We start from the raw sequence: 70,756 nt of genomic DNA on the forward strand, positions 1-70,756 counted from the left end.
CACCCCGTGTACCGCAGCAGAGGGCCCTGAGGCTGAAGCAGGCGGGTGCGGACCATGTGCTGCACCTGGGGCCGTGCACGTGGACGCTGGCCCCTGCTGAAACCGTCCTCTAGTGCCCGGTCACGCCCGCCATGCCCCATGTTCACAGCCACTCTGTCATGCAGTGCTGGCTCCCTGTCCCCTTCTCCTGACCCACACACCCTGGTGGCTGATTTCTGTTCCTGACCAGGGGGATGCCTGCACCTGCTCCCCACTCTTCCTGAGATTGGGGAAGTTGAGGAGGACGGGAAAGAAAGCAGTCACTCATACTTCAGGTACATGCAAGAATTTCTTCTTAAAAAAGGTTTCGTTTGTGTTTTTTTCTACGATTTCCCTTTGGGCTGGGAGACTTGGGGTTGGGAGTGTGGTGGATGAAATCTAGTGGCCTTTCTGGAAGACTCCTTGGCTTGGCCTGAGGGGATTGGCCTGACCCCTTGTGTGTTCCTCAGAGCTGGGTCTAGGCTGGGTCTGTGCTGGCCGGCATCCTTGAGCCCTCACTGCCCTCAAACAGTTAGGAGGTGTGTCTGGGTGTGTGTTAGAAACCAGGGCCATCCTCTCCTGTGCTTTCTGAGCTGGGCCCCAGGGATGACTCCCTGGTCCTGTGTGTGGGGCTTGTAGAGTGCACGTCAGGCTGGGAGCCCTGCCGCCAAGCACCATCATCTCCAGAGCAAGCGGGCGGGACCTTACTTGCTCATGGGGCTGAAGAGACCCTGGAGCTGTTCAAGACTGGGAGCTCTCTTGAGGGAGTGGTTTGAAGGAAGGATCTGGGACAGAGAGGTCCTGGGTGGGAGGGTGGGAGGGCTTATCTTCAAGAGCAGGTTGCTTCTCATCCATCCAGCTAGCACCAGCTGGGAGCTGCTCTGGGTCAACACAGACATGAACACACGTGAGAACACAGAGGCTGGAACAAGGTTGAGAAGTAACTTCCATTGAGTGCTTATTGTGGGCCAACCACAGTGCCAAGCACTGTACGTCACGCAACATACTGAGTTTGGTGCCACTTCAGCTAGGTACTGTTAGCAGCTCCATTTTACAGAGAAGGAGGCCCAGGCACAGGGGGATTAAATGGCCAACTAAAGAATACAGAGATGGAAAGCTACAGTCCACAGGGTTGCAAATAATTGGACACGACTGGCGTCTGAGCACGCACAGAGCACAGACACTTAATACAAGCACAATAGTTATGAGCATGGACTCCAGAGCTGGGTAGTGTTTTGATCCTGGCTCTAATGCTTTCCAGCTCTGCATTCTTTGGCTGGCCATTTAATCCTCCTGTACCTGGACAGCCTCCTCTGTCAAATGGGGCTGCTAACAGTACCTAACTGAAGTTCTACCGAACTCAAAATCAGCATCTATTTCCATGTAATATATTGGGCTTCCCTGGTGGCTCAGATGGTAAAGAATCCACTTGCAATGTGGGAGACCTGGGTTCAATCTCTGGGTTGAGAAGATCTGCTGAAGGAGGGCATGGCAACCCATTCCAGTAATCTTGCCTGGAGAATCCCCATGGAGAGAGGAGCCTGGCAGGCTATGGTCCATGGGGTTGCAAAGACTCGGACATGACTGACCGACTAAGCACAGCACATGTAACATATTATCTCAAAGCTTAGTTATGTTTATGTTACGTTTGTTAGCCGCTCAGTGGGCTTCCCTGGTGGATCAGATGGTAAAGAATCTGCCTGCAATGCCGGAGACCCAGGTTTGATCCCTGGGTTGGGAAGATCTCCTGGAGAAGGAAATGGCTACCCACTCCAGTATTCTTGCCTGGAGAATTCCATGACAGAGGAGCCCGGCAGGCTACAGTCCATGGGGTAGCAAAGAGACACCACTGAGCGACTAACACTTTCAGTAGCTTAACATAACAACAAACATGAATTTTCTCCCAGCATCAAGGTTCTGGAGTCTGGGAGCAGCTTGGCTGGGTGGTTGTGGCTTGGCATCTCTCATGAAGCTGCAGGTAAGATATTGACCAGGGCTGCAGTTGCTTGAAGGCTTGACTGTGGACTGGAGGATCTGCTTCCTGCCTCACATGGTTGGCAAATCTGTGCTGGTTGTTGGCAGGAGGCCTCCGCTTCTCACCTGTGGGCCTTTCCACAAGGCTACCTGAGCAGCCTCACAACATGGTGACTGGCTTCCCCAGAATGATCGATCCCAGAGACAGAAGCTGGGATGCCTAATACAGCTGAGCCTTCAAAGTCACATAGTGTCACTTCTGCCATACTCTGTTGGCCACACAGGTGAGCTCTAATTCAGTGTGCAAAGAGACCTCACAAGGGTGTGAGTGGTCAGAAGACCATCATCTTGGAGACCGGCTACCATAAGATATAGTGCCAGATTCTGGGGGTTCATGGGGAGAAAGGGCTCATTCACCAGATCAGGCTCTGTAGTTAGGGTAGGAGAGTCAGAGGGAAGTAGTCTTAACTCTACACTTGGGAGGAATGTGCTAGATAATGATTGTATCCCCAGTCCCCAGATTATACCTAGTTTCTGGTAGGTTCAGTTCAGTTCAGCCGCTCAGTCACGTCCAACTCTTTGCAACCCTATGGACTGCAGCACGCCAGGCTTCCCTGTCCATCACCAACTCCCAGAGCTTGCTCAAACTCATGTCCATCGAGTCGGTGATGCCTTCCAACCATCTCATCCTCTGTTGTCCCCTTCTCCTCCTGCCTTCAGTCTTTCCCAGCATCAGGGTTTCTGGTAGGTACTCAGAGGTTAATTGTTGGATAAAGCCATCAATAAGGCAGAAAAGGGTCCCAGTGTGATTTTATGTGTCTAAAGTTAGGGGAGGAGTGGTCATTATGAGGCGCTTGGGTGGCAGGCAGGAGGGAGAAGGTGGGGGTCCCCTTAGGCAGTGTTCCTGCAGTGGAGAGAGGGCTGGAGCTTGCCTGCTTTGCCAGGAGACCTGGCTTCAGCAGAACCACATAACCATGGGGCAGCGGGCAGCTTCCCTTCTGTCCACTCCCCTGCAAATGAACTTGAACCTCATTTAAGGCTGGTTCTCTTCAGCCTTCTCCCTTGGCAAATCATTTGTCACTTAGGAAGTCTCTGTTTTGGAGAAAATCGAATCCATATGGTTTTGAGATTTTATTCTTTGAAGTCTTTTTCTTTGTAGTTGCATCAAAAATGAGATGTCCTAGGAGTCCTTCACATCTCCCCTCTCTTAAAAACAGGAAGTTGCTCTTTGCCATGTTCATGCTCACCCTGGAGCAGAGAGCCATGGGTTTGAGTGGGTTCAGAGCTGAGTTTGTTACCCAGACTCTTTCTTCAAGGTGTGGGGTCTTAAGTCTGGTCTTAAATTTCTTTTTTTACTTTTAAATATTTATTTATTTACTTAGCTGTGCCAGGTCATAGTTGCGACACACAGGATCTTTGATCTTGGTTGCGGCATGCAGGACCTTTAGTTGCAGCGTGTTGGATCTAGTTCCCTGACCAGGGATCAAACCTGGACCCCCTGAATTGGGAGAGTGGAGTCTTAGCCCCCGGACCACCAGGCAAGTCCTCATCAGGCCCCTGAGAGGTTCACTCTGGCACCCTCAGACTCCTCCTGAGCCTCCGTGTCAGCACCTCTTTCAGTGCCCAAGTGTATACTGGCTCTGACTGCCAGCCTAGCGCCAGGGAAAGTAGGCCAGGAATCCCTCCCCCTTGCCACAGGTAAGCCTTTCTTTTCCTCGAGAGCCCCAAATGCTGTGCAGCAGCGCCCTCTGCTGGCGTGTATTAGGAAGACATCCACCTCTGGCATCTTCGTGATCCAGAATTTCAGACTTCTGCTTTGCTACAAAAGGCAGAGGGGAAATTGAGGCCTGGACCCGCCCAAGGTGCCCCCAGTGAACAGCAGCACCAGAAGCAGAGCCCAGGCAGCCCAGCATCCTGGCAGCTGCTTGGCCCCCCTCACTTCACAGCCAATCACCTCTATTTTTTGACTTGGAGCATCAAATTGAATGGACCCTAGACCCAAATAGTCAGAACATGGCTTTGAATAGACTTTCTCAGAGAACTGTAAGTAAAGCAAGGAATCCTGCCACAAATGAAGAACTTCAGTAGCACCTTGAAAATCAGAACCAGACTCAGGGATGGGACCCCGGAATTCCCATTATCCGAGGCTGGCACAGAGTGATGCAGGAGGTACAAGCACCCAAAGAAGAAAGACAGCCATGCCCATGGCTACGGGGAGTTATTAAAGGTCCGTCAACAGAGGGGAGCAGGGCCATCTGAGCAGAGGTGCCGAGTAGAGGAAAGACAGGTGGGAGACAACGTTGTGGGGGTTGTGAGCTGAGAGATGACACATGTAGCTGGGAGAGGGCCAGATGAGGGCCCTGAGGGTCCCCAAATGGAAAGAGGAGCAGGGGATGAACTCTGAGGATAGAGAGAGAGCAGGGTCTTTGCCTTGGGGGGTCAGGCAGGAGCAGCAGCTGGCCCAGGTACAGTAGGTGGGCGCAGGCAGGGGACCTGGGCTTGGCCTAGAGTGTTGAGGATGTAGAGACCCGAGGCTGGAGAGACTCAGGGTGCAACCAGGAGGCTCCCATCCTGGGGGCCTTCCCTGAGTTCTGCCTGGCACACAGCTCACCCAGTGTTCTCACAGTCGCCCCCTGTGGCGCCTCAGGCGAACAGTCCCCTCTCTGACAGAGACCTTCCTGAGAGCAGAGACTGATGCCGACTAGAAAGGACAAGTGAGAAATGGGATGTGCACCACTGATTGTCAGAGCACCGCCTATCTGCATATCCTCATTGCCACTGTGGTGGAAGCTGCTCTGGGGGCTACCTTTGGGGAAGGAGCTGAAGAAGAAAGGAACTGGGGGATCTTTCTGGCCCTAGCACCCCAGGGAGTTGACATCTTTGCCTCAGTTGCTTTACCTGCTCTCTCCCAAGGGTGGCATACAGTGTGCACGGCAGCACCACAAACACTGCTCCAACGTAGGGATGCCAGGACCAAGCAGCAGCCCAGAGCCCTCCCAGACTCAGCGTCCTGCCGGGTCTAGGCTTCTCTGGCCAGCCCCCGGCTGCCACGAGAACCGGCTCCTCCCCACCTCCCTTGGTGGGGAGCCTCATGGGCAGATCTGTGGCCCACGTTTGGGGATGGAGCACAGAGCTTCCTTCTGGAAAGGAGCTCACACCCTTGGCACTGCTGCAGCTCATTAGCAGTTCAAGCAGCTGCTTTCTGGGCTCAGGAGGCTGTCCCGGGGCTTTGGGGCCTCTGCCTGCCAGCTCGGGACCTTCCCGTTTGGTGCCAAACTGAGGGACTGAGGGAATGACAGCACCCCCTCCCCCAGCACCTGCTGGGTGGTCCTCCAAAAGAGTGGACCTGGGGAAACTGGCAGCCTTGCCACCCGTGGATGGGCTCCAAGGTGAGTTCACAAAGTGACCACTCTTTGGAGACCTTTGATTTCTCATAACTGCCCTGGCATGTGTCCCAAGCATGGTGGGGCACAGTTTGGTTGATTGCTACTGGCAGCCCTCACTTGTCTCGGCCCTTTTAGGATCAAGCCTCAGTGGCAGACTCTGTCTTGCTTTGGAGGAAGGAGCCCTGGGCAGCCGTTGTGCCATGCTGGCCTGGAGGATGTGACATCGCTGTGTGTGGGGGAGAAAGGCCGGGCCCAGCAGAGGCCCCTCCTCCAGACCTTACCCCCTGCCATTTCCTGCAACCTCAGGTGCTAAGGCCAGGTGCCCTGCTGGAAACTAGCAGGACACTGGGGGTGCCAGGGAGCCCTCCCTCCACATAGCTAGATCATGATTCTAGTAAGCATGTACCTCCAGCTGGAGCCTGGCTGGGTACAAGACCTGCCTCCAGAGTGGGATTGAGAGAGAGATGACTGTCTCCCCCCACCCCTGCCTTTCAGGCTGGACAGTGCAGGCTTGATCCTGAGCCTGGAGGGAGCTGGGTCCCTGCAGAGTTTGACATGACCTTGGACCTCCAGGTCCTGCTGTCTCTGGGCCCAGGGCACTGAGTGGGACACAGCTGGGATGACAGTAAGCATCCTTGCTTGGAGATGGACAGGGAAGAGAGAGTCCGTGGCTGATGGGGCTCAGCACAGGCCCTGGGAGACATGAGCACCCCACTGCCATTTTGAGGCAAGGGACTGGACAGGAAGGTGGGAGGGATGAGAAATGTGTGCAGAAAGGTCAAGAGCAATCTGTTAGGTTGTTCCTAGAATGCCTCCCCAGCTCACAGCTCTGGGGTCATAAGACCCCTGACCAGATAGGGTCTCATTAAACCTCCCTACGCCCTCTATGAGCCGCCTTGTCTCTGTTTTACAGGTGTACACAGTAAAACCAGCAGGAGATTCTTTGTGACCTAACGGTAGGGTCTGGCTGGGCAATGTGAAATCTGCAGGGCATTCTGGGAGGCTGGAACCACTCGTCTCCCATGTGGAATTTCTTCCTCAGGGAAACCTCCATGTTGGATGAAGTTTGCTCATTTATCAAGGATAAACTCCCTGACCTAAAATCAGTTGGCCGCCACATCCACAAATTCGCTTCACAGCCACACCTAGATCAGTGTTTGATTAAATCACTGGGTACTGTCGCCAGCCAAGTTGACACCTAAGAGTGACCGTCGCTGGGGTGACGCCAGTGCCTCCTCACAGCTCCTGTGAGGAGAAAGTGAGACTGTGCATGGACTCTGGCTTGAGCATGTCTTCAGGGCAAGGCAGCACGGGCTCCATGGGCTTGTCTGGAGCGTGTGGGCAGAGACAAAGGGGTGTACATTTGGGGTTGGCAGGAAGTGTCTCAGTCAAGGTGGCTGAGCTGGGTTTGGGCCTGCTTGTCTGCTGGGGACGGGGACTGGTCCAGATGGCCTTGGGAGTGAGGCACCAGCAGCTTCTGGGACCTTCGAGGTTCACACTTCCAGAGGCACTGTGTGCTTGCTACCTGGCCACCCAGACGTCATGTCTAGGCAGCAGTCAGAGGAAACTTCCAGGCTCACCTCACCCCTCCTGAAGGCCTGGCCAGGGACAGGCTGAGAGTTTCCAGGGCCTTAGAAATTCCTACCTGGCCCAGGTGCTCTCAGCAGGGGACTCTGTGCCCTCAGCCAGGGGTGCTGCCGGACCTTCAAATCTGGTGGGTTCTCCCCTGGGTGGTCCACTGTGGCAGCCAGGTCTTTGGGAATAAGCTCAAATCTGTCCACGCACCGCTAAACTTATATTCAGGTGTGACAACTTTCATCTCCTAATTTGACCAGTTTTCTAAAAGATTAAAATCTATGTACAATTTATGTGGCATACAATCATTTTCCTAGGAATGGGGATAGTGGTAACACCTATTTCATAGGGCTGCTGTAGGAGTAAGCCCAGGCACAGTGAAGATGCCTGATTTCAGTGCTCAGGACATGTTGGACATTATTAAGATAGTATTTAGAGACGATTTGGAGCCCACCTGGGCTAGGTATTTTCCACACATTATTTCAGTGATTCAGGAACAGACCAGATTTTGAAACCTGGGGGCTTGCGAAAGATGTGGAAGGTGGGGCAGGATAGAGCCCCTGACTGCTAAAGTTGTTATGGAAAATTGTCCTTTGTATTTTATTGAGAAGCTGTCCATGGCTTTCAATCAGCTCACAGAATTGAGAACTTCCGATTTAGTTGATAGTTGGATGTGTGTGCATGCTAAGTCGCTTCAGTCGTGTCCGACTCCTACCCCATGGACTGGAGACCACCAGGCTCCTCCGTCCATGGGATTCTCCAGGCAAGAATACTGGAGTGGGTTGCCATTCACTTCTGCAGGGGATCTTCCCAACCCAGGGATCAAACCTGCCTCTCCTGTAAGTCCTGTGTTGCAGGCAGATTATTGACAACTGAGCCACCAGGGAAGCCCTGATAGTTGGGCATTCAATTACAATTATTTCAGCTCTGTTTTAGCTGAAAAGAAGATGTGTCCATCCAGCTAAATAATTCAGTCACAGAGTGACCTTTGTGTTTGTAATCAAATACTTCCCGACCTCAGATAGGGCCTTCCTCTTTACCTCTTGTCGTTTGAAAAACATCCCTGAAATAATTTTCAGTGTCTCAGAGACGTGAATAACTGCAGGTGGATACTCCCTCGCTGGCCCGCGCTCTGTGCCTTTAAGGTCCACTGGGGGCGTGATGTCAGCCGCCCGCGGGCACCCGAAGCGGGGAGTGGGGCAGCCCGGTGTGGAGGAGGACCTGCCTGCAGGGAATCCGTGTCCCTGACTTAACCCGTCTGGCGCGCTTGCCCGCAGGTCCTGTCCAGAAGACACTGAATGGGCACTGACCCAGCTCCGGGAAAGCGAGGCGCCGCGGCCGGGGCCATGGGCAACTTCCAACTGGAAGACTTTGTCGCGGGCTGGATCGGAGGTGAGCGCACCCCAGGACGGGAGGGATGGAGGGACCCCCAGAGGTGAGTGTGGACGGGGACAGCTCTGCGCGACAGGAAGAGAGCGAGGCGGCGGGCGCTGCACGGACGGAGTCTCCACGCGGTGCCTGATTTGGGAGCTCAGCTACTGCCCACACACTACCCAGGCGCGCGCCGCCCGCTGCCAGGCTGGTCTTGTGGCTCCTCGCCTGCTGCCGCGAGCCCCACTCAGATTCTTCCGGAGCCTGCGATTGCCTCAAACTTCAGGTTTACAAAACTTGATCCTGATCCGTAATGATTAAACCGCCCATCAAAGTGGACAGCCAATGGAGCATCCCGGCGTGTACACTCCCTTCGGCGCCCTGATGCGCACCTGAATTTGGGCACTCCTGGGAACTTGTAGGTGAGGGTGGCGCTTGACCACCGCACGCTCCGCGCGCAGGATGCGGAGCCCGGCACCACGGTCAGGCTGGCTTTCGGGCGTCCGGCTGTTGGGGGAGCTGGAGCGCAGAGCTGGGGACCCAGTACCGGCAGCAGACGCCCCCTGCCAGACGGGAAACCCTTACGGTTTGCAGCTGCTGCCAACTGTCACACCTCTCCTCTGGCACGGTTGGGCCGGCTGATCCCTACCTACCGCTCCTGGAGCCGCTGTCTGCTGGATGTGTTTGCTTGGGCAAGAGTCACATCCACTGCCTCCCTTCTTCATTCTTCTCTGTCCAGTAGGGGGTCGGTCTGTCCCTCCTCTTAGTTCAGCTATTGGAGGTTTGAGAGACTTCGCTTATTGTAAAATACAGTCTTTCTTTTGGCTCCATCTAAGAGGATCATTGGGTTTCCCTGGTGGCTCAGCGGTAAAGAATCCACCTGCAATGCAGGAATCACAGGAGACATAGGTTTGATCCCTCGGTTGGGAAGATCCTCTGGAGGAGGGCATGGCAACCCACTCCAGTATTCTTGCCTGGAGAATCCTACGGACAGAGGACCCTGGAGGGCTACAGTTCATGGGGTTGCAGAGTCAGACAGGACTGAAGTGACTTAGCATGCATGCACACAAGAGGATCATCAGAAAAGAAATGTTGATGAATGCAGCCGCTCCCCAAAGACAGAGTAAAATACTGACATGCTTAGGTAGAGGCTGTGGCCATCGTGTTTGTGCCCCACCAAGTGTCCTAGGTGTGGAGACCAGGAGACTTGTAGGAAAGGGAAAAACAGAAACAGCATCTGGAATGGGGGGTTCCTCTTCTGGTGGCCTCTCCCACCTAGCAGGAGGCCATGTCTGTCCCCCACAGGTGGCTGTAGGGCTCCTGTCTCTCACCCTCCCAAGCAGAGGTAATTTCTTTCACTGGGGACAGTTCTGTTGCACAGGCTCCCTTGGGTAGGGCTAAATTTACCAGTCAAGGGGCTGTGCCCAGAGACCCAGTGGGCACACCCAGGCCCTCTTCAGACAACCTTTCAGCTGTTGAGAGGGAGAGACTTTCCTTGACTGCCCCTTCAGTAGTCTGACCAACTTCAGTAGGGCTGCCCCGGGTGTAATTTGAGAAATGTCCTGGTGGGTGAGGCTACCAGAGTGGCTCAAAATCTCTGATGACACAAAGACTCTCTCCACCTCACATGGCAAGTAGTGGGTCATCCTTTATTCTGAGATTGGTCTTACTTTGTTTACGTCAACAGAGTTTTGCTTCCATGAAATGAAGATGAATGTAGTAGCAGGGAATACTTAATAAGTATCAGGTGCTGTCGGAGAAGGCAATGGCACCCTACTCCAGTACTTTTGCCTAGAAAATCCCATGGACGGAGGAGCCTGGTAGGCTGCAGTCCATGGGGTCGCTGGAGTCGGACACAACTGAGCGACTTCACTTTCACTTCTCACTTTCATGCATTTGAGAAGGAAATGGCAACCCACTCCAGTGTTCTTGCCTAGAGAATCCCAGGGACGGGAAGCCTGGTGGGCTGCCGTCTATGGGGTCGCGCAGGGTCAGACACGACTGAAGCGACGCAGCAGCAGCAGCAGGTGCTGTTTAAACACTATCTGTGTGCTCAGTTGCTCAGTTGTGTCTGACTCTTTGTGACCCCATGGACTGTAGCCCGCCAGGCTCCTCTGTCCATGGGATTCTCCAGGCAAGAATAGTGGAGTGGGTTGCCATTTCCTCCTTCAGAGGATGTTCCCGACTCAGGGATTGAACCCACATCTCCTGTGTCTCCTGCACTGGCAGGTGGATTCTTTACCACTGTGACACTTGGGAAGCCCCTAAATGCTATATGGTTACTTTTAAAGCAACTTTATTGAGGTTATTTTACATATCATAAAATCCACTCACTTCAAGTGTACAATTTAGTGATTATTAGTAATTTTACTAGGTGGTGCAACCATTACTGTAAGTTAGCTTTAGAACATTTCATCCCCCAGTAAGATCCCTCACACCTATTTATTGTGAAACCCCATTCCATTCCTCACCCTCTGAGCAACCACTAATCTACTTTCGGAATCTGTTATAAATCTATTGTCATGGAGATTTCCCTCTATGTTTTAGTATATGATTTCTGTAATTTTAGTGCTTCTGGATAGGTCTTTGGTTTCTTTTGAGTTAACTTTGTCTACGGTATGAAAGTGAAAGTCGCTCAGTTATGTCCAACTCTTTGTGACTCCCTTGGATTACAGAGTCCATGGAAGTCTCCAGGCCAGAATACTGGAGTGGCTAGCCATTCCCCTTCTCCAGGGGATCTTCCCAACCCAGAGATCAAACCCAGGTCTCCCGCATTGCAAGTGGATTCTTTACCAGCTGAGCCACAGGAGGAAGCCCAAGAATACTGGAGTGGGTAGCCTATCCCTTCTCCAGCAGATCTTCCTGACCCAGGAATCAAACCAGGGTCTCTTGCATTGCAGGCAGATTCTTTACCAACTGAGCTATCAGGGAAGCCCCTATATGGTATGAGGGAGAGGTCTAACTTTATTCTTTTGCATTGATACCCAGTTATCCCAGCACCTTTACCTCCCTTTCTATAGCGTACTTGTCCTGGAGGCAAGGCCCAAGTTTTACTCCATTCTCTTTGCCTTGCTCTGTGTGTGAGCCCATGCCTGAGGGTCCCTTCTGATGACTGGGCATGGACTGAGCAAGTGAATATAAGTGCCTGGGTCCTCTGTTCTGTCTTCGAACAGCTGGTGCAAGTTCGAAGTCCAGGGGCTGAGTAACCAGCAAGTCTTCTTGATCCCCAGGTGCAGCCAGCGTCATCGTCGGCCACCCTCTGGATACAGTCAAGGTATGGTAGCCATGTCACCACTACCTTTTGGAAAGAGGCCTGGAGCTAGTCTGCGTCCAGTAGTGTGCCTGCTGTTTCTGATCCCCAGAAGGTCTCCAGCCCAGGGCCAGCTCTCTGTGCCAGTCCATGGGGGTGGAGAGCTAGGAGGCCCGGCCTGGAATGCTCTACCCTCATTGCTTGGCAGTGATTTTGTTTTCATGAATGCTCCGTTTCTGCCTCTAGGTTCTCAGGAGCTTCAGGGGAGGGGGTGAGGGCACTGGGAGTGTTCTCCTGCAAGCCTCTGTGAAACTAAGGAACCAGAAAAGGCTTCCAGTGTGAAGTGGCATCTGAACCAGCATCTAAGGTCAGGCGATTGGAAGAGATATCCCAGGCACGGAGAACAGAACGGGCAAAGGCACTGAAGTGGGGAGGCCGTCTGGGGGTCACGCTTAGGAAAGGCCAACGTGGCCAGTTTTGCTGATGCCTCAGGTTTCTGAAAGCAGCTACGGATCAGAATCCAGGAAGGGTAGGTGGTCAGTCAATCCTTGTAGGCCTTGAATATCAGCTTAGGACTCTGGACCTAGGTTGGGAACGGGAAGCCACGGTAACTTGATGGAGCCAGCAAAGCCCCTTAGCATTGGAATCACCCACGCCCCTTGTTCTACAGGTGTGGAAACTGGCCCAGAAAGGGGAAGGGCTCACCCCAGGTCACGACAAGTTGAAGCACTGAGAAGTGAGGTGCTACAAAGGGACATCTGACTCCACCCCTACCCCTGCCTCCTGTCCCCTTGCTAAGCAGCACTCACAGTTATACCCTGAGAAGGTGGCCGCTAATAGTGCCTCCTCACCTTGACTTTCACGTGCGTATCTAATGCTCTGCCAGGATTGTGCACAAAGAGGAACCTCTCAGGCCCTCCTCCAGGGGCCGCTGCGGCCCCCTTTCTCCCCATCTTCCTCCCCATGTGACTCTGGGCCCCTCCTCCGTCAGAGCCCAGGCCTGCTCTCTTCTGATGGGGAGGTCAGCCTACATGTCTAAATAGTTGAAGGTATTTCCTGGCTCCTCGACTCCCTCACACAAGCCCAGCCTTTTGCTCATATATTAAACACATCCTGGATGCTTTCTCCAGGGCAGAGGTGGTGGACAAAGCAAGTCCGGTCCCTGCCCCTGCAGATCTAACAGCCATGTTTTTGACCCAGGCAACCACAGCCAGTGTGTTTCCCCGATAGAGTATCCTTCCCTCACCCACAGCCTGGTCAGGGGCTGGTAGAGCCTGTTTGGAAGCCCCATCCTCATCTCCTGCCCCTGGCGTGGCAAGCCTAGCCACCCTGTGCCACATGTCAGCTGTAAAGGATAAGACTCTCCTCCTTTTCTCCACTCGTCCCCCTGAACCTCTACAGGGAAGCTTTCCCAACACATAAAAATCTAGTCTTTGTTCCACCTAAGAACCTCTCTGTTGAGAGTACCAGCCTGATGATGCCACCTTCCATGGCTGGCCTCTGAGTCCAGCCCGGGGCTGGCCTGGGGCCCTTGTTTCTCTCTAGAACATTTTCTTTCCTTCTGGCTGGCATTTACTCTAGAGTTCCTATTCACTGAGAAAGGTCTGGGCCAGAGTCCTAGAGTCAGAATAGCCTGGAGTCCAGTTCCCACTTTCTGTATTTTCTCCCTGAACCTCGCCAAGCCTCAGTTTCCTCATCTATAAAGTGGACTGTGAGCCCCTTCCCCCAGTGGGGCTGTCATGAAGACTGTCACGTTGGCAGCGAGGGTAGAGCAGTGAGCGAGCCTTTCTGTCCTGAAGAACACACATGCTGGAGTGTGGTGATGCAGACAAGCGACTTGTCCCCAGGCTCCCCCTGAAAGAGCCAAGCTGGAAGGATCCAGGCTGCTGACCTGGGGCAGAGACTCCCACCCTACAGGTGGGAGAGCCAGGCTGGCTGCTTGGGGCAGCAGGGCTGGGGTCAGGGTTCACTGCGGGCTCCTGGCACACCTGGTATGCTTAAAGTTTATGTCTGATGCAGTGTGACCAGGGTTTTCTAATCAGGGCTCAGTTCTCTATAGACCAGCGAGAACACTGTAAGAAAATAAATTTGCATTGTTTTAAGCCACTAAATTTATCATATGTTGTTACGGCAGCAATCAGAAACCTACACAGGGAATCAGTTTTTTCATCAGTGAGGTGGGGATAATATCCACACCTCATAGCATTTGTGGGATTCTGTGAGATAAGTTCCATAAGATGCCCAGTATTTCCCCACGTATGCAGTAGGCGCATATTATGTGCTAGCTCCTGTTGCAATTGGAGAACCTAGAGGCTTGAGCTGTGCTGCTGGCATGGGTGTCAACTTCCTCAAGGGCTGACAGATCTTTGCTCTGGTCTAGGCCCAGGGTGGAATATGCCCTGGGCTTTTCTGTGGCCTTACTTAGACCCTCTGCCTGTCTACAGATACCCCAGTCAGCGGAGTCAGCCTCCATTAGAGTACGCCATCATCTCATCCTCCAGCCCCTCAGTCAGTAAGTGCAAAGGGCCGAGTGCCAGGGCCATGCTCTGCTCCAGGGATGAAAGGAAAATACAAGATGGCCCTGTTCCACAGGGGGAACCCAAATACCCTACAAAGCCAACGGAGGTGACAGAATTCCAGCAGAGCTATTTTATATCCTAGCAGACGATGCTGTTAAAGTGCTGCACTCAATATGTCAGCAAATTTGAAAAACTCAGCACTGGCCACAGGACTGGAAAAGACCAGTTTTGTTCCATTTCCAAAGAAGAGCAATGCCAAAGAATATTCAAACTCCTGTACAATTGCATTCGTTTCACCTGCTAGCAAGGTTATGCTCAAAATCCTTCAAGCTAGGCTTCAGTAGTTATGTGAACTGAGAACTTTCCAATGTGTAAGCTGGGCTTCAGAGAGGCAAAAGAACCAGAGATCAAATTGCCAACATTCATTGGACCATGGAGAAAGCAAAGGAGCTCCAGAAAAAACATCTACTTCTGTTTTATTGACTATGCTAAAGCCTTTGACTATGTGGATCACCACAAATTGTGGAAAATTCTTAAAGAGATGGGAATAACAGACCACCTTACCTGTCTCTTAATAAACTTGTATTAGGGTCAAGAAGCAACAGTTAGAACTGGACATGGAACAACTGACTGGCTCAGGATTGGGAAAGGAATATGTCAAGGCTGTGTATTGTCACCTTGCTTATTTAACTTCTATGCAGAGTACATCATGCAAAATGCCAGGCTGGATAAAGCACAAGCTGGAATCAAGATTGCTGGGAGAAATATCAACAACCTCAGAAATGCAGATAATACCACTCTAATGGCAGAAACTGTAGAGGAAGCAAAAAGCTTCTTGATGAGGGTGAAAGAGGAGAGTGAAAATCTGGCTTGAAACTGAACATTCAAAAAACTAAGATCATGGCATCCGGTCACATCACTTCATGGCAAATAGAAGGGGAAAAAGTGGAAACAGTGACTAATTTTATTTTCTTGGGTTCCAAAATCACTGTGGACAATGGCTGCAGCCATGAAATGAAAAAAAAAAAAAAAAAGTTTGCTCCTTGGAAGGAAAACTATGACAAATCTAGACAGTGTATTAAAAAGCAGAGACATTACTTTACCATAAAAGGTCCATACAGTCAAAGCTATGATTTTTCCAATAGTCATGTATGGATGTGAGAGTTGGACCATAAAGAAGACTGAGTGCTGAAGAATTGATGCTTTCGAACTGTGGTGTTGGAGAAGACTCTTGAGAGTCCCTTGAACTGCAAGATCAAACCAGTCAATCCTAAAGGAAATCAGCCCTGAATATTCATTGGAAGAACTGATGCTGAAGCTGAAGCTCCAATACTTTGGCCACCTGATATGAAGAGCCAACTCATTGGAAAAGACCCTGATGCTGGGAAAGATTGAAGGCAAAAGGAGAAGGGGGCAGCAGAGGTCAGATAACATCACTGACTCAATGGACATGAGTTTGAGCAAACTCTGGGAGGTGGTGAAGGACAGAGGAGCCTGGCGTGCTGCAGTCCATGGGGACACAAAGAGTATGACATGACTTAGCGATGGAATAGCAACAACAGCAAAACAGATAGGCAGATCACATCACTGGAGCACTGAAGTTCAGACCCAAAAGATGAGCTGAAGAAGCTGAATAAAGAGCCTTCCAGGGGAGAAATGTAGGTGGAATGTTCTGGAAGCAGGAAGAAACTGATGGTCCAGGGTCCAGGAATGTGTTAAGTGATAGGCACAGCAGATGTGGAGGAAATTGCCTGGAGGTGGTGAGAGGCACCACAGAGGCACCACCCAGGACCTCTGTGGTGCTGGTTCAGGGTGGGATTTTTCCGATTTTGGAGGGAGGCCTCTGCAGAGCTTGATACAGCAGTGACAAACATTCATCGTTGTTTGGAAAAGATGTTGTGTCGATACAGAAAAAGGAGTGAGCAGGGGAGCAGGAGGCCATCGAGGAGCCCAGTGCATCACTGCGGGGATAGATACGGGGGTTCTGTATTTGTCAGGAGGTGAGGTGAGCAGGCCACTCCCAGGAGTATTTGGGAGGACAGGGTGCTGGACAGCAGACAGGCTGGAGCCACAGGTTAGCTCTTGTATTCAAGATGCAGCAAAACCATATGTCTCCAAACCAGTGTTGTTCTTGTGCAACAAACTGGCCTGTCTTCTTCTCTCAGCTCGAGGGGCCTCCTGCTGTATTTAGCAAGGGGTGAATGGGATGTGTAGGGAGGCGGTGCGGGTAGAAGACGGAAGGCCAGCCAGGCTGGGACGGGGTCACAGGGGCAGGCCTTCCCCTCTCTGGGGCCCTGTGCTGGGAGCCCAGTATCGTGGGAGTGGTGGGGACATGACCTGTCTCCACCTGGCCCTCAGGCCCTTGCCTTTGCCTCTCTCCGCAGGCTCGCCTGCAGGCCGGCTCTGGCTATGGGAGCACCCTCAGCTGCATTCGCACGGTGTACAGGAGGGAGAGTGTAAGTGCTCCTGGAGGGAAGGTTCTCCTGGGGACCAAAGTCACGTCCTCACCCCCTGTTCATGATGCTCATCACCTTTGGCTCAATGTTCCCTGTTCATCTCACACCACTCCTCAAATATTATGTATTACCTAAACTTAACCCTGTCCCTGGGTGCAATAGTATTGAGGGAAAAAACTGTGCGTCATCTCTCTGGAGAAATGTTGAGGCACTTAGAAACATGGAGTGGAAAATTCCTGCAGAAACAGGGTGACCTGTCAGGTTTTCAAAACCAGATGAGTGGCAGGTAGGCCATGTGTTCACGAGCTCCCTTTATCCCAGAGTGGGGCGAGGGGTGGGAGTGGGGTGATTCTTCTGGTCCCAGGCACCCAGAGCAGGATTGTATCACACGTCACTCCAGACCAGGGGACCCAGGGGTTTTCTCTGCAGAGGAGAAAATCTGAGTAACAGATTTTGTAGAAGCATCAGGTGCCATTCTTGAGAATGAGTATGTGCTTTTTGAAGACTTTCCAAGACTCCTCCTTGGGGAATTGTCAATAAATTTTAAAAGTTAGGATGAAATGAACTATTAGTTTAAAGAAATAGGCATAAGCAGAGAACAAATATATGGATACCAGGAGATAAAATGGGGGTGGGATGAATTGGGAGATTGGGATTGATATATATATATATACACACACACATTACTATGTATAAAATAGATAACTAATGAGAACCTCCAGCATAGAACAGGGCACTCTACTCGGTGCTCTGTAGTGACCTAAAATGGGAAGGAAATCCAAAAAATTGTAGGTATATGTGTACGTATAGTTGATTCACTTTGCTGTAGAGCAGAAACTAACACAACATTGTAAAGCAATTACACTCCGATAAAAATTAATTAAAAAAAAAAAGAAATAGGTGTAAGCCCTGTGGCAGCACTGGGCTTTTCCTTGAGTCACTGGGAACGTGACCCCCTTATTGACCTCTGTCCCCACCAGGCTCCCTCCTGGGAAGTGGCCTGGAGCTCAGGAGTCTCCTGCTTGCACCTGGAGTTTCTTCTCCTTGGTTGAAGTGTGTCTTGTGTCTGCATGTTGTTCTGATTCTCTGGATGGTCTGCTCAGGGTGAGCCCTGCAAACCCAGCACTAGCTGTTCTGGTGTAATGTTGTCCTACTCCTCCATCCTCTGAATGGCAGCTGTTGATTCTCCTTTTTGGGACATGTGCCCTGGGGTTTCTGTGGGGACTGTTGCCATTCCTCTAAGACACGGTGGTTCAAAGCTAAGCGATGTCCCGAGTTATCTGAGGGGCCTTGTAGAGGAGGAGTCTGGAGTATGGTGAGTGCATGCATGTGTGTTTGCATGCACATGCGTGTGTGGACGCTTGTGTGAGGTGGTGTCCAGGCTCTTGTAAACAGGGTGCAGGCATGCAGGTCAGGCTGAACTGGCTTGAGTACAGCCTGGAGTTTTTACAATTGCTTCCCAGTGCTTTTTCACCTTTGGTGCCCTGTATGTGGCTCTGACTCCTCCAAGGGCCTCTGGAATTTTCCAGGCTCAGTGGCACATCTGTGGTGTCTGCTGAGAATGCAGGATGTGTGTACAGAAGCCTTTCATGCTGTTCATTCGGGGATTCTCCCTCCAGCTCTGTCCCAACAAACGCACATGCTCAGGGGCACCCAGCTACCTGCTGGCCCAGGTGCCCCTGGCAGGGCTGTGGACCCTTCACACCCCACTACTACAGACTTAGCACATTATATTTTACTTGCCTGTCAGTCTGTCTGCCTGGGTCCCTTCCTCCCCCGCCTCCAGATTGTGAGCTCAGGGCAGGCGTAAAGTGCTTCTTTCTTGTCCTGCAGGGCCTGGCGCGTGCCCAGAGAATGCTTTTGTTGGAGTGGCACATGAGCAGGGAGCATGTGGTGCTTGGCAAGCCCACTGCCCACTGGGCCTCCATGGGCTGCCCTCGGCCACAGGAACCCTGCCGCTCTGGTGACAAATGCAGGTCCCAGGCCCAGCGCACCGTGGCTCAAGAAACAGCTTCATGTAGAAGCCAGTTCCTCCTCAGGGCAAGGATGCTCTCTTGCTCCCCTGTTTCTCCTTTCACATCAGCGCCCTCTTATTCTTTCCATCGACATACTGGCTTGCTTTTCCTGTGGTGTCTCCCCTACCAGGCCATGGGCTCCAGGAGGGCAAGGTCTGTTCCAGGGGTGGCATAGGCCCTCATGCATCCTCCTCCTGGGTCTCCCCACAGGTGTTTGGCTTCTTCAAGGGCATGTCCTTCCCCCTTGCCAGCATCGCTGTCTACAACTCGGTGGTGTTTGGGGTCTTCAGCAACACACAGAGGTTCCTCAGCCACCACCGGTGCCGGGAGCCTGAGGCTGGCCCACCCCACGTGCTGTCTGACCTGCTTCTGGCCAGCATGGTGGCCGGCGTGGTCTCTGTCGGGCTGGGTGCTCCCGTGGACCTCATCAAGATCCGGCTGCAGATGCAAACACAGCCATTTCAGGAAGGTAAGAGGCCGGGGAGGTGGCCTGGTGTCTGGGCACCTGTGACCCTCTCATGGCTTCCTAGATCTGGGATTTGGTTAATATCCTTTTTATGGAGCAGGGCATCTATGTCAAATCATTTTTATTGATAGTGGTAACTCTCATTGGTCAAGGGTTTACTATGTACCAGACGTTTGTGAAGAGCCCCACATATGTTCTCTTAATTCGTCTCAGAACAATTTCCTGAGGCGGGAGCTGTGGTTGTTTCCATTTTGCAGATGAGAAAACTGAGGCTCCCAGAGGTTGAGATACTTATTCAAGGACACACAGTTCATGACTGGCCAGTCAGCACCAGCTTTATAGTTTGTAGCCCCTGGCATGAAACAAAAATAGTATCTTGATTTCAAATTAGTAAGAATTTTAAGAGGGCAAGAGCAGAGCATTAAGTCAAGTGAGGGGCCCTGTGTGACTGTCCAGGTCTCAGAACCACACCTGCCCCTCACACCAAGGAGTGCAGCCAGGAGGCCTTGAGCTGGGTTGGCTGCTGCTTCATGAAGTGGGTGCCCCCACCGTGCCATCCACATTCCATTAGAGTTTCATTTCTTATCTCTGTGTAGCTAGCTACTCTGCCCCATGGTGAGCTGGAGCTGACATCTCCTCCCTGCTGGAAAGAGGTGCGTGCCTCTTCTCCTGGGACCAGTTTTGATAAAGGAGGTTGGAAAGAACAAGAAGGCACTTACTGTGTGGACAGAAAGGGCCAGCTGTAGAGAAAGGATGAGCTGGGGGTTCTTAGACAAATTCCAATACCTTGGAGTTTGGTCCTTGGCTCTCATTTTACTCTGCCTCCTCAGGGAGGATACCATCCCTTTCTGGGCCTCAGTCTCCTTATCTGTATGATGGAAGGACTGCGTCTTGGTCCTTCCTGTGACCTCAGATATATACCTGACAGATGTTGTGGATAAGACCCCTCTGCTTGGCCACCTTCTAAGTGGCCTCCCTGTGAGCCTTCTGCCCACAGAGGCTGGGTGGGGAGTCAGCTGTGCTGGCCCATGGCTGAAGCCCCAGAAGGTCACTCAGGAGCATCCTGGGCCAGTGCCTCTCCTCCCCCGACTGCTACCCAGGCTCCTTGGTTCACCTGCCCTCCCTGCTCAGCTGGGCAGGTGTCCAGGGCAGGTCTGCACACACTCCAAGCATGGTGCTGCTGCTCCTCACAGGGGCCCCTCCTACCCCAAGAACAGGAGTCACAGCTGCTAGGTGCTCAGTGCCCCAGGGCCCATGGTCCCTGTGAGCATGCAGAGAGATGCAGGGCAACACTGAGATGGTTCACCCAGAGAGTCACGGAGTGTGCCCCCCTGGGGGCCACCGAGGAGATGCAGCGCAGGGGCATCCGCACCCCCACCTGCCTAACACGCTGAGTCATGTCTTGGTGCCTTTCAGTTTGACCAAAGGGTTGCACCTCTGAGAAGAGTTCGAAGCTCACTGATATGGTCCTGTGTTAGAGGCAGAAGCAAAAATGTAGAGAAATGAAGGGGCATTGTGAGCAGGCCTAGAGCGCAGGAGTCCTGACCCCCAGGCTGGTTTTTTGTGCTCTCCTGTCTACTTTCTCAAAGTTGTGTTGGTCTAGGGTGCAGAGTAGGTTTCTCTCCATAAGGCTTGGAGCTCTTTGGGGTCCATGTGTTGGATGAGTCTCAGTGATGGGGCTCCTCGGTTCATGGGGGCAGCCCTGCCCACTTCACAACCAAGGCGCCTCATCCCGGGAAGGGGAGGAGAGCGGGGCAGGTGTGCATGTGTACCTGTGAGGGCCCCCAGCCAGCCTGGACACCCAGGGAGAGTGCTGGGACACAGGATGCCGGGACATTCGGAGACAAGTTCATCGGTGAACTTTCTTGACAGTGTTGGGTTCCATCCTCTGTTCTTCCCTCGCCCACCTACACTTTCCCTGAAGAGGGTTCTAGAATGGTGGCTGACTTAGCAGGCTAAGACCTGAGCTACAGGAGTCCTGAAGCCAGACTAGAAGTCTCCGTGACTAGAGGAAGGACGGGAGCAGCTCCAGAATAGCCAGACCCAAGAAAGGCCCCACCCCTGGGTGTGCAGGAGCCTGACTTTTAGGGAGCGGAGCAGCCTCCATTAGCAGCTGCCAAAGCTGCTAAGTGCTCATCGTGTCCTGACACTGTGTTAAGTGCTGTTTACGGATGGCCCCATTTAACATCCCCCCGACAGTGTGAGGTTCATTTACCCGATACACAGTAGTTATGCACTTGCTGTGTGCCAGGCCTATGGCTAAGTGCTGAGACCACAGTGGTGGACAGAAGACTCTGTCCTGTTCCTCTTGCAGCTCTCCGTCCAGCAAACAGGCAGACAGGCATTGGGCCACTCCAGATAGGGTGGGGGAGAGTGGAGGAGGTTCTCAGCCAGGCTGGGGGTCAGGAAGGGCTTTGGGGAAGGTGGTGGGAGGGGTCAAAAGAGGGCCTGGAGGTCAGGACTGGGCACCTGCTCAAGGCCACACTGAGGGCCACCTGTGCCTGCTCGCCTGGGCCCTGGGGGCCTGGGGCAGAACTCCCTAGAACTGCCATCTGGGACGTCAAGACTCTTGTGGAGCCCTTGTTAGCTGGATAAGCCCTCTGAGCAGGGAGGATGTGGGAACGTGCGGCTCTATTCCTCCCCAGCATCTCATCCTACTCCTGTATGGATGGGGACCATGGCCCAGGTTGTAAGTTTATCTGTGATACCAGAAGGAAACCGGTTCTTAAGCAAACCCCTTTAGGCAGCAACAGAAAATGAAAATGCACTTGTTCTGTCCTTTCCAGGGTGCCAGGAAGCTAGCCTTTAGGGAATTCAGGGAAGGCTCTTAAAAAGAGACCAGGGGAGGCCCTGCACACAGAAAAACTTTTCTCAGCCCTTCTAAGCTCGAAGTCATCAGCACCTGGTCCCAGCGGGTTATCTGACAGTGCAAACACAAAGGAGTTGACCCGAGTGTGCGGAGAGAAGGTAGAAACCAAGGCTGGAGGGTCCCCCTCGGCTGTGCCCCTAGAACCTCCAATCTGGACTAAGGCAGAACACTCCTGGCCGTGGGGGCAAGGAGCCAGTGTTTACTCAAGCTTACCTTGTGGCAGGCACTGTGTAAAGAGCTCATTGTGTTTAATAGTCACAAAAACCCAGTTCCTGGACATTTACAAAGGGGAGACAGAGGCACAGGGAGATTCCACTGCCTGCCCGAGGTCCCTGCCCAAATCGGGGGTGGAGCTGGGACGAGGGCCCAGGCAGGTGACTCAGGACCACTGATGCTGTTTCTGCTTCTGCCCCCAGGGTTTTGTAGAAGCTGAGGCTGCAGCGACTTTGGTAACATCTGGGCCTTTGCAGAGAATCATCATATACAAAACCAATTGCAAACTTTGAGGGAGGGAAGGGAAGTGGGAACTTGACTCTAAAATGACATTGTTCAAGTAGTGGGTGCAGCCCGTGGGCTCCAAGGGGTGGGTCTGAATTCTGTGGCTTTGGGCAGCTCTTCTCTGCATGGCCACTCTTCCTTACCTCCCTCGTCCCCTCAGATGCTTGAGAGAGGGGGCTTTGGTGACTGTGGGTGCTGGGCAGGATCAACTACTGGGGAAAAAGCAGGGGAGGCAGGTGGTGGGTCATCAGGCAGTTCTTTCTGCCCGGAATCCCTCCAGAAGTAGAGGAAGGATGTGGTTTTTCTTTCACTTGTTCCTCAGAAACCCTCTAGGCCAAAGGTAGGGGGTAGACTCGCTGGGCCCAGGCAGGAAGCATCAGTAAGCACGGGTGCCTGGAGAATGCACCCTTTTCCATTGTTTGAACACCTGCAGCCCTCCGAGCCTGTACTTCATTTTCCCCCTTCTTATAGAAAAACAAAACATGCTTACTTTCCATGTGACTCTGGTATTAGAAATGCAGTCATTTAGCCTTGGTGCCTGGGAGGCAATGGGGAGTGATGGGAAATAGTTGCAGGTTGCCCAAATCCTCTCTAAGGGGGTGGCTTCGACTCAGCTCCAGCCGACTATTGCCACACAGCCTGGATCTTAAAAAAAAAAAAAAAGAAGGCAGAGAGCTAGATTTTCCCAGGGTCTTTTAATTGGAAATTGTCAGATAATTCAATCAAAACCGAAGTCAAATGCAAACCAACATTAACACCATGCAGCCCAGACCATTGTGTGGACTAGACAGTGTAGGCTAGTGGTTAGCTGCCAGCTTGTGGTCTCTGCTCTGAGCCAAGCCCACTCTCCTTGACAACTGTGCTGAGATGGGTAAATTTAAGCTGCCTTGTGCGGGGCTTGTGGGATTGCTCATGGCTTGCAGCTTTACCCCAGAATTGCCAGTCTACTTCCTGGGTGGTGACAATGGGGGTCTATGAGAGACCACGCTCCATACTGAAGGCAGGGGCCAGAGGCCTCTGGCTTCCCTGTTTGGGGGCAGATGTCAGGTGGAATGCAGGCCATGCTGAGGTGAGAACCCAGCTCATCTGGTTGGAGACATGCAGATATAAAGCCATTGAGTTCATCCTGATTGTCTGAATGTGGAGGGAAAGAGTTTAGCCATCCAACCAAGTACAGTCACCATTAATACATTCGTGTATTTCTTCTTCCTTTTCAGTGTGCATAGATGAAATGTTTTAAGAGGTTTTACTCATATTATCTAGACAGTTTCATATCCTGTTGTTAACAGTGTAACGAACATTTTCCATGTTACTAAAATAACATTATAAAATGAAAATAGATGGATAATATTTAAAACAGATGTACAATAGTCCATAAAATACACACACGTATTTTGAGAGGGATGATATAGTGTGATAAGAATTCAGTTTCTGGGGTTAGACTACCTGCTTCTATTATCTTCACCGATCGTCAGGAAGCCTCAGTTTGTGTGCTGTGCTCAGTCGCTTCAGTAGTGTCAAACTCTTTGCAACCCTATGGACTGTAGCCCGTCAGGCTCCTCTGTCCATGGGATTCTCTAGGCATAAATATTGGAGTGGGTTGCCATTTCCTACTCCAGGGATCCCTGGATCTTTCCTATGCAGGGATCAAACCAGCATCTTTAGGTCTCCTGCTTTGGCAGGTGGGTTTTTTATTTGTTTGTTTTTTACTACTAGTGCCACCTGGGAAACGCAAGCCTCAGTTTCCTCATCTGCAATACGGGAATAACAAGAGTAGCTCATTCATAACTGGGATGGGATAGAATCATGCATAACACACGAAGATCTGAGCACAGTGTCTGATACATTGAAAACATGAGATAAATGTTAGCAATACAGTTACACTTATTATTTAGAAGTCTTCCTACTAATGTAAATATACGTTGTTTACAGTTTTTCCTGTTTTAAAAATAGTGATGTGATCAGCAAATTCGTGCATAAAGAGTTGCCTTCATTTGCAGTCATCTCCCTAAATGTGTGGGCTCTTTGATTCATGAGTAGGTCAAAGAGTATGGTCATTTTTAGGATTCTTGGTACATGTTGTGAAATTTGTTATATAGAGGGGTTTTACCAAATGATATCAGCATTTACTGAAGTTTAAAGGGAATGTCCATTTGGCATTGCCCACCCCTCATGAAAACTCCTCGGACGGCAGTTATCCTCATGAAAACGCCCAACTTCATGGAGGTTTTCTCCCCGGGGTCTCTGTCACTTGGCCTGAGTTCTTTCAGATCTGGCCTTGACAGTAAGGTGCCTGTGAAGGTGCCGTTTTCAAGTTACCATTCCCCGGGCATGAGCTGCACTAGGCGCCCTGCTGCGCCTGTGCTGGAATTCGGGGCTGAGGTCCAGGGCCAGCAGTTCTACCTGGGCCAAGTCACATCCGAGAGCCCAGTGGCCAGTGACACTCACTCCTCCCCCATCTGGGAGCTTTCAGGTCTGTCTGTGTTTTCATTAAGAACCTAATTAATGTGCAGATCACAAAGCCCTTAACACCACAGGAGGCCGGGGTTTGGGGGACTGGAGGAGGACTCAGCATTAACTCTGTGCTGACCTTTGCAGGAATTCCACCAGGCCCAGCTGGAGGCAAAGGGCTGAATGTTATACCTGCTTAAATCCTCTCTCCCATTCATTCACTAGCATTTTCCCAGTCTCTGCAATGAGCAAAGCTGAGTGGGCACATCAGGTATCAGACACACACAGGCCCTGTGTTCATGGAGCCCTCAGTCTGGTGGGGAATCAAATGTGCACCGGAGTGAGAAAGGCCTGTGGAAGACTCTGGAACCTCAGAATCTGGCTCTGCACACAAGGAAGGCTCCAGAGAGGAGTGGCTGTCAATTGGGTGCTTGAATATTGGCTAGGATTTGGAAGTGGGGAGGGGGAGGTCTTTTAGACTGAGGACCGATGGAGGGAAGGAGTCAGGGGCAGGAAGAGCGGGTCTGTGTAGGGATGAGTGGGGAAGGGTGAAAGATACAGGGTCAGGTATGAAGAGCTTGGATTATTAGCTAAGTGTGAGTTTCTGTGCTATTCTGCAGGCAGTGGGGTGTCTTGGACATCAGCATGACCTGAGCAAAGCTGTGTGTCAGGAAGTGATGAACCTGACGTTCAGAGGAATGGAAGGGGTGGGAATGGTAGAGGTAAGGAGGCTGCTGCCACAGACCAGGCGAGAGGCTGGGAACCTGTCTCAGGGCCATGGACTTTGGGAACACAGGGGAGCGGTAACTTAAAGAGGCATAGATAATGCAGAACCAACAGGCCAATAAGGAGAGAAGAAAGTGTTGAAAATGACCCAGGATTTCAAAGTTGGGTAGCGACGAGGGAGGCAGTACCACCTACAAAGGGAATGGAACAGCAGATGAAGCCTGCGAGACAGAACTTGGTGGGAGTGGGTCAGCACGCATGCTCGTTGTTGCGGTTGACGGTTTGGATCCCGGCTGGAGAGGCAGTCTCAAGTGAGAGTGTGGAGACTTGGCCTTGGTTCCTGTTCTTGGGGAGAGGGGAACTCCAGCTGAAATGTTAGGGCAGGAGATCTAGACAGGAATCTGACAGACGTAAAAGTGACAGCTGAAGTCATGACATTAAGTGCAAATGCCAAGATGAGCTGCAAAAACAAAGAGGGGACTGGCAATGAGAAAACGCTGTGAAGAAGTTTGAGAAGGAGCTGTACTGACGCTAATAGCTATAGTTAACAAGTGCCGTGCCTGGCCATGCGTTCTGTGCTAACACACACCCTGAGATTCAGTCGCCACAGCAACTCTATGAGATATGCACTGTCAGTCTCCATCTGGTGGGTGGGGAAACAGACGCTGGGTTTAAGTGACTTATCCGTGCTCTCTGGGCTATTCTGCCCCAGCCTGTGCAGTTCCACACCCTGGAAACACAGTCCTGAGAGACTAGTGTCACCATTGTGGGGAAGGAGAGGGAAGAAGGGAGAGCTGCTGAAGTCAGGGTGACAGTGAATGGAGACCAAAGAAAAAGACTCTTTTCCAAATTGGGAGAGAAGAAGGAAAGAGATAATTGAGAGAGAATTTTGAGGCAAGAGGAAGGAAGTTGAGGGAGCCTGACTACCATATTTAATATAATCTGATGGAATGAAGGGTAGAGAGTGTAGCCAGGATTCGAGGAGGAGAGGGTCCTAATATCTGGATGTGCCAAGAGGGGACATGCTGACAAGGGCTGGGTTGGATGGTAAGAGTGGGGAGTGCCAGCTGAGGGTGATCATCACTCACTCACCTGAACACAAAGCCCATTTGAGTCTGGAAGGCTGTCTGATGACAAAATGGGGTGAAACCATTTCTGCGATTTCCCTGGACCTTCAGAAATGTCTGACTGGGAAGGGCAGTAACTGTGCCTCAGAGGCCCTGACTACATCAGTTTGTCTCTTTAGCAACATAGTTTTATTGCTCCCATAAAGATGTGAGGCTGCTCAGAAGCATATTTATCTCTAGGCAGGTTAGCCATCTGATACTTTCTAAGAATTTCCCAGTTCAGGGCAGGAATGATTGATGCTAAGCTCTGTAAAGAGATATATGTTGCTCCATCAGTTTCTAAAGAAGGAAGCCTATGGGAAGGCAGGAATTCTTGGAATGTGACAAGTGGCACAGAAACCACAGTTGGGGCCTTCTTCTCAAGTAGTCTGTATGCCAATAGGAAGTGAGGGCTGGAGCAATGGCAGCCCAAAAGTGGAGGGAGGTGTTTTGTGAAGAGGCCAGGCATATAGCCATGCAGTTCAAGAGGCACCCTTGAGTTCTGGACAGTTTGAATCTTTTTCAAGCTGTGGTCTCACATAGCTTGCCAAAATTAATGAAGATGTACACAACGTAATGCACCATTGTACAAGTTGCGTACAGTAAATACAGACACACCCGTTTGTTCTTTCAATTGACAAGGGCAAATATTGTCTTGATTTCTACTTGATGCTAGTGTTGGTAGCTCTCAGTGCTGTATGGGTACCCACAGTCTTCCATAGGAGGCTTGGCAGGTCATGGCAGGGCACAGCAGGGCGCAGCTGCCTGAGATTGGCAGGTCTGGCTCTTCTGGAATCTGAAATTACATCAGGACAAGTTAATAAAGACAAGAGTGATAACTATTTGCCTCAAGTAAAATACATTTGTACAACACACATTTTGGTAAACTGTACTTGTCAAAGTGCGTTCTCAGTTAATTTGCACAAAAGCCCAGTGAGGATATGGAGAGGCCTCTTATTCTCCCCCTTTTGTATATGACAAGGAGACTGAAGGCTAGTGTTGGGGAGTCTTTTTCACTAGGTTGTATAGAAAATAGCAACTGAGCAGCAGAGTAAACCCCAGCTTCTCCTAACACAGAGCTCTTTCTAGTAAACCATCTGCCTATCATGGACTCTTTAGATCATGAGAAAACTGCCATACCCTCTACAAACAGGAACCAGGCCGGAGCTTCCCACTGGTAATATCCTGGGGAGGTGAACCCAGGGTCCCCCAGCCTGTTCAAATCCAAACCCCAGAGGTTATACCCAGCCTGTCTATTGGAGGATGTCCATCCATAGTACTGGATGCCTCCACAGCATCTTAGGCCATGTGGAAGCTTACACCGTGATTTGGAAATGGCTTTTAGTCTCTGGCACAAGGATCAGACAGGGCTGGGCTTGGAGGAACATCCAACATGGGAGATGCGGCTTTGGGAGGCCCCACTGCTAGAGCTGCTGATCAGATGCTCAAGTGTTCTCTGAATGGTGTCACAGTGTCAGGCACAGGGTCACAGGGCCTGGGACACATCACAGTGTGTGGTTCCAATACCAGAAAACTCACTGAGCCAGTTAGGGGAAAACCACATGCTCCAAAAACAGAAGCAACCAAAACAGATCATGACAGGGGTACAGCCTTGGCAGGCACTAAGGGTCCTGGTTTTTTCTATGAGTACCTTTTTAAAAAAATTATCTATTTTATTTGGCCATGTTGGGTCTTAGTTTCAGCCCTCTGGCTCGGTAGTTCCGGAACTCAGGCTTAGCTGCCCATAGGCATGTTGTGTCTTAGTTCCCGACCAGGGATCGAACTGAGTCCTGGAAGGTGGATTCTTAACCACTGGACCACCGGAAAAGTCCATGTATAATGGACTTAAGTATATGAAATGGAGTCCAACCCATAGAACAGTGGCTTTACTTAGTGTCCATGATTAAGAAAACGCATACGATAAGAAACTACTGTGGATTGTCAGTGTATTTAAGTAATTTTTATTGAGTTCCCACAACAGCACCTACACATGTGAGAAAAATGGTCAGACATGTGTATGAGATATTTGAGGAATTCTATCCGTCTTCAAGGCTTGTGGATTGGTGGGTCCCTTGAAGTAACCCCGTGCTCCCGCCTTGCACTTGAGAGCCTGCTGGCCCAGGGGTATTTGAGCACAGAACACTTGGTGAGCCTGCGCATTGTTGACTGGGGACCAGCAGGGCCTCATTTGTGGGTGGCTGACTTGCTAAGGATTTTCAGAAGAAACTGATGTGTTAAGAAATGGTGTTGTGTCCACCTCCAACCCCCACCGGCAAACAGAGGAGATCTGGTGTCCCTGAGGCCTGGGCTCTCCTTACTTCAAGTGGATCTGTGACTAGTCACTGTGCTTCACCTGACTTTCCTGTCTCCAAGGCCATGACCCACTGAAGACACTGAACAGCACTGCCCTAGGAAGGAAAGAGTTAAAAAGTGTTTGTGTTCGTCTGGGAAGGGTACCGTGGGATGCTGCAGCAGGTCCCTGGGTTCTCAGCAGAGGGGCGCCAGAGGCAGATCTACAGGGACCTCAGCCTGTGTCTGGGCCAGTGTAGCCTCTCTGAGGTAGGAGGATCCCCCAAGGAGTGACTGTGTGGGTACCTGTGAGGACTGGCTAAACCTGGACGCCCCCATTCCCTGAAGAGTTCTCTGAAGAGGCACCTGCCATCAGAGGGGCCTCCTGGCCCAGGCAGGAGCCAGCAAGCCAGGTGCCAGATGCTGCTGCTGAGCAGTGGGGCCAGATGGCCACAGCGTGTGGTCCAAGGAGCGATGCTGCTGCTGAGCAGTGAGCCACATGGCACAGCGTGTGGTCCAAGGAGCGAGGAGGGGACTGGGCCAAACAACACAGGGGAGCCCAGAGGAGGGGTCTTTTTAGAACTGTGGAGGCTTCCTGTGCTCTTAGGTGAAGGTGAGGAGCAGAGTGGGAGGTGATATTACTGACTTTGAATATCCTGCCTGTCATGTGGGCTTGACTTGATCCTAAATGAATTTAGGAAAACAAAGAAAACCACAGACATCATGAGTGTTACTGCACCTATTATAGTAAAAGGCTCTTAGTTTAAAGAGGACAGTAAAAAATGGCCTCAATAGCAAAGCAAATAGCAAAGCATTCAGGGTAAGAAATAATCAAAATTTGATTCATCATCTTATCCTTACTTCAGAACAAAAAGTTCTCATGAGGGAAACTAAATACATTTCACCCTAGAAGGAAATATACCTAATGTGAACCCCTTCACAGGCATGTGTGCACCCTCAAGCCCAAGCCCTGGAGGTTCCTGAACAATAGGCTGAGGGGAGGTTCAGTGTGAGCAAAGTACCCACCTCCTTCCTTGGGTTCCTTGCACAAAAACATACAAATTCACATGTATCGGTTGTGTATATTTCTGAGAGCTGCTTGCCAGCAACCTCCCAAGTCAGTTTTTCAGGGTCACCAAAATGTGTTTTACCCAGACTAAAACTGGTCCAGAGTTAGAGTTACCAGAGGCTCCGATTCAGCGCTTTTCTAAGTCTGGCTGCCAGGTCTCCCTGGCAACACCTCCATGAGCCATGGAGCATCTTGTGGTTTGAGCAACTGATCAGAATGCCTGCCGTCTTCTGCCTCATGGTCCTGTATGAACTGTCCATACCACTACGCTAAAGTAGGTGGGCCTGTGACAACTGTCACCTGAAAGAGATTTGCTTTTTGTCGGGTGACACATCGTTGACATCACAGAATCCTTTTACCTTGAAAAGCCGGAGAGGCTAGGTAGCCTTTAGAGTTTTGCTCTGCCTGAGTGACCAAAATGGCTTATTTCAAGCATCAGATGCCATTTTCTCAGTAGGATAGGGTACTGGTGCATGTCATGGTCAAAACTCACGAACGTGCACTTACAAGCTACAGATGTAAATTACACCTCAGTTGAAAAAACAAACTAATGAAAACAAGTAGAGGAGGCCAGAGAAGACAAAGGGAATCTTGAGGTTGATTGGTCTTCATGGGAAAAGAGATGAGACTGGAGGATGAGGAAGAAGTCCAGCCAAGGATGCATCATCTCAGTGTAATAACAAGGACACATCAAACAAACCTCAGATAAGAGGAGTTCTGTTAACAAGAAGGGGGTGGTGTACTCTTAAAAAATGTCATTGTCATCGTAAAAAAAAAATAACAAAGCAAGGCTGTGGAAATGCTCCAGATGAAAGGAAGCTACAGAGACATGACAACGAAATATAATACCTGATGGACTGGATTGTGTCATGGGGGTGGGGAGAAACACTCTAAAGGTCAACGTGAGATCACTGGGAGCATGAGCACAGACAGTACATTAGATACAAAGATTGTCCGTGTGATTATGAACCTGGCTCCTTTCCCACAGCGTGTAGAATGGCATCCTGATTCTTAGGAAACACAGACTGAAGAATTCAATGGTAAGGGCTATTTTGTATGTAACTCACCCTGAAATGGCTCAGAGAATAAAGTTATATATTGTATGTATGGGCCAGAGAATTTCCTTCTTGCTTATTTTGGGAGAAAAACAATGAAAGTACAGATCTGGTGCTGGGTTGGGTCTTGATGACAAGGTTGGCTCTCGGTTTGGTCAAATGTTTTTCCCATTTTATCAGACTCTCTCGTTCTATCAGTAACTCCTGAAAGTCACATCGTACCCACAACTGATTGATGAAAACCTTGACTCCAGGTCGGGTCACTGTTACCTGGAGCTGAACCAGGCAAAGTTTAGGAATTGGGACAAAGGCATCTGTTCAGTTTAATTGCACACCCATGTTTGAGTGAGGAGTGGAGGAAGGGTATGGGCAGGGAGGGAGGGAGAGGACACACAAACCATAAAACAAATAAGGTAAAATGTTAAAAATAGGTGCGGGGGTAAACGTGTAAATATAGGTGCGGGGGGTTCTGTGTCAAATTTTCTCTCTTTTTTTGTACTTTGTTTTTTCAAATTTGAAATTATTTCCAAATAAAAATTTTATTTACAAATGTCAGGGGTGAGCTGCAAGAAGTTGAGGGCTTCACAGTATCACCTTGTGTCCAGAGGCCCTGACAATCAGCTCAGACTCATGTCAGTGTTCCAGGTCAGAATTATAATTATATTGATGTAATAGTTGTAAATGGATCATTTTCAAGCAATTAAAGCTAGATTGCTTATGTTATAACCCTAGAAGAATATGAGAGAATTTCCTTATTGCTTATTCTGAAAAGAAAAGGGAAAAAAAGGCAGATTTTTTTGACAAAGCCAGTTGGCGGTTGGACAGGTGTTTTTTTTTTTTTTTTCCAACATCTGTACCTCCAAACAAGCAGAATGTTAACAGGAGCTCTCCTTCAGTAAGTGACTTTTGAGCTCTACATCATACTCATAGTCGATTCATGAAAACTTTGACTTTGGGGACAAATCACTGGTACTTCCATGTGAGCATGGCCCAGGCAAAGTTTATATGTTGGGACAATTACAACTATTTGGTTTAATGCCAAATTTTCCCAGGATGACCCTAGTGGTATCCTAGTGGCTTTGGGAGAGAAACGAGTGTTCAGTGATCTCCCAGAGTGCTCTCAAAGACTGCATGCAGTATCTGACCTTGCCCTGAGCTCAGAGTGCCCTGTGCCCCTAAACGTGGCTGCCACACCTGCTCATTCCCTGCGGGATCCACTGTGAAAGAGAATGGGACTCGGCCTCCCGCAGTTGGCTTAACACACGTGGCCTTTATCCCTCTCTTCCCTCAACACAGGAAGAATATACGGGACTAGTTTGTCAAAGCAAATTTTCCAGGCAAATAGAAACCTCCCCCTTGACCTTGTCTACATCCAGGATAAGTGAAAAGGACAAGTTGTACTTAACTCCTAAATTTCCTGTTTGGACTGTGGCATCATGAAGCTGAGTATTCTTTCCTGACCTTCATCTGATAAAGATGGGGCTGTTTAGGGGGCTTGGAAGTTCACCTGTGTAACGAAAATGATCTGTCTCTTAGCCAGCATGCTGTAAAAACCCAAATGAGCTGGTGCTTCCGGGGAATTGAACCCAGGTGACAAAATGGGCATGTGGTCACAAGCAAGCTCCATTCTGTTTCTGTCCTGGTCATGTCACCTTAGTTCTCCAAGAAGGGAAAGTTGAGAATATGATCTGCTTTATCTGCACTGGGACTGGGAGGTCTCTCTGGCCACGAGTCAAAGCTATGCCAAAGGTCTGTAGCAGAGTAGATGAGCATCAGACAGGGAGATAAAAGGAGCCAGGTGGAAGGATTAGAGTCACTGCTTTCTGTCTACGTATGTCCTGAGAAGACACTACCAATGTAACAACCAGACCAAGACCAATGATCTGCCAGCAGAGATCCCAGTGGTCAAAGAAGGAGACAGCACTCTGTGCCCTGGACTCTGAGGGGCCAATGGCACAGGTCTGCCCTACAACTGTTTCAGGGCACCGCCTGGCCAGGGCTGGAGTGAGTCAGTGAGACCATGTCCAGCCTTCCAGCCTGTCATCTGGTCTCAGTAATGCTCTGGTGAGACCACTGCACCCCTACAATGTTCCTAGCACCATGCTGAGCTCTTTATAGGTATTACCTTGTTTATATTCACAACAGCCTATTCTCATTTTTATTTTAAAAAAATACAATTTCCTAACTTTATTGAGATATGGTTGACATATAGCCTTGTATAAGTTTAGGGTTCACAGTGTGATGATTTGGTGCACATATGTGTAGTGAAATGATATCAAGATAAGGTCAGTTTGCACATCCACCACCTCACATAGTTAGCATTTTGTGTGGGTATGTGGTGAGAGTGTTTAAGATCTACTGTGTTAGCAACTTTCAGTATGGGCTTGTCCTCTTTTCAAAGGTAAAGAAATAAAGACTTGAAAGGTGCCTACCAAGGTCAGAAAGTTGGTAAGCAGGGCCAGGATTTGGAGCCAGGACAGTTTAGTTTTAAATCTCATATGATTTTTAGCATGCTATGTACAAGTAGACACATACACACATACCCACACAGTGTGTTGGACTTTACAGCCTGTGCTTCAAGACAGAGCTTGGTCTGGCTCAGCATGTTTGTTCTGAGACATCGTGCAGTCACACCTGCTCAGAACATCATAGTGATGGTTGACGGAGAACCCCCGGGCATCCTAAGGCAACAGGTGTTTTATCACCTGGTGGGACTGCCTCCAGTCTGGCGGCACATGCTGGCAAGGGCTCTGCACTGGGACTTCAGAATCCCTATTTGAGCTGCCAAGACAGTCAGAAGGTTTGGTAAAAATCAATTGGTGACGTGAGTGGGAACTCTCAATGGGCTGGGCTGGACTGCCTCAGTGCCAGAGATGGCCAGTCTCCTGCCTTGGGCCACTTGCCACCTTTTTGCTCTGTCTTTGCAGCCAACCTCGGTTTGAAGCCCAGAGTGGCAGCTCTTGGGGAGCAGCCAGCCTACCAGGGGCCTGTGCACTGCTTCGCAACCATCGTGCGGACAGAAGGCCTGGCGGGGCTGTACCGGGGAGCCAGCGCCATGCTGCTGAGGGACGTTCCAGGCTACTGCCTCTACTTCATCCCCTACGTGTTCCTGAGTGACTGGATCACGCCCGAGGCCTGTGCAGGCCCCAGCCCCTGTGCTGTGTGGCTGGCGGGCGGAATGGCGGGTAAGGGCAGCACGGTTGATCCCTGACCCTGTGCTGACCACTGCAGCGGGACAGTGGGGCAAGGGCAGGGTTCATCCAGCCACTCTTCCAACAGTTCTTTGTTAAGTACCTGCAATGGTCAGACCTGGGGCTTCCTTGGTGGCTCAGTGGTAAAGAATCTATCTGCAAAGTAGGAGATGCAGGGGACTTGGGTTCAACCCCTGGGTTGGGAAGATTCCCTGGAGCAGGGCATGGCAACCCACTCCAATATTCTTGCCTGGAGAATCCCCATGGACAGAGGAGCCTGGCAGGCTACAGTCCATGGGGTCGCAAAGAGTCAGATATGACCACAGCGACTTAGCACACACGTGCACTCACACACACACACGCATGCACATATACACGGTCAGACCTAGCCAGGCGGAGGAAGGACTAGGGATGGGGAATGGCCCCTCTCTTTCTCCCCGCACCTTCTCTCTGAGTCCCTATTTGGGCTCTTTCTGTTTTCAGTTGGAAGGTATATTTTGAGCACTCACTCTGTGTCAGGTAGCGCTGAGCTTTGAAAAGAAAAATCTGTTATCGTGGTCCACCTTTTTAAAATATTGGCACCCTGCAAGTCTTTCTAACATGAGGATTTAATTCTCCCCAGAAGGTAGGAATTACTCTCCCCATTTTTCAGATGAGAAAACTCAGGTTCAGAGTGACCAACCCAAAGTCACACAGCTAATGCAGACAGTGGAGTGGGGACACTGCCGTCAGAAAGAGCCAAGTTCAAATCCACACTTAGTCACGTTGTGGCCATGGACTGGTTACTGAACCTCCCTCCTCAGAACCCACGCTGCATCTCCATGTCACTTCAGCTGGAAGTCAGTGACCTTGCGGTGGTTTCGAGGCCATCAGCAATCTGCTTGTTACCTTTCTGCACTCCTTTTCTGCTCATGTCCCTTACTTAGTTCGGTGTCAGTCACACTGGTCCATTTCCTGCAACTTGACCGTGCCTGGCTCCCTCTCCACCACAAGGTCTTTGCACTTGCTATTCTCAGGGCTTGGATTTAGCAACACATAGGCCACCAGTGACTTTGACAAGATTTGGAGGAAGAGAAGGGTGTGAGAACCTGACTGAAGTGGGATCAAGAGAGAACGGGACGAAAGAAATTGGAGAACCCAAGTACACACAACACTTCTGAGGGATTTGACTGTACTGGGGAAGAGGGAAACACAGCTATAGTCAGAGAGGGGATGGAAGTCAAGAGAGGATTGCTTCTTAAGAAGGCTGATAGCCTGGTATGTTTGATATTGACAGGAAAGATCCACTGGAGAGAAGAAAATCATCATGACGTCCCTGGTGGTCCAGTGGCTAAGACTCTGAACTCCCAGTGCAGGGGACCCAGGGTTCGATCCCTAGTCAGGGAACCAGATGCTGCAACTCAAGATCCCGTGTGCTGCAACTAAGACCCAGTGCAGCCAAATAAATATTTTTTAAGAAAAAGAAAATTGTCATTCTTTCTCCTCCTCATCATAACCAGCTGTGCTTGAAACAGGAAATACATAACAGAGCCTACATCTTAGCCACCAGACCCCAGTGTTCCCCATCCCCCTGCATGTCTGAGGCCCGGCCTGTGCCAGCTCCCAGTAAGTGCTCAGTAAGTGCCTTTTGGCTGAGAGGGCAGACAGGCCCCTACTGCTCTCATTTCTGGTGAGAACAGATGCATGTAGCCTGGCAGGCAAACCTGTTTTTGTAATGCCCAAGCCCATGGGCTGAGAACAGAGGGATATGCCAGGGCAGCACCTGGACTGACTCCAGGGAAAGCAGCCCCATTTATCCTGGCAGGAGGCAGGAGACACCCAGAGGGTTCCCAGAGGACCAAGGCTGGGAGGCCAGGACGGGCAGGGAGCTGGGGACAGGCTAAGGCCTCATTTGGGAGCTGCTGGGCACCAGTTACAAAACTTTGCAAACCAGCTGCCTTGGACTTTGGCATCAGTTTGTTTTTGTCTCCCCGTCAAAGAATGTGCCAATATCTGTGTTTACAGAATAACCTGGTGCTGTTTTCTTAGAGTCCTTTAAAGTCACAAAAGTGCTCAAACCGGGACACCTGAGCTTTATCCAATGAAGAAGATTCAGTGGCACATGGTCCCAAGGGTTCTCCTATTCCACGTCACTGCAAAAGATAAGAGCTCTTTAAAGACCTGCCCCTCCCCCTTCTCTACGATCCCTCAGCTGGCCAGCAGCCTATCTCCAAGTGTTTGTTTAGTGTCTCTGTGTTCAAAATAAATTGTGCCTGTGGGGAGCTACCAGCCTTCAGCCTCAGGCCTCACCCTGGACTCCCTCCCCTGTGTGTGCTTGGAAAGTACTGGGCCTTTTCTTCCAGTAAAAGCTGTCAATACAGGCTTCTGTTTACAAAGCACTAGCTACGCACCTGGCTCTGTGCTAAATGCTTCATTTGCGTTAGTTCATTTGTCCTCACAGCAATCCCACGAAGAGAGGTGCTGCTGGCGCATTTTACAGAAGACACACCCAAAGCCTAGAGGAGGCAGAAAATTTCTGCAGAGTCCCACAGCATGTGGTGAGGGAGGGTCAGAGACCCCTTTCCTAGGCCCTGACCCTGAGCTCTTTCCAGAAATCTACAGGGAGCCAGTGCCCCTCCAGACCCTGACCAGCTAGCCCCTCATAGCTATTTGTCTCTCTCTTTACAGGAGCAATTTCTTGGGGAACAGCAACTCCTATGGACGTCGTGAAGAGCCGACTGCAAGCTGATGGGGTTTATGTAAACAAATACAGAGGTGTCCTGGACTGCATCTCCCAGAGTTATCAGAAAGAAGGTCTTAAAGTAAGCCCTGCCTCAGTCACATGTCAGTGACGTCTGGGGTCAGTGTCAGTCCCCAGAGGGCTGCTGCTGCTGCTGCTAAGTCACTTCAGTCGTGTCTGACTCTGTGCGACCCTACAGATGGAAGCCCACGAGGCTCCCCCGTCCCTGGGATTCTCCAGGCAAGAACACTGGGGTGGGTTGCCATTTCCTGCTCCAATGCATGAAAGTGAAAGTGAAGTCGCTCAGTCGTATCCGACTCTTTGCGACCCCATGGACTGCAGCCTACCAGGCTCCTCCGTCGATAGGACTTTCCAGGCAAGAGTACTGGAGTGGGGTGCCATCGCCTTCTAGAGTTACACTATTACAATCATTGATCATATATCGAACTATACATTTGATCAACTGCTTCAAGGGCTGCTGCTGCTGCTGCTGCTAAGTCACTTCAGTCGTGTCCAAGGCAGGGTCAGACAAATGCAGGGACGTCAGACTTTAATAGAGAAACCAAAGTGCTGGTGGTTACCATTTACCGAGCACAATGAGCACTGCCTCTGGGGAGCTGCCAGCCTTCAGCAATGGCCTCACCCTGGACTCCCTCCGCTGTGCATGCTCAAAAAATACTGGGCTGAGAGGTTCAGAGAGGACTGGTAACCAATCGGAGGTCACACAGCTGACCTGTGATAGAGCTGGGGCCTGGACCCACCTCCAAGTCGCCAAGCTTGCCTCTTTATCCAGTCCTGTGGAAGCTCTATAGTCAAATCCCACTGGCCTTCGAAGGCAGATTCCCTGGGGATTCCCAGTTCTTTTGCCAGATCGCCAGGCTGGGAAGCCTGATGTGGGGCCTAGAGCCTTCACAACAGTGGGAGAAAATCTTTGGTATTATTGTTCTCTGGTTTGTGGGTCACCCACCCGGTGGGTATGCGATCTGGTTTTATCGTGATTGCACCCCTCCTGCCATCTGGTTGCAGCTTCTCCTTTGTCCTTAGATGTGGGGTATCTTTTTTTGGTGGGTTCCAGAGTCCTCCTGTTGATAGCTGTTCAACAACTAGCTGCGATTTTGGTGTTCTCACAGGAGAAGATAAGCACACATCCTTCTACTCCACCAACTTGAGCCAGTCCCCTGCCTCCTCAGCCAAATAGGCTGGGAACTCCTTCCTCACTCCCTGCTCAGCACCTCACCCTCACCCCTTTGCCAAGTAAGAACTCCCAGACCCGCCACAGTCACCACATCTCACAAGTTCCAGTTTCCCCATCTGTCTGCTGCTTTCCACCCAACGCCAGCCAGACTCCATCACCTCTGGTCTCGGCTATTGAAGTAGCCTCCAGCCTGGGCTTGTCTCCCTTCTCCTGAACCCAAAGGGCTTATCCTAAATCCTAGCCTCTTCTTGCCTCTAAACTATCTCAGAATGAAGATCAGGTTTCCGCGTCTAGTGTCTAAGGTTATAAACGAATTCATCCCTATCTATCTTGCCTCCCATGATACCTCCTAGTCCCCTCATACTTGCTCTTCCTCGAATGGGCCCCTGGCTTTCTTGTAGTGCTTCTTAGAGGCTTTCCTGGTGGCTCGGTGGTTAAAAAAAAAAATCTGCCTGCCAATGCAGGAGACGTGGATTCCATCCTTGGGTCAGAAAGATCCCCTGGAGGAGGAAATGGCAACCCACTCCAGTTTTCTTGCCTGGGAAATTCCACAGACAGAGAAGCCTGGCAGGCTATAGTCCATGGAGTTGCGAAGAGTCAGACATGACGTAGTGACTAAACAACAGCACAACTTGAATCATCAGACTTGAGTTCCAAACCAGGTCTGGCTACTTGTCAGCTAGGGGAATCCAGGCAAGCTTTATCTCTCAAGTCCTCAATTTCTCCTATGATAACCATCCCTACCATAAAGAGAAGAGACATTTGAAGGTTACATTGAATGAGGCATATAAAAAGTGCTCAGTTTAATGCATAATACATAAAGAACATTTAGAAAGAGTTAACTTTTTAGTATTAGCATTGGTATTTGTATTTATTAGTACTAATTTACTATTGACCTCAAGGCCTTATCTAATATGGCTGCCTCATCCCAAACCCTCCATTTTTTACTAACTGCCATCCAAGTGTGTTCAATTTTCTATTTTTTTGCTCCAGTGGAGGGCCAGAACTTCTCCTCCAGAAACCTGGACTTCCACAAAGGCTGTGTGTGATACTGCCCAAGTCAGTGTTCTCCAGGTCCTATAGCCAAGAGTGGCTGGAACCTTTTCACAGGCCACTGCAGATTTAACTGCCAGGACTGAGGTCTGTCTGCCTGTTAGCTGACGCACAGGTAGGCAGGATCCTGTTGGGTCCCTTGGTGTAAGGTGCTGGATCCCACAACTCCCTAGAGGCACCTTTGTTCATGGATGGTTGTTTAATTTTTGTTGTTGAAGTAAGGGCAAAACGAAGGGTGTCCTGTGCTGCCACGATGCTGGTGTTACTCTCCCTGTGTGTCTACCGATTGTGAGATTTTTATTTCTTCATACACCTTCAAATCACTGTCTAGTGATATTTTATTTCAGCCTGCAGGACTCTCTTGAGCTTTACTTACAGGACAGTGTTAGTCACTGAGTCGTGTCTGACTGTTTCTGATCCCTTGGACTGTAGCCTGCCAGACTCCTCCATCCATGGGATTCTCGGGGCAAGAATACTGGAGTGGTTTGCCATTCCTTCTCCAGGGGATCTTCCCGACCCAGGGATTGAACCCAGGTCTCTCGCATTGCAGGCAGATTCTTTACTGTCTGAGCCACAGGAAAGCTCTTACAGAATAGGTCTAGTGGTAATGTACTCCTTCAGCTTTTATTTATCTCTCTTGAAGGATAGTTTTTCTGGATATAGAATCCTTTTTCAACAGTTTTTATTTTCTTTTAGATCTTGGGATATATTGGCCCATTGCCAATCATCGAAGTCTCTGATGAGTAATCTGCTGAAAGTCTTATAGAGGATCCTTTGCATATAATGAGTCACTTCTCTCTTGCTGCTTTCAAGATTCTCTCTTTGTCTTTCAAAAATTTATTATAATGGGTCTTGGTGTAGATCTCTTTGAGTCCATATTACTTGGAGTTCATTGAGCTTCTTTGATATTTACATTCATGTTTTTCATCAAATTTGGGGAGTTTTTGGCCATATTACTTCAAATACTCTCTGCCCGCCCCCCTTCTTCTTGGACTCCCACAATATACTGTTCCACTTGAGAGTTTCCCACAAGTCCCTTAGGCGCTGTTCACTTTCCTTCAATGTTTTTTCTTTCTGTGTCTAAGACTCAATGATTTCTCTTGTCCTGTCTTTGAGTTTGCTCATTCTTCCCTCTACCTGCTCAAATAAACCTTTGAATCCTTCTGGTAAATTTTTTTCATTTCAGTTATTCATTCAGTACATTTCAGCTCCAGAATTTGTCTGGTTTCTTTCCAGGTTTTCTATTTTTTTATTGATATTTCTGTTTTGTTCACATGTCATTTTCTTGACACTCTCCACATCTTTAGTTTTTCAAGCATCTTTAAGAAGGGTGTTTTAAAGTCTTTGTCAAGTAGATATGCTATCAGGTCTCTATGGGGGACATTTTCTGTTGATTTTTTTTTCTTTGAGTCGACCATACTTTCCTATTTCTTACATGCCTTGTAATTTTTTACGTTGAAAACTAGACATTTGTGTCTAATAATGTAGTAATCTAGAAATCAGATTCTGTCTCTTCCCCAGGGTGTGGTAGGTTTCGTTTTTGATTGTTGTAGGCTATCTCTGTGCCAAAGATCAACCTGAGGTGTAAACTTAAGGTTTTCTCAGGTTTTTTCTGAGCCTGTGCCTTTCCCTGGGCATGCACGGTCACTTTTAATTTTCCCCATACATGCAGTTGCTTTTGAATTTCCTAGCCTTTAATGTCTGGCTCTCAAAAGAGGAAAAAGAGAAAAATGAAGGAAAAGGGGTCACCATTCCTTTAAATTCCCTGGAAATGACTTCAGCCAGAGGAGGAGGGGCTTGCAAAATGGAGGGGGATGTTAAACAAGAATGACTGTCTTCCTCTTTGCACCTCGTGGTCAGAAACAGCAATCAGTGGCCAGGAGCAGATGTCTAATATATTCGGAGGATGAGGTTTTCGCTGCCCACCCTGGTTCCTGCAAGCTGTGTGCAGGTTGCTCCAGGAACATGTGCACAGCTGCCTGCCAAAGGGCTTGGAGTTGGGGATAGGTAGCTGCTACTGTGCTGAAAGCTAACGTTGACCAAAATTAACCACTTCCCAAATGCTCCCCTGGAACTTGGAAGCCTTCAGTAAACTCCAGGGTTCTAAAGTAGTTACATCAGACAAATTCTGTCAGTGTAATAGCTGTCTAGGTGAGGAGACAGAGTCCTGACATCTTCTTAGAATTCTCACTTCAGTTTTTCCCTCCAGTTTTATTGAGATATAATTGATGTACAGCATTGTGGATGTTTAAGGTATACAACATAATGATTTGACTTACATAAATCATGAAATGATTAACACAGTAAGTTAAGTGAACATCCATCATCTCATACAGATATAAAACTAAAACATAGAAAAACTTTTTTTTTCCTTATAATAACAACTCAGGGTTTCCTTTCAATCACTTTCATGTATGATGTATAGCAGTGTTGATTATATTTATCTTATTGTATATTACATCCCTAGTACATATTTATCTTATAACTCAAAGTTTGTGCCTTTTGACCACCTTCATCTAATTTCCCCTCCCACCACCCTTCACTTCTGCTGCTAAGTCGCCTCAGTCGTGTCTGACTCTGTGCGACCCCATAGACGGCAGCCCACCAGGTTCCCCCGTCCCTGGGATTCACCAGGCAAGAACACTGGAGTGGGTTGACATTTCCTTCTCCAATGCATGAGAGTGAAAAGTGAAAGTGAAGTCTCTCAGTCGTGTCCGACTCTTAGCGACCCCATGGACTGCAGCCCACCAGGCTCCTCCATCCATGGGATTTTCCAGGCAAAAGTTCTGGTAACCACAAATCTAATATTTCTTTCTGTTTGTTTGTTTTAGAAGTATAATTGACCTACAACACATTGTTAGTTCCTGGTACACAGCATAGTGATTTGATTTTCCTGTACATTTCAAAATGATCACCATGATAAGTCTGGTCACCATCTGTCACTGTACAAAGATATTACATAGTTATTGACTATATTCCTCGTGCAGCACATTTTATACCCATGACTCACTTATTTTGTAACTGAAAGTGTGTACTTGGTAATTTCCCTCACCTGTTTCTCTCTTCCTCAACACTCTTCCCCCTCGCAACCACCTGTTTTCTCTCTGTATCTATGACTGTGTTTCTGGTTAGTCATGTTTGTTCATGTGTTGTGTTTTTTAGACTCCACATATAAGTGAAACCATACAGGTTTTGTCTTTGTCTTATTTCACTTAGTATAATACCTTCTAGGTTCATCCACGTTTTCACAAATGTCAGGATTTAATTCTTTTTATGGCTTGGTAATATTCCATTGCACATATATGTATCATCTTTATCCATGTATCAATTGATACACAATTAGATTTCTTCCATATCTTGGCTACTGTAAATAATGCTGCAATGAACATAGGAGTGCATATATCTTTTCTAATTAGTGTTTTATTTTCTTTATGTAAATACCCAGGAGTGGAATTAGTAAATTGTGTGGTTGTTCTATTTTTTAATTTATTTGAGGAACTTCCATACTATTTTCCATAATGGCTGCACCAACTTACCATTATGAACACTTTTCTCCACATTCTTGACAACATTTGTTATTTCTTGTGTTTTTGATAATAGTCATACTGACTGGTGTGAGGTGCTATCCCATCATGGTTTTAATTTGCGTTGCCCTGATGAGTACTTTCCATGTGTATGTTGGCCATCTATATGTCTTCTTTGGATAAATGTCTATGCAGGTCCTCTGTTCATTTTTAAATCAGGTTGTTTGGTTTTTTGATGTTGAGTTGTATGCGTTCTTTGAATATTTTGAATATTAACCTCTTATCAGATATATCATTTGCAAATATCTTCTATCACTCATTAGGCAGCCTTTTTCTTTTGCTGGTAGTTTCCTTCACTGTGAAAAAGCTTTTTAGTTTGATGTAATCCCATTTATTTATTTTTGCTTTTGTTTTCCTTACCTGAGGAGACTGCTCATAAAATATTGCTAAGACTAATGCCAAAGAATGTACTGCCTTTGATTTCTTCTAGAAGTTTTATAGTTTCAGGTCTTACATTTAAGTCTTTAATGTGTTTTGCATTTATATAGGGTGTGAGACAGTAGTCCAGTTTTTCCAAAACCATTAATGAAGAGGCTGTTTTCTCCCCATTTTACATTCTTGGTTCTTTTGTTGTAGATCAATTGCCCATATAAGTGTGGGGTCATCTCTGGGCCCCCTGTTCTGTTCCATTAATCTATTTGTTTGTTTTTGTACCAGTACCATACTATTTTGATTACTGTAGCTTTGTAGTATAGTTTGAAAGCAGGGCACATGATACTTCCAGCTTTGTTCTTTCTTAAGATTGTTTTGGCTATTCTGGGTCTTTTGTATTTCCATACAAATTTTAGAATGATTTGTTCTAGTTCTGTGAAAAAATGTCATTGATATTTTGATAGGAATCACATTTAATTTGTAGATTATCTTAAGGAGTATGGTCTTTTAAATAATATTAATTTTTTTAATGAGCATGAGCATGGTGTATCTTTCTATCTCTTTGTGTCATCACTGATGTCTTATAGTTTTCCAAGTACAAGTCTTTTACCTCCTTAGTTAAACTTATTTCTGTGTATTTTTTATGCAACTGTAAAAAAGACTGTTTTCTTAATTTCTCTTTCTTTTAGTTCATTGTTAGCAACAAATTTCTGTATATTAATTTTGCATCCTACAACTTTACTAAATTCACTGAAGAATTCTAATAGTTTTTTGGTGGCATCTTTAGGATTTCCTTTGTGTGATATTATGTCATCTGCAAACAGTGACAGTCTTACTGCTTTTCAAATTTAAATTCCTTTTATTTCCTTTTCTTCTCTGATTGCTGTGGCTAGGACTCCCAATACTATGCTGGATAAAAGTGGTAAGAGTGGATTTCCTTGTCTTGTTCCTAGTATTAGAGGAAATGCTTTCAGCTTTCACCGTTGATAATGAAGTTAGCTGTGGGCTTGTAATATTTGACTTTATTATGTTGAGGTATATTCCCTCTATACCCACTTTATTGAGAATTGTTATCACAATCGGATATTGAATCAATTGTCTTTTGTATTTTTTTTGTAGCAGAAGCACAGTTTGTGGTTCAACCAACAAGTACAAAGGGAAACATAAGAGAGATTCAAAAGAGATGCTCAATTTTTGAGATATTCTGTTTTCCCAAGTATTAATGTGTCATATTTCCAAAAAGTCTGCAGAAGCAAAATATATTGCTGATATCATTTCCTACAAAATTTACTGTGTTGTTAAACGCAAAGTCCTAGAAAACAACTGAGGTCAGATGATTGATTTCTTAATCTCAAAAGTGTCTGACCCACAGTGTATATTCAGACAGGTTTTAAGTCGTAATAGCAATATTAAAGCTGATTAACTACATTATTGATGGAGATTAATTATTTTTATTAATTGATTAAAAATATTATAGTATTTATAATATAAAAATAGGAAGCTTCAAAAGGTATAAGAGGGACACAAGAGTGTTCCTCCTGTGACCCCCAGTCTTTTCTCAAAGGCAATCAGTTATGAGTTTCTTGTGATATATTTTCAAATATTCACAAACTGTGCAAGCATATATGCATGTATATATATTTATGTGTGTTTGTATAAGTGTTTGCATATAAACATACATAGTAACATGAAAAAAATTCTACACATCCCTGGAAAGTTGGGTAGTCTAACCATCAGATCCCCAGAAGCAGCAGGAAGAGCACCTTTTCCTAAAGCCTGGGGCTGCCTCCAGTCCCAGTGTGCTTATTGCTGGCTTTATGGAGTCCCCATTCCCAAGGAGTTCTGCTGCAGCTCACTGAGGCTGCAACCTGTTCTCACTTCCCTATGGAAGAAGAACTCGATGTAGTAAAGAACTGGAAAGGAGTGAAATAAAGATGATGATGCCCAATTTTAGTAGCCCCTTATAACTCAGTGATTACCAGGAAAGCAGTCTTGATGACAGGGGAACTAGAAGTCCATGGACTTCGGGGGCAGCCCCAAGTCAGAATGGTAGAAAGATGGGGTAGTTTGGGATCCATTCTCTGCCTGCTTTGAGGATCATCCTGAACCACATGGGTCATAGCTCACACTTGGAGAGCTGTCATCTGCAATAAGGAGGCTGAAGGAGTGACTTGATGTCCTCTAGCTCCACAGAAGTGACTGCTTTGAGTGGGATCAGGACAGTTGGGTGAGACTAGATGACTCTAAGGAGAGATGGAGAGGACCATTTGTAAGTAGACAAGCTTCCTGAGGCATCAGGGTTGGTTGCTCTTTGGTTCTGCCACTTGGGGGATCTGGAACCTTTCTTCTGCTCTAGGAATCCCCCTTCGCCACTGCCACAACCACCACCAGGACTCTTTTGGCTCAGAGACTTGTTTTTTCTCATTAAGGAATTTGTTCATGTGTTCATTCACTCATTCCTTCACTCATCTGCCCATCCAACTAGCCATTGATTCGTTTAATAAGATTTATAGAGGATCTTCTAGACCAAGCACAGTGCAGGTGCTGGGGATTCAAATGGGAGCCATACACATAGCCCAGCTCTCACTACTCTGATTAGGACTCTTAATGAGTGGATAGACAAGTCATAGGTGATTGGAGGATGGTGTGAGAAGGGCTGTGATGGCAGAGATACTGAGGGCACAGAAGGCAATGGGTCATAATCCTACTTGGTGTGGCCGTGGCAGGGCTACCAGAGGGTAGAACCGAGTCTGGAGGCCATCCCAGCACCGGGGACCAGAAGAGGGTCAGTGGTGGGAGAGAGCTGGCCCGGCAGGAGGAATGGCAGGCCAATATACTGCCCACAGTGTCAAGTGTAAGAGGCAGCTCAGAGAAATGCAAGGAGCATGTGGGTCCTGGAAGGTCAGGGAAGGGTATGGACTTGATCTTGGGAAGTGGGGAGCCGTTGAGGAATCATGAGGAAAGACTGTCTAGTGATCTTGTGTTCCAAAGGCCAGGGTAAAAGCCAGCAGGTCTGCACTCTGCTTGCCATCTTTGGGCCTCACAGCAGAGCAGGCCACAGCCGGGGGGAGGTCCTCTCTGGCTGTCTGAAGTGGCCCACTGCTCCTGCATGGCCCAGTGCTGTCAGGGAGGAGGATCCCACTCCAAGCTGGGTCCTGCCTGGCCTGCCTTGCCTTGTGGAGGTGCACACGGGAGCCTCTGTGTACACCCAGCATGGAATTTTCCTCTCGGAGCCTGACCCAATTCCTTGTTGTTATTCAGTCACCCTGGGTGAATTCCATCTCTGTGGAATTCCAGAAAGGTTAGACATTAGAGAGGAGTGCTAATGTTACAAGGAGCCTGCTTGCCCCTACCTGAACGCTTCACTGTTTGTCTTGGCCACTTGCTCATCTCTGTGGATCTTGGCCCATCAGTTCCCTTCCCTGGGGCCAAGGCTTCCCCCCAACCCTGGGTATACTGGGGCCCTTCTCTCTCCTTCCTGACAAAGCTGCATGTCCCAGGCTTCCACGAGTGTCACGCTGCAGACACCTCTCCTGAAGGGATGTCACCTCATGTCCTGGCCCATGACAGTGGTCTGCACCTACCCTGACACTAGAGTCCCAACAACTAAGGAAACTGGGTCATGCAAAGGGCTGGACTTCTACCTTCTGAAAATTAAAGTACCGAGAAGTACTATTCACAGACTACAACTGAATAGTAAATTATACAGGCATCAGTTAACAGGTTACCTCTTACACCCGACAGTTCTCAGGTCATTCATGTGTGAGTAGCGATTTGCCTTCAGACGTGTCATCTCTTCCCAAAGAAGACATTTAATGACAGCTCCTCCCCACCCTGGGGCTTCCCAGGTGGCGCTACTGGTAAAGAACCCTCCTGCCACTGCAGGAGATACAGGAGATGCAGGTTCAATCCCTGGGTTGGGAAGATCCCCTGGAGGAGGGAATGTCAACCCATTCCAGTATTCTTGCCTGGAAAATTCCATGGACAGAGGAGCCTGGAGGGCTACAATCTATGGGATCACAAAGAGTCACTCATGGCTGAAGCAGCTTAGCACACCTCTCCACCCCACCCCTCACCAAGGCCTTTATTTGTTTTCATCATGTTATGGGTTACACTGCAATTATTCCTGAATGGGGCTTATGTCCCCAGTAGGTTATAAACTTCCCAAGGGCTGGGACCACATCATATAGATCAATGTCTACCCAGCACCAGGCAGGAAGAGTCACAGTGAAAGGGCAGCACTCCCTAGGGGTGATAAATCCAGTCTTCTTGTATTAAAGGCAGAGTTTAGCAGCTCAGCACAGAGACGCCTCAGCATTCATGACGGAAGTGCAGTGCTACTCTGTATGAAGTAGTGATTTCATACACTATTGTTAATAAGGATGGTGTGATTTGTCAACAGTTAAGGAGTGCTTACTGCAGGACACGCACTGTGAAAATGCCTTTAAAAGCAACATGTCATTTATTCCCTCAACAACTGTAGGAGGTCAATAGTATTATTGCCCCTATTGGACAGGTGGGAAAATCGAGTTCTAGAGCCTTGGCCAATTTCCCAGGTAACATAGCTGCTAACTGGCAAAGCTGTGCCTGGACTCCACATCTGCCGTCTGGAGCATGGCCTGAATTAGCTCCCCCTACCCTGCCCCTTCTGGGACGTCCTGTGAAGCACCAGTCACAGTGCTTGGTCAGGGCCTGGTGCCCTGTCTACCACTGCAGAGCGTATGGAGCTGTAACTTGCAGTCCTAGAACCAAGCATGTGTTCGCGTGCTCATGAGAGAGAGCACAGTTTTAAGCAAGCGAACGTGGTGTTCACGGGACTCACCTGTGAGCTGGTAGTATCTAGCGCATGCATACTGGGCCTGCAAAGAAACGAGCCTTCAGAAGTGATGTGGATGGGGGCGGAGGGTGCCGGTCCGTGTCGTGTGATAACCCCGCCTCCTGCCAAAGGTGTTTTTCAGAGGCATCACGGTCAATGCCGTGCGGGGCTTCCCCATGAGCGCGGCCATGTTCCTTGGGTACGAGCTCTCGCTGCAGGCGATCCGTGGGGACCACGTGGTGACCAGCCCCTGAGCGCCAGGTCAGTGCTCCTCTTTCCCTGCCACTTGTGCCCTCCCGGAACTTAAAACCCCTTCTTTGCGTGAGAGTGGTGTGGACTTCGGAAATTTCCCTGTTTGTTTCCTGTTTAATCTGTGTTAGTTCAGGACTGGAATTGCCACCCTTCTTGTCATCAAAAAGCTCTTCTGAAATGCCCACCTGTGGCTGGTCATGAGCTAGGCGGTCAGTAACTGAGGCCGGCCCAGAACTTACCTGTTTGTAGCGAGCTCATCTGTCTGTTTCCCATTCAGCCCTTGGAGAGAAGTGCATTAGCTTCACCATACAAATTCAGTAACCCAAGATAGAGGTCTCGAACCAGGGTGCCCACCCTCTGGTACACTGTCTCTCCACCTCACTACTGAATAGACTCCTAAAGAACAGCCTTTGCCACCATCTCTGCCTCCCATACCCTCTCCTTTTCCTGTTCTCATTGTAGAAAAGTCACTGCAACCAAAGGGATCTGAAAACTGAAGTCTGAATAAGTGACTGCCTCGCTCCACTGCCCTCGATGGCTCCCGATTGCCCTCTAGGTTAAGTGTCAGTCCTTAAAGCCCTCGTCCTCAGCAGCATCCTGAACACACCACCCTCACTCTTGCCTCCGGGCCTTTGTGCATGCTCTTCCAGCCTGACACCTCTCCTCAGACCTTCCTCTTGTCCTTGGCCTCGCCAACTCCTCTTTGTGATCCAGGCCCTGGTGTAGGAGCCTCCTCCTGCAGGAAGCCTGCCCTGATGCCTTGGCCAGGAGGAGGCACACCTGCTATAGGCTCTGCTCCCAGTCAGCTGAAGGTTCGAGGGGAGCTATAACTGGTTTTCTCCTTTGTATCATTAGTGCTTCCCATGAAACCTGGCGCACAAATGGTCGCACAGAAACATAATCGAGTAGATGGATGACCAGCTTCCAATATCCCCTCAATTCCTCCTCCTCTTCTTCTCCCTTGTTTTCCCCTTCTCTTGTTTCAGAGCTCAGAAGACAAAGTGGAATGAGTCACTGAATTTTCTGGAAAACAAGAGACCATTTTGCTTCAGTCATGGCAACTGCAGATTCTCTTAGAAAGGGTGGTTGGTCCTCACTAGGAAGGTCTAGCCAACCTGTCTGCTGCCTGTCCTGTATAAGAGCCCAGCTAGGATGCATGGATGGGGCCAGATCCTAGAGCCAGGGGAAGGGCAGGATGGATGAGGCTGATGAGAGTGAGTCCAGGCCCTGCCCCGGACGCTTGCTTTAGTCACATGCTTTAGCTTTTTATTAAAGCACCTACATCCACAGCCTTCCTGGCTTTTTGCCCTCTCTTACAAAAGGGAAAGGGTAGCAACACATTTTGCATAATTAAATACCCTGAGTAAAGAGTCACTGTTACTTGGGTCATGTTCAGGACAAGGAGGATAAATCTGGTTCTTAAAACTTTTCAGATACTGACCACATCCTCCTTTTAACAGATGAAAGTGGCTTTAAAAAAATCCTATCATAAAATCAATGCATTTTAATGTAGGAAAACATAGAAAATGCAAATAAAAAGAATAAAATAAAAATACCTTTAATCCCATGGCCTTGTTAATATTCTTCCAACTTTTTTTTTATCCCCCAATTGGGATCCAATGTTATACAATGTTTTATAGCTCACTCCTCCCATTTAATAGTTCAGGACCATTTTTCCATGTCATTAAACTTCAGCTGCAAAGGGTTTTAATGCCAAGGCTTCACAGATCCCAGAGTTGCTGGACACTTTCCTGAGCCATGGCTCCCTGCCACTCACGGCCACCCTGGTTTGGCTACTTCAGGAGGAAGGAAGACGTTTCCAGCAAGCCCAATTCTGATTGTCTTGGATTTGGCCTTTCAAAGCAGTGACTGGAAGTTTTTCCTTCTGAAAATGCTCTGATAAGACAAAGGGCACAAATGTCTGTGTCTTTCCTGTGCACGGGTGGGTGGGGCTAGTGCCTCTCAGGTGGAGGAGGGAGTTCCCAGGAACTCTTCTGGAGCCTTGTCTTGAACAAGCCTCACACAGAGAGTTCAGCTTCCTGCTCTAACCCAAGAACACCAAGGCCCTTCAACAAGTCCTGGATCTGAATTTACCAAGTAGCGCTGAGATCTCTGGCAGCAGTAGCAGCCATGCTTTGAAGACAAGGGAGTCAATTCCCTCCTTGTAGCCTAGACTGAGGACAGAGTGGGGTGAGGCAATTAGAGAATTAGGGAGCCCTGCAGTTCCTAACAAGTGGTGGGATGCTGTCTATCTCGAATGATGCTGGCCCACCATCTGCCGTGACATTCGAACTTCACTGGCCCTCTCTCAATTTCAAGAAAAGTTCATTTTCAAGGCAAGAAGATACATTTCCCCACCCCCCCAGCAATGTCTTTCATTGAACTTTTACAAAACAACCCTGGACAACCTCATAGCCCCTCCCCAGCCTGTTATCATGGTAATACTTTGCCCAGTGTTGCTTCACAGAAGCAATTTGACTCCTAGATCTTGCTGACTGATAATCCCAGTGAGATGACAGTCTTAACCTTTCCTCCTTTTTCCCCAGGTTCAGCATCACCTGACCAGAACCTCATTCCGCGACAGCCAATGCTGATGGTGGCAGCATCTCCAGAGCCTGAGGTGGTGAATTGACCGAAGAGAGAAAAGGCCTCTGCACTGACCCTAAGCCAGCCGGGCTCACCTTGAAATCCCTTCTTGCCCAGCATTGAGTGCAGGTGGGGTGGGCATTCTCTGGGCCTTCTTTTCACGTGGAGAGCAAAACAGAACAAAGTGAACTCCTGATCCACAGTCTGATTTCCATTATGATGTCATTAATCTAAATTTGACTTCTCACTGGAACCACGCTGGAACCACGTGGGGAGACCACTGCTCTTTTGCTATTATGTGTCCATGACGTCACTCCTGCTTCTGTGCCACCAGAGACTTCCCTCATCAGTCCTGCAGCCCCTTCCTCCTGAGGTGAATGCAGTTTCTGAATCCTTCTCAACACGGTGCCCTGGGGAGCTACCATCAGCCAGCCTGATGCATCCGTTCCCAGCTAAATCCCAGTGGGGAAGGTATCTTTAGATTCCGAATCCCCCACCCTTTTTCCCCCCTTGAAAGGGTCTTCCTTGATTTTTCCACAGCCCCCCATCCCCCTTGAGTGATTAAGAGCATGTCTCTGAAAATCCCCTCTCCTAACAGGCCCAGTGCCAGGACAAAGCATGGCTCTGGCGCAAAGTCGAAACGTTCAGTCTCGTCAGTTTATCCTGTTACTGTAGCAAAGGGTTCCCTGCTTGAAATAAAACCCTTAGTATGGTCTCCTTGATTTTTCTCCTTTACTACCGCTGGCCTTGCAGCATCCCAAGGCAGCTCTACGGGCTGTGGTCTAAACTCTCCCTCCCGCCAACACCAGGGTGTTTGCTCATTCTTTCAGTCATCAAACATTTTTGAGCATTTACTCTATTTCGACGCTATCCTTGTGTTGGGGACAGCCTTGAGGGTCCCCCGTGGTCCTTCCGCTCCGGCGTATGAGAGGCAGTTCTGTTTACACGAGAGTTGGGTCTGCATGCATCACTGGGCTGGGTGGGCACTGTGGATGCTGAAGAGAGGATGACTGGCATCTGGTCCATTACCAGGGGAACCTGAGGTGTTTTCTGTCACACAACCAGAGCACGTTAATTAAGTCCTCCTCAGTTGGATCATTGCCTAGTGCTGCTGCTGGTTGCCAGTTTGTTTCGAAGTAGTGTTGTATTCGCTGGGCCAGCTAGGGTATTCTCTTGGGTGCTCCTGATGAGCTGAGATCCATAATAGCCTTCTTCAGGTAGAACCTGTCCCAGAGTCTCTTGATCATCTTGGCTCTTCTCCATGATTGAAGGAGGTAAGTTAAAATGGAAATATGATGTTGGCAGTATATTAAGTGCAAAAATAAAGTAGCAGGATAAAACGTGATGTTTTTCATTTTTAAAAATATGTTATATAATATTTAAAGATGGATAATTACATAGACATTGAAAAGAATCCATAAGGAGACACATCAAACCTAATAGTGGCTATTTTGGAAATATGGAACTGGGGGAAGACTTTCAATTTCTACTTTGATGATAATGGTGATTTCTCTGTGCACCATTATAGAATTTACATTTTTTTTTACGAGTGTATATTGATTTTGTACTTTTAAAAAAAATAAAGGTACATTTATTTTCAGAATCAGGTTCTGTACTAGGCACTTACTTCTCAGGCTCCTGCTGGCTCGGCTGCACTGGCCAAGCTCACCCAGGCTCTGAGCAACAGCTGTCCTCTGCCCACCCTGTACTGTCCACCCCGGGCCAGTTGTACACAGCCTGTAGCACACTTTCTGTGTACATACACGTACACACACACACAGGAACACCTGGGCTGGGAAAGGATGCAACTCTACCTTAATGAAGGCACTTGACCCCAACCCAGACAAATCTGGTATGTAGCCAGTCCTGGGAGCAGTCACCAGACAATAGCCTTCGCTTCCTCTTAGATTCTCCTGGAGGAGATAATATTGGGGAATAATTGGGACCAACCGTTTGGGGGTTTTCCTTAGTCCACACACAGTAGCCTTTCTTTCACTCAACCCGAAAAAGCATGTGTTGAATCTGACTCTGCTTATTGCTTGTGCTAAGTGGTGGGTGACCCAGGCAGGGACCCTGCCCTCAGGAAACTTAGTACAGGTTGATTCTGTGTCTTCATTAGCAATATGTTTACCAATGAAATTCCATTTTTAAGGGAGGCTGAAGAGAGAATTTCATGTCACGCACCAGGTCTGGTGTCTGCATCCTGGGCTTGAAGAACTTCAAACTTGCCCTTTTACCTTCCTGGGGACAGCGAAAATAATGCCAGTGACTGTTCCTCGACAACAGAGGTTCTCCACCATGCTCCTTCCACCCTGCAAAACTATGGAGGGCTGCAAGGGATTTTTGTTTATGTAGATTATAACATTTGCAGGAACTAAAATTGATGATTAAAAAAAACTTTTATTGGAGTATAGTTGATTTAGAGTGTTGTGTTAGTTACAGGTGTATAGCAAAATGAATCAGTTATATGTATACATGGTCCACTCTTTTTTTTTAGATTATTTTCCCATATAGGTCATTACAGAGTATTAAGTAGAGTTCCCTGTGAGATGCAATAGGTCCTTATTAGTTGTCTATTCTATTTGTAGCTGTATGTAGTATTGTGTGTAGGTCAGTTTCAATCTCCCGATTTATCCCTCCTCTCCTTTCCCCCTGGTAATCATAAGTTTGATTTCAAGATCTATGAGTCTGTTTCTGTTATGTAAATAAGTTCATTTGTGTCATTCTTCTCAGAGTCTACATATGAGCGCTGGCGTATGATATTTGTCGGACTTATTGAATTTAGCGTACTAGTTTCCAGACTCATTCATGTTGCTGCAAGTGTCCTTGTTTTAGTTTTTATGGCTGAGTAATATTTTGTTGTACATATATATTGTATATATGTGTATACACGACATCTTCCTTATCTAGTCCGCTGTTGATGGACGTTTAGCTTGCTCCCAGGTCTTTGCTACTGTAGATAGTGCTGCAGGGAACATTGGGGTGCATGTGTCTTTTTGAATTATGTTTTCCTCCAGATATATGCCCAGGATTGGAATTGCTGGATCTTGTAGTTCTATATTTAGTTTTTAAAGGAACCTCTGTACTGTTCTTCATAGTGATTGTACCAATTTATATGCCCACCAGTGGTGTAGGAGGGTTCCTTTTTCTCCACACCCTCTCCAGCACTTACTGTTTGTAGATTTCTTTGATCATCAGCATCCTGACTGGTGTGAGGTGATAACTCACAGTAGTTTTGATTTGCATTTCTTTAATAGTTAATGATTTTGAGCATCTTTTCATGTGCTTTTTGGCCATCAGTAAAAACAGATTTTTTAAAGTATTTGTTTAAAGTATAGTAAGAATGTTAGCATCACATATTTTAATGAAACAGTTACTTTTTCCAAACAAAAACAAATAATGAAAAGGGTTGCACTGTTTTACATTTTTGCAAATCTTCTAATATCTGGCTTAAACAGAGGACAGTTGGATTCCATATCTGCTTCTGCTTTCAGTCAGTTGGGATACCTCTTGGCATGAAGTTTTCTGAAAATTCCACTGTACACTTGCAATGAGAGTAAAAAGGCAGATGACATCTTGGTGTCATATGAAAATAGTTTTGAGTACGGCTCTCTCTTTGAGAACACCTGATATGCATACACACACACACACACACACACACTTGATATGCACACGCACGAACGCACACACACACACACACACCCCCCCTGAAAGTGCTCTTGGCTGATAAACTGTGAAATCGCCACTAAGTGGCAGCAGAGATCAACTAAATGCACCATAGGTCGGCGCTTCTGGTACCTTGCGGCATTGGCGTCACTGGTGAGAGCAACTGGGCCCCCTGACACTTCTCTTCCTGTTTTCAGGGTTTCATCATCTCCATTATTGTCACTGTTCTTTTACTTCTCTGTGGTGGAACTAACTTCAGGCCAGGGAGACCTTGTCTTGGGTTCTAGCTCCAGGTCTGTAATCAGCTACCTTCATAATCTTGGCAAGATTTGGCCCTCTTGGACCTCAGTTTCCTCATCTGTAAAATGGCCACACTGGGTGGCTCTCCCTTACTTACCTTCCAGGGCTTCAGTAAGACTCTAGTGCTAAAGTGGTTTTGTAAAATGCGAAACACAGGGAGGTGGTGGTGGACGCTGGGCACTCTGTGATATTTCTTGTTCCTGGTTTCAGCCTGCCTTCCTCTCTCTGAGTCCGGGTTGTTAGCATTCTCCAGGGGGTGATATGGAGTGGCTACAAAAGTGATGCCTGGGCCTTGTCTCTGCCTGTAAAGCTCTGACTTTTGCAATGCTTGGCTCCTAGGCCTTTGGGACCCCCAAGTAGACATCTGGTTTGTGAGCTTGAGTGGGTGGATGCCAATGCCAGTGTGACCTTTCTGATGCCCAGGATATCTTTGGAGTCCTTGATTCAAGTCCTCTCGTGTTCTGACTACCAGTGCCTCTCTCTGATGGGCTGACAATCAAAGAAGTTTCCAGCAAACACTTGGCCGAGCAGCGAAGTCCAGCCTGTGAGCACCTGGGAACCAGAAAACCCACTCAGACTGACTGCTTCCCACCCTTAGCTGGGAGTAGGGAGGGCCCAGCTTGCTATGGGCTCAGTCACACCCATATCAGCCATCACATCACCATCAGTCACACTCACCCATCACAGGACCCAGCCCCAGTGCCCTGTGCTCCTGCTTCCTGTGGTTTAGGAAGACATCCCTGCGTCTTAGTCTCCTTTGTGCTGAGCCCAGCACTGGCACCCGCTGCATGCTTTACTGGTGTTTACTGATTGATTTAACCACATCCTCAGGTGTACAAAAGATTTTTTAAAAAGAAAATTGCTTTTTTTTAAATTTAATGAAGTTTAGTTTTCTCCAAGCTTTCATTCTACCTGGTGGAAGAAAGAGTGATTTTGCCATTTCAGGTGTAAAATTCCGGAATTCCAAGTAAAATTCAGGCAGTTCAGTACTTCCTCCTCCTCCTCCCTCTCCTGGGGTGACTTTCAATTCTTGGGGCTTGGGGTTTGAGGGAGAGGCTTCTGGCTCTTGGCAGATGCTCCATCCTGGGCTAGCACTCTTCCTGTCCAGTCCTGGGGCATGGCCTCCCCTGCACGGTGGCTTCTGTGCAGACATCTTCATTCCCGTCTGGTCCTGGCCTCATGGCCTCTGCATGCCGTATCTGCCAACCCGGAGGCCCCTCTGACATTACTGTGCTCCATGACACATCTACGCCCTTCTTGGTTCTGTGGGAAAAGCTTTGCTGTCAGCGCTGAAACTACTCAAGGGCCGGCATCAGGTCCACCTTCCTGGGGCTCCCTATGCCACACCATTTGGTGGGTAGTAGGAGGCAATTTGGGTTGTAATCTTCCTGGGTGCACAAGACGTGCAGCTCAGGAGCCCTCCCTTCTCAGGTCCTCAAGCCTCTCTGGATTTCTGCCACCACCACTCCAAGGTCATCTTGGGGCCAGGCACTCCCCAGTGTCTGCTTCCACGGTGTTTCTCTTCCATGGGTCATAGAGTTGTTACTTCCTCCCCTAGAACTAGAATCTCTACATTTGGAAATTCAAAAGCCAAGAATTAACGTCTATATTAATCAGTAAAGAACAGTCACCTCAACTGATGCAGAAAACGCATTTGACAAACTCCAATACTTGTTCATGATAAAAACGCTCAGTGAAAGAAAACAGAGTTTCCTCAACCTGATAAAGTGCATCTTCAAAAAGTCCACAGCCAACATCAAACTTATGGTGAAAGGCTAGATTCTTTCCTACTAAGATCAGGAACAAGACTCTGGCCATTTCTATCCAGCATTGCACTGGGTGTTGTAGACAGGGTAATTAGGTAAGAAAATGAAATATAAGGCATCCGCATTGGAAAGGAGAACTAAGCTATTTCTACTTGCAGATGATATGATATTGTACGTAGAAAATCCTAAAGAATTCACTAAAACCTGCTATTCAATAGACCCAATAAACAAGTTCAGCAAGCTTTCGGATGTAAGATCAACCTACAAAAATAAATTCTATTTTTATAACTTAGCAACGAAGATTCCTGAAATGAACCCAGATATTCAGCAAACAATTCTATTTACAATAGCATTTGAAAAATGAAATATTTAGGCACATTTTAATAAAAAGAAGTACAGGACTTCTACACTGAAAGCTATAAACCTTATTGGAAGAAATGTTTAAAGCTCTCAATAAACAGAAAGATAGTCTAAGTCAGGGATCAGAAAATTAAATATTGTTACGATAGCAGTACTTCCCAAATTGACTTACAGATTTAATTCAGTCTCTCTAAAACTCCAAGCTACTTTTTTTTCCTTTCAGAAACTGAAAAGCTAATCTTAAAATTCATATGGAAACACCAAGGACCCAGAGCAACCAAAACAATTTTGATAAAGAAGAGTAAAGTTGGAGGACTCACACTTCCCTGCTTCGAGGCTGTAGTGATCCAGGCAGTGTGATGCTGGCACAGGATAGACTTGTAAAGCGACAGGATAAAACAGAGTCCAGAAACACACCCTTACATTCGTGGCAAATTGGGTTTTGATGTGGGTATCAAGACCCAAGATGTGGGTATCAGTGGAGAAAGAATAGTCTTTTCAACAAATGGTGTTGGGACAACTGGGTATCCATCCACATACCAGAAGTTGGAACTTTATCTCATACCATATACAAAAATGAACCCAGGACAGATCATAGACCTAGATGTAAGAGGTAAAACTGTGAAACTTATAGAAGACACAGAAATATATCTTTGTGACCTTGGGTTAGGCAAAGATTTCTTGGAATAATGAAAGTACAAGTAACTAAATAGACACGTTGGATGATAACTTCAAACTTTTGTACTATCAGTACCTTGAAGAAAAGAGACAACTCACAAAATGGGAGAAAATATTTGCAAAACCTGTGTCAGATAAGGTATTTTTATCCAGAAGATACGAAGAACTCTTACAACTCAACTATAAAAAGACAACTCAGCCTAAAAATAAACAAAAGATTTGAATAGGTATTTCTCTACAGGTGGCCAATGAGCACATGAAAAGATGTATCAGTAGTTATAAGGGAAATGCAAATCAAAGCTACCATGGGGTACCACCTTATGTCCAACAGGATGGCTACAGTCAGAAAGATAATTACAAGTGATGATAATTAAGTGGAGAAATTGGAACCCTCATACATTGCTGAGTGGAAACGAAAAATGGTGCAACTTCCTTGGTAAACTGGAGAAGGCAATGGCACCCCACTCCAGTACTCTTGCCTGGAAAATCCCATGGGCGGAGGAGCCTGGTGGGCTGCAGTCCATGGGGTTGCAACCAGTTGGACACGACTGAGGGACTTCACTTTGACTTTTCACTTTCATGCATTGGGGAAGGAAATGGCAACCCACTCCAGTGTTCTTGCCTGGAGAATCCCAGGGACGGGGGAGCCTGATGGGCTGCCGTCTATGGGGTCGCACAGAGTCAGACACAACTGAAGCGACTTAGCAGCAGCAGCAGCAGCAGCAGCAGCAACCTTGGTAAACAGTTTGACATTTCCTCAAAAGTTAAACACAGCATTACCATATGACTCAGCAATTCCACTCATAGGTATATACCTGAGAGAAAGGAAAACATTCACACGAAAAACCTTTATGTGAATGTCTGCATGCATGTGTGCTCCATTGTTCAGTCATGTCCAACTCTTTGTGACCCCACGGACTATTGCCCACCAGGCTGTTCTGTCCATGGGATTTCCCAGACAAGATTACCAGAGCGGGTTCCATTTCCTCCTCCAGGGGAATCTTCCCAGCCTAGGGATCAAACCCATGTCTCCTGTGGCTCCTGCTTTGGCAGGCAGAGTTTAACCACTGAGCCACCTGGGAAGCCTTATGAATATTTATAGCAGCATTATTCATAACAGCCAAAGAACAGAATCAACGCAAATGTCTATCAACTGATGACTGGATAAACAAAATAGAGTATATCCATGCAATGGAATATTATTTGGCTATGAAAAGAAATAAAATGGGACTTCCTGATGGTCCAATGGTTAAGACTCCAGGCTTCCACTGCAGGGAGCCTGGGTTCAATCCCATGTCGAGGAACTAAGATACCACATGCTGTGCAGCATGGCCAAATTAAAAAAATAATAATAAAGAGATAAATGAACTACTGATGCATACTACAACATAATGAACCTTGAAAGCATCATTATAAGTCAAAGAAGCCAGTCCCAGAAAAACACATCATATTTCATTTATAGGGGAATTCAGAAGGGGCAAGTTTATAGAGACAGAAAATAGATTATTAGTTGGTTAGGTTGTGGGAAGGGAGAAGAAGAAATGGCTGCTAATGTGTTCAGGGTTTCTTTTGTGGGTGATGAAAATGTTTTAAAATCAGACTGTGCTGATGGATGCCCAGCCCTGTCAATATACTCAAAACCACTGAGTTGTACACTCTCAATGGGTGAATGGTTTTGCGGTTCTGCCGAGCACTCCCTTCCCAGAGGATGAAAGGTGTTGGTCTGGGATGAATAAGGAGGGGAGCAGCATAGAAAAGGAATTGCAGGGCTGAGACCGTACAGTATCTTCCTGCCTCACACTGGATGGATGGGCAGAGAGGGACAGACCAACAGGTGCATGTAGGCTGGTCAACTTTCAGGCCAGCAGTGTCTGAGCTTGGCTTTGGCCCTTGGCAGTGTGCCCTGGTCTGGAATCTCCTGAAAACCAACCCTGCCAGGGACCGGGCAACATGAACAAAGCAGCTGGCTGTGTTGAGAGCCACCGCCCTCCTGTGGGTCAGATTTAAGAATGTAGCTGTAGAGTCAGTTGCCTGAGTTGGAATCTTGGCTTCTCCACTTGTGAGCAGTGTGCCCAGGAAGTTATATAACCATTCTGGGTCTTAGTTTCCTCTTTTGTGAGCTGATCATAATAACCTACCTACACCTACCTTGGAGAAGGGAAAGGCTGCCCACTCCAGTGTTCTGGCCTAGAGAATTCCATGGGCTGTATAGTCCATGGGGTCGCAAAGAGTCAGATATGACTGAGCGACTTTCACTTTCACTTTTCACACCTTCCTCGTGGGCTTCCTGAAGTTTCAACTAGAGAGTGAACAAAACATCCTTCACCAAGTGCCTGGTACATAGTAAACAGTAAATACTAGTCCTTCTTCTCCTGTCTACAAGGTGACTTGTAGATCAATCTCAACTCCCCTGCCACAGGAAGGAGACTCATAACAGGTCATCTCACCGCAGACAGCCCTGAGAACCCTGCTCTGAGCTGGCTGCAGGGGTGCAAGCTGTGGGTAACGCCACTTTTGCAGAAAAGCCAAGGGAAACCACCAAGCTCTGCTGGTGACTAAGCTGTGACCGTGGGCCGCAGCTTATCTCTCTGCCATCTTCTCTGGCATCTGATTGTGTCGTTAGGTTGTGTTTTGAAACCATCCCCAGCTCCCAGCATGTGTCCTTGCTGTGATCCCCGTGTGAGGTGAGTGTTGCTGAGGGGGCGGCTTCCGAGGCTGCAGGCTGTAAACCTCATTGTGTAACACAACACAGCTCTGTGTCTGGGACCAGTCATTCAGAAAACCCAGATGGATGGAGAGACGAGCAGAGGCGGAGGCCCTGCTGCTGTGAACTGGATGCCTCGTGGTGGGCCGTCCAGGGAGCTACTGAGGTCTCTGACCCTCCTAGAGGTGCCCCAGCAAAGCCCAGAGAGGAGCCTGAGAGAGTGTTCCCCAGTTTCTGTAAGTGGGGTCAGAGCTAAAGAAACACCCACAAATCCCTTATCACATTTCTGAAATCCAAACAGTCCAAGATTAATTGAGACTCATTTGTCTGCCAAGCCTGACTGCCTTGGTGATGGCTCTGTGTGTTTTGCAGAATATTAATGTGTTTAATTACAGCATCCTACCCCAGGCTCTGTTTGAATGTTGTGTAATATACGGCGTGTGAACAGCATAGTCTCTTTCTAAAAGGCTAAACAGTTTGAATTCTGAAAACCCTCTGGCCCCCAGGTTTTTGGATAATAGAATGTAGACCCATATTATCATGAATCTGTGTTACTGTTGGGCTGTCATCAGAAGAAGCACAACATAGAAACTTGATCTACACAGTGTAAGAAATGAGCAGAATGCAGAGAGCAAAGCATTTGGAATCAGAGACAACTGGGGCTGGATCATTACTCTGAATCTCAGAACCCATGGGACCTTGGGAAGGTCATTTAACCTTTTTGAGCTTTGATTTCCTCATCTGCAAAACAGAAATAATAATACCTGTCCCCTGCTGTTTACTAGGAGGTTAAATGCTCAGATGTAAAGAATCTGCCTGCAATGTGGAAGACCCAGGTTCGATCCCTGGGTTGGGAACATTTCCTGGAGAAGGGAATGGCAACTCACTCCATTATTCTTGCCTAGAGAATCCTAATGGACAGAGAAACCTGGCGGGTATAGAGTCCATGAGGTCACAAAGAGTCAGATGTGATGGAGCGAGTAACACAAATGAGATAATACATGCTTAGCACATACAGAAAGAAGGAAGAAAGTGTTAGTCGCTCCATCTTGTCTGACTTCACTGTTGCCCTCCAGGCTCCTCTGTCCATGGGGATTCTCCAAGGCAAGAATACTGGAATGGATTGCCGTTCCCTTCTCCAGAGGATCTTGTCAACCCAGGGATCAAATCCAGGTCTCCCATGTTGCTTGGGCTTCTTTACCATCTGAGCCACCAGGAATCCAGTCCATACCGTTCAGTTCAGTTCAGTTGCTCAGTCATGTCGGACTCTTTGCAACTCCATGGACTGCAGCATGCTAGGCTTCCCTGTCCATCACTAACTCCCGGAGCTTGGTCAAACACATGTCCATCAAGTTAACGATATCATTCAACCATCTCATCCTCTGTCATCCCCTTCTCCTCCTGCCTTCAATCTCTCCCAGCATCAATGTCTTTTCCAATGAGTCAGTTCTTCACATCAGGCAGCCAAAGTATTGGAGCTTCAGCTTCAGCATCAGTCCTTCCAATGAATATTCAAGACTAATTTCCTTTGGGATTGACTGGTTGGATCTCCTTGCAGTCCAAGGGACTCTCAAGAGTCTCCTCCAACACCACAGTTCAAAAGCATTAATTCTTTGGTTCTCAGCTTTCTTTATGGTCCGACTCTTACATCCATACATGACTGCTGGAAAAACCGTGACTTTGACTATATGGACCTTTTAGAGCAAAGTAATGTCTCTGCTTTTTAATATGTTGTCTAAATTTGTCATAGATTTTCCTCCCAGAAGCAAGCGTCTTTTAATTTCATGGCTTCAGTCATCATCCACTGTGATTTTGGAGCCTAAGAAAACAAAGTCCATCACTGTTGCCGTTTTTCCCCCATCTATTTGCCATGAAGTGATGAGACCAAATGCCATGATCTCAGTTCTTTGAATATTGAGTTTTAAGCCAGCTTTTTCACTCTCCTCTTTCACCCTCATCACGAGGCTCTTTAGTTTCTCTTTGCTTTCTACTATAAGGGTGGTGTCATCTGCATATCTGAAGTTATTGATCTCTCTCCTAGCAATCTTGATTCCAGCTTGTGATTCATCCAGCCTGGCATTTCACATAATGTGCTCTGCATATAAATTAAATAAGCAGAATGACAACATACAGTCTTGAAGTACTCCTTTCCCAATTTTGAACCAGTCCATTGTTCTATGTCCAGTTCTAACAGTTGCTTCTTGACCTGTGTACAAATTTCTCAGGAGGGAGGTAAGTTGGTCTGGTATTCCCATCTCTTTAAGAATGTTCCACAGTTTGTTGTGATCCACACAGTCAAAGGCTTTGTCATAGTCAATAAAACAGAAGTAGATGTTTTTCTGGAATTCTCTTGCTTTTTTCTGTGATCCAACGGATATTGGAAATTTGATCTCTGGTTTCTCTGCTTTTCTAAATCCAATTTGAACATCTGGAAGTTCTTGGTTCACATATTGTGAAGCCTGGCTTGGAGAATTTTGAGCATTACTTTGCTAGCATATGAGATGAGTGCAATAGTGCAGTAGTTTGAACATTCTTTGGCATTGCCTTTTTTTAGGATTGGAATGAAAACTGACCTTCTCCAGTCCTGTGCCCACTGCTGAATTTTCCAAATTTGCTGCCATATTGAGTGCAGCACTTTTACGCCATCATCTTTTAGGATTTGAAATAGCTCAACTGGAATTCCATCACCTCCACTAGCTTTGTTCGTAGTGATGCTTCCTAAGGCCCACTTGACTTCGCATTCCAGGATGTCTGGCTCTAGGTGAGTAATCACACCATCGTGGTTATCTGGGTCGTGAGCATATTTGTTTGTACAGTTCTTCTGTGTATTCTTGCCACCTCTTCTTAATATCTTCCACTTCAGTTAGGTCCATACCATTTCTGTTCTTTATTGTGCCTGTCTTTGCATGAAATGTTCCCTTGGTATCTAATTTTCTTGAAGAGATCTCTAGTCTTTCCCATTCTGTTTTCCTCTATTACTTTGCATTGATCACTTCGGAAGGCTTTCTTATCTTTTCTTGCTCTTCTTTGGAACTCTGCATTCAGATGGATGTGTGTGTGTGTGTAGTTGCTTAGTCGTGTCCAACTCTTTGCAACCCCAAAGACTATAGCCCATCAGGCCCCTCTGCCCATGGGATTCTCCAGGCAAGAACACTGGAGTGGGTTGCCATCTCCTTCTCCAAAAGGAACTGTAGAAAGAAAGAAAGTGAAGTCGCTCAGTCGTGTCCAACTCTTTGCAACCCCATGAACTATAGCCTCCAGGCTCCTCCATCCATGGAATTTTCCAGTTTCCATGAAACTCCCAGTATTGGAGTGGGTTGCCATTGGAGTGAGTATTGGAGTGGAATGGGAGAATGCCTTCTCCCATTCAGATGGATATATCTTTCCTTTTTTCCTTTGCCTTTTGTTTCTCTTCTTTTCTCAGCTATTTGTAAGGCCTCCTCAGACAACCGTTTTGCCTTTTTGCATTTCTTCTTCTTGGGGATGGTTTTGTTCACTGCCTTCTGTACAGTGTTACAAACCTTCATCCATAGTTCTTCAGGCACTCTGTCTATCAGATCTAATCCCTTGGATCTATTTGTCACTTCCACTGTTTAATTATAAGGGATTTGATTTAGGTCATACATGAGTGTTCTAGTGGTTTTCCCTGCTTTCTTCAATTCAAGTCTGAATTTTGCAATAAAGACCATAGAGAGTAAGGGCTTAATATTACATGAGTCATATTAAAACATAATAGTAAGTATATTATTTGATAGGCCTTTTTCATGGCGCCTTTTCTGTGGGACTCCACGGGCCAGCTGGGGAGCCCACACAGCAGCCAAAGCTGAACCGGGCCCTCAGTGCAGCCGGCAGGGCAGCCTCCAGTGCTGGGAGCTGGGCGCCAAGAGGCAGAGCCCTGGGGCCAGTAGGGGTCAGCCTTTGAGTCTCCGGGAGGAAATCATAGAGGAGTTGCTGGGAGATGCGCGTAAAAACAGTCATAGCTGGAGCCCAAATTCTATGGTTGTGGAAGATCCCGAGGAAGCCTGTACCCCACCCCTGCCACATGAAGTTTTCCGTTTCTCAGGGTCGACAGATTGTAACTGTCATCTGTATGGAGGTACGTGTCCCCTGCAACATGCCTGATGGCATTTGGTGCTGAGGGAGGACCAGGTTTAAAGCAGTGAACTGAAAGCCTCTGGATTTAGAGATCCAACTTGTTGCCCTTTGACAAACACAGCACTGAATTCATCACTGAGAAGCTTGTCTGTGTCAAAACCAAGACCAACATAGCCGTGATTGGATGTTCCCACGGACTCGCTAACAATAAAAAGCTCCCTTGACTTGGCCCCCTGTGCTAAAACTCCTCCTCTTTCCCTGTGTGGGAGGGGCTTGGATGCAGGTGGAGGGCGAAATCCAAGCCAACCCCATCGCTAACCATGCTGGACGGCTACGGGGACCACGCTGCCCACACCATTAGGGAACCTCATCTCTGGCCAAGGCCTGTTTGTCGTGCAGGTCATGTTGGATATTGCTTGACACTGTAACTGGTGGAAATTCCTTTGAGCAAATCCCTTTGAGGAATCCTGGCTCTTGCTGCTCTGAGCTTTAGGTGTTATTGACATCAGAAGTAGTGAAGGATGGTCTAGACTCATAGGAAAAAGAAACCATTTTAATTTTTTGCCAGTACCTAGAAAAATACTGCCCTGAGTAGATTCCTCTAAGATCTTCCCAAGCCTCTGAGCCTTCAGGCAGTGGGGAGAAAGCCATCCTGATTGCCACACCACCCCAACCCCAAGACACTTCGCCCTGCCTCCTTCCTGCCTGTCACAGAGCCAGGGAGGCCAAGCAGGAGGGCTGCTGGCTGGCTGCCCACCCTCCACCACCTGCAAGCGGCCAGGTCATGTGAATCCCATGCTGTGGGCCCTCCTGGGGATGTTTGAAGGGAATTCACCTTTCTGAGCTTGTATAGTATGCTCTGGGTACCGTTCCTTCTACAGGTGGGCACATTCCCTGTCCACATACAACTTTGTACTTTGCTTTTCACCTTAAAGGCCTTCATCCATTCACTCAATATTTATAGAGCACCTCCTCCAGGGCACGAGCAGTACAGGCCCAAGATAGGCATTCGGGACACAAACGTGAGCAACACAAAGTTCTCTGTCCTCAGGACAGTAAACAGTGACCATAATGAATTAGTACATGAGAGAGCATCCTAGAAGGTGGTGAGCACTGTGGCATAGAGACCAGAATCAGAAGTACTGATATGGGAGGGGGGGCAGGTTGAGTATTAAGGTGTGTGCATGCTAAGTCGCTTCAGTCATGCCTGACTCTTTGCAACCCTATGGACCATAGCCCGCCAGGCTCCTCTGTCCATGGGATTCTCCAGGCAAGAATACTGGAGTGGGTTGCCATGCCCTCCTCCAGGGGATCTTCCTGACCCAGGTATGGAACCCTCACTTTTTTAACATCTCCTGCATTGGCAGGCAGGAGATGGATGGTTTAATAGTCAGAGTTCCCTAGAGAAATAGAACCAGTAGGATTGGTGGATAGGTAGATGGATGGATAGATAGACAGGCAGATAGACAGATAGCTTTATTATAAGGAATTGGCTAATGCAATTATGGAGGCTGAGGAGTTCCCCTCTCTGCACTTTCCAGGCTAGAGGACCAGGAAGCTGGTGGTGTAGTTCTAATCCAAGTCAAAGGCCTGAGAAGCCGGGAAGCTGGTGGTGTGAGTCCTGGTCTGAGTATTAGGAGACCAGCGTCCCAGCTCAAGCTGTCGGGCAGAGTATAAGTTCTTCTTACCTTTCCTTTTTGTTCTCTTCAGGCCCTCAGTGGATTGGATGGGGCCCACCCACACTAGGAGAGCATTCGCTTAATCCGATCTACCAATTGAGGTGCTTACCTCATCCAGAAACACCCTCATAAACTCAGAATAGTGTTTAGTCAAATATCTGGGCATGCCAGGCCTGGTCAAGCTGACACATAAAATTAACAGATAGCTACAGTCATATCATGGCAGCCAGACAACCTAGTTCAGAAATTCCTTCGGTATACCCCCATGAAGCTCTGCACCCCAGCTTGGCACTGCATCTGGCAGAAGTGGGGGCTAACTGAGGGTCCTTCAAGGGAGTGGATGACTGTATTGATCCCAGGGTTTATCAGCTTTCTGCTCTGACCCAGATCATCTGCTTCTTCAGAATGGTCAAGGGCTTTCCTCTCTTACAAACACACATGCCCACATTCTTGTGTGTCCTTCATCTCCTGGCCTGACCAAAGTGCTGCCTTCTCCCATTTCAGATACATAGTTGGCTTTTCAGGACCCCAAATGCCTTGGCAGTGCCCTGGACATCCCTCCAACAGAACCCATAGATAGGGTACCTCAGGTCTGCCTTTGGCCTCCCCTACAACACCCTCAGACTGTCTGCCCACTCCCATGTACCCTTCCTAACAATCCCAGACACGGTTCATGAGGCTTCAAGTTTTTGTTCAGGGAATAAGCCTTACAATTATTACAGGAGTATTTGATCCATCAGGGGCTTCCCTGGTGGCTCAGACAGTAAAGAATTTGCCTGCAATGCAGGAGACCTGGGTTCAATCCCTGAGTCAGGAAGATCCCTTGGAGAAGGGAATGGCTACCCACTCCAGTATTCTTGCCTGAAGAGTTCCATGGACAGAGGAGCCTGGTGGGCTACAGTCCATGGGGTCACAAAGAGTTAGACACAACTGAGCGATCAACACTTTTCACTTTCACTTGACCCATCAGCTCATTGACAGAGCTTGTACCTTTCTTTCAGAGAAGGCAATGGCATCCCACTCCAGTACTCTTGCCTGGAAAATCCCATGGATGGAGGAGCCTGGTAGGCTGCAGTCCATGGGGTCGCTAAGAGTCAGACACGACTGAGCGACTTCCCTTTCACTTTTCACTTTCATGCATTGGAGAAGGAAATGGCAACCCACTCCAGTGTTCTTGCCTGGAGAGTCCCAGGGACGGGGAAGCCTGGTGGGCTGCTGTCTCTGGGGTCGCACAGAGTCAGACACGACTGAACAGACTTAGCAGTAGCAGCAGTAGCTTTCTTTGTTCTGAGCATCAAGGAACAAATAAGCACCTGCAGACCAGATTGAGCTTTTTTCCCATATCTATTTATTCCAAAATAAAGACATAAAATTTTAAACAAATTATTACAGCTGATTTTGATTTAACATGGCTTATTTGATTTTTTAAATTACAACAACTTAAAGAGGAGGCTTTCTAAATTCAATAAATAGAATAAATAACATTTCAGCTTCATGCTTTGCCTCTCATTCTGTCATTCTGGAAACTTTCCAGCAGAGCCTTCAGAAATGTCAGCGTATTGCCTGTTGTGGTTCGGTTGCATGGCTGTTCACAGGCAAAAGACTGTGGGGATAAAAGTTGACAAAGGCAGAGTGACTAAAACAGTCTGGAGCCCAGCAACCCCAGAAACTGCCCTGCCTAGAACCTGGTGAGCAGGAGAGGGTGGTCATTGGGAATGGAGGGTGTGCAGGCAGTAAGGGGGCTTGAGGTAAGGAGCAAATGAATGAGGCTCCAGGGCTAACATTTTGTGTAGGTAGCACAGGTGCTTGACTTTGTGGTAGGATTTCAGGTGCCTGCTTGCCACACACACACACACACACACACACACACACACCCTTATCAAGGGGTCCTAAATCTTATTGGAGGATGTCTTCTTGAGATACTTTGAGGCTTAAAATTTTGTTATTTCATGTTCGGTTGTCCTTCCAAGGTTGTTTTATAGCACAATGACTAAGAAGAGGATTTGGCTGTTTCATAGACCAGAGTTCAAATCTCAACGCTGCCATTTGTTAAACATGTAGCCTTGGGCAAATCAGTTAACCTCACTGAGCGTCAGTTTCCTCCTTCACAGCATAGGGTATAAGTCTGACAGTTGTCATTAAGGTAGGTATTCACTGAAACAGTATAAATGAAGCACTTAGAACTGCATGCTGCTGATGGCAGAAGCCTCTGCAATCCAGTAACTGAGTGAGGAGGGGCCCTCGTAGCAATAGTAATGCAATAGTTTACCCGCTGCCCTTTCCTCCAGGGTCTAGGGTATATATATACACAGGCATTCAGGGCACGTGACAAGCTTCCACCTGGATATGGATGTGTCTGCCTTTAAACACCTCCCAGTTCAGTGGAAAGAAAACCTGTAACTCACAGGTCACATCGTCTACTCAGCTAACTGAATCTCAAGGATAATTTAGAATGGTATGGGCTATAGCCCCGATTCTCAAGATTTAGCTTCTAATTACAATGTGGCTAGATTCTTTCATTATTCAAGAGATGGAGAGAAGTAAAAGCCAACAGAGAGGTGAGTGTTTTTTAAAATGAGATGGAACGATGAGCCATCTGGGCAGTTTCGTTCAGTTCAGTTGCTCAGCCGTGTCTGACTCTGGGATTCCGTGGCATCCAGGCAGAGCTCACATTAATTCTCTTGTTCTGAATAAGTTTCTTAGATGTCTCTAATCAACTCTGAACTACCAGTTCCAACCTTATTACCCTTTCCCATTCAGGTGGAGTTGGCATTGACATTCTCACAGGAATAACTAACCAGAGCACATCACAGATAAAAACACACTTACTCCACACTTGTTGCTCTTGAGGGTTACGACTATTTTCTTCAGCTGATTGACAATCAGGTGGAATCTTGTGTTCACTGTGGAGCTGCTCATCTGTGACAAACCCTCTTGGAAGCATGCTGTGGAGCAGTCGCCCTGGTAAATAACAGGGAGTTAGGAAAAGAAACACCCAGAGGCAGCTTTGAGTAGGAATCACAAAGAGAATGCTTTTAGAGGTGATTTTAATTTAACCAATGTAATCTATGTAATTAAACCAATGTAATCTTGGGCTTCCCAGGTGGCTCAGTGGTAAAGAATCCGCCTGCCAATCCAAGAGATGCGAGTTCAATCCCTGGGTTGGGAAGATCCCCTGGACAGGGAAATGGCAACCCACTCCAGTATTCTTGCCTGGAGAATCCCGTGGACAAGGGAGCCTTGCATTCACGGGATCACAAGTGTTGGACACGACATAGCAATGAAACCACCACCACCATTGTTTCCGCAGTAGCTAAAACTGGATTACAAACCCAGGGGATGGGCTAGGCCATGAATGTGTGGTTCCTCCCCAGAAGGTTTCCTCCCCGGAAACCCCTTTTACTTCCCCTCCACCCGCAATCTCAGATGCCCTATCCTTCCGGAGGGCAGCCTTCAAACCTTGCAATAGCCACTATAAATCAGCTAAAGGGAAGGACAGGGAGGGAAGGAGAGAAGCAGGGAGGGACAGACAGAGGGAGAGGACAGAGCATATGGATAGCTGAGGCCAGAGGAAGGACAAAGGGCTGTCGACTTATCTACATTGTTTTGCAACCCTGGAGTTGCCAGCAAATGCATTAGAAAATAATGCGCTATGAGCTACATCATTTATTCCATTCTCAGTCCCAGTTTGTGTACATGGCCACTAATCTCAAAACACATTCAAGATTCTTTTTATTGAAAAGTGTTCAGACTTCTCAAGGAGACTAAACGCAAAGAAATGTATACAGTATAGAATTTCAAGATTTTGAAAGGTTTTCAAAATTGTTACTAATCTGTAATGATTGTAATGAAGTCACACTTTCTTACTTAAAATACATCAAATAGAACAATTTTGACTTAAAAGCTTAAGAAAAAACAAGATCAAGATAATTCACTTTTACTATACTTACAGAGGAAATGGGCAGACACAAACAATCAGTCGCCTGCAAAAGAGAAATTTCAGATGTGAAGATCCCAAATGTGAATATTAAAATCAGTCTGAAAAGTTCTTAAGAGCATCTACTTACATTGGTGCTGCAGCTGCATTTTGAAGACGTGTCTTTCTAGAAAGTAGAGAAATAAGAACTCGTGAAGAGTGGCGTGTTTTTCATCCTTGTATATTTCACTTAAATTTTCAATCGCTGCCTTTCCCACTGGTGCCCCGCCTCTGCATCTTACCTGCAGGTTGTCGATGAGGTACACAGCATTCCTGATCCCTGTCAAGGTGAAACACCCCTGGCTGGCTGAAGAGCAGAGGAACAGGGCAGAGGCAAGGACCACAGCCAGGAGCATCTTGACACAGAGCTGGAGCTTAGTCCTCAAATGACTTCAAATGCCTTCAGATCACGTTGTATTTAAAGCTACAAACATGGGAAAACCCTGACATCAAACTGATACCAATGCCCACTTTTTCTCTGTAAGTTTGGGTCACTTGACATTGAAAAAAAAAATTGTGTATGTATACATATATCTCAAACTGAGTCACTTGGCGAAGACTATGCTACCTTGTCCCAGGAAGTATCATTCCTCAGAAATGATGCTTTTCAAAAAGTTTGGTACCACGATGCTGTAGGAAAAGCTAAAGATCTTAAAACGATAATTTTTTTT

At 47.9% G+C, this 70,756-nt stretch overlaps 2 protein-coding genes across 2 annotated transcripts; one reads left to right on the plus strand and one right to left on the minus strand.

Annotated features, from left to right (window-relative positions):
- The first annotated feature begins 8,299 nt into the window (after positions 1–8,299).
- On the plus strand, positions 8,300–51,442 carry SLC25A48 (solute carrier family 25 member 48). Its single transcript, XM_005890394.3, has 8 exons — positions 8,300–8,345; positions 11,555–11,598; positions 16,478–16,549; positions 18,775–19,033; positions 34,021–34,278; positions 36,952–37,085; positions 48,155–48,284; positions 50,822–51,442. Exons 1-7 carry the CDS (start codon positions 8,300–8,302, stop codon positions 48,275–48,277), a joined length of 936 nt encoding a protein of 311 aa, XP_005890456.3. The 3' UTR covers positions 48,278–48,284; positions 50,822–51,442.
- A 16,159-nt stretch (positions 51,443–67,601) lies between these two features.
- IL9 (interleukin 9) lies at positions 67,602–70,441 on the minus strand. Its single transcript, XM_005890423.2, has 5 exons — positions 70,328–70,441; positions 70,177–70,212; positions 70,060–70,092; positions 68,939–69,070; positions 67,602–67,712 (listed from the first exon to the last, which is right to left on the minus strand). The coding sequence occupies exons 1-5, from the start codon at positions 70,439–70,441 to the stop codon at positions 67,602–67,604; spliced, it is 426 nt and encodes a 141-aa protein (XP_005890485.1).
- Between the last annotated feature and the right edge of the window lie 315 nt (positions 70,442–70,756).

Source organism: Bos mutus, chromosome 7 (genome assembly GCF_027580195.1).
Source record: "Bos mutus isolate GX-2022 chromosome 7, NWIPB_WYAK_1.1, whole genome shotgun sequence".
In the NCBI taxonomy this organism is placed as follows: Eukaryota; Metazoa; Chordata; class Mammalia; order Artiodactyla; family Bovidae; genus Bos; species Bos mutus.

What these genes read in the sequence shown, in the direction of transcription:
- SLC25A48 (XM_005890394.3), top strand. Translation starts at nt 8,300, where the DNA reads ATGGGCAACTTCCAACTGGAAGACTTTGTCGCGGGCTGGATCGGAG. An exon ending in CGGTGTACAGGAGGGAGAGT is followed by an intron (nt 16,550 to 18,774) that starts GTAAGTGCTCCT and finishes GTCTCCCCACAG; the next exon opens with GTGTTTGGCTTCTTCAAGGG. An exon ending in GCTGGCGGGCGGAATGGCGG is followed by an intron (nt 34,279 to 36,951) that starts GTAAGGGCAGCA and finishes CTCTCTTTACAG; the next exon opens with GAGCAATTTCTTGGGGAACA.
- IL9 (XM_005890423.2), bottom strand. Translation starts at nt 70,441, where the DNA reads ATGCTCCTGGCTGTGGTCCTTGCCTCTGCCCTGTTCCTCTGCTCTTCA. An exon ending in ACCTCATCGACAACCTGCAG is followed by an intron (nt 70,213 to 70,327) that starts GTAAGATGCAGA and finishes TCTACTTTCTAG; the next exon opens with AAAGACACGTCTTCAAAATG. An exon ending in TCAAGAGCAACAAGTGTGGA is followed by an intron (nt 67,713 to 68,938) that starts GTAAGTGTGTTT and finishes TTATCCCCACAG; the next exon opens with TCTTTTGCCTGTGAACAGCC.